Source organism: Rhodamnia argentea, chromosome 4 (assembly GCF_020921035.1).
Source record: "Rhodamnia argentea isolate NSW1041297 chromosome 4, ASM2092103v1, whole genome shotgun sequence".
Classification (NCBI taxonomy): Eukaryota; Viridiplantae; Streptophyta; class Magnoliopsida; order Myrtales; family Myrtaceae; genus Rhodamnia; species Rhodamnia argentea.
The window spans coordinates 27,456,438-27,527,325 of NC_063153.1; the positions used below are offsets into that span (position 1 = coordinate 27,456,438).

General features: G+C 39.0%; 5 protein-coding genes across 8 annotated transcripts; 2 read left to right on the forward strand and 3 right to left on the reverse strand.

Moving 5' to 3' along the window:
• Nucleotides 1–669: 669 nt before the first annotated feature.
• On the forward strand, nucleotides 670–4,456 carry LOC115728653 (ACT domain-containing protein ACR2). 2 transcript variants are annotated; one of them, XM_030658989.2, is made up of 9 exons: nucleotides 670–859; nucleotides 1,342–1,413; nucleotides 1,524–1,575; nucleotides 1,695–1,809; nucleotides 2,204–2,271; nucleotides 2,340–2,754; nucleotides 2,923–3,221; nucleotides 3,406–3,510; nucleotides 3,754–4,456. In XM_030658989.2, exons 2-9 carry the CDS (start codon nucleotides 1,343–1,345, stop codon nucleotides 4,093–4,095), a joined length of 1,467 nt encoding a protein of 488 aa, XP_030514849.2. In that variant the 5' UTR covers nucleotides 670–859; nucleotide 1,342; the 3' UTR covers nucleotides 4,096–4,456. The 2 variants fall into 2 exon arrangements, with proteins under 2 accessions (XP_030514849.2, XP_048134106.1); XM_048278149.1 differs by having other exon boundaries at nucleotides 671–877.
• A 143-nt stretch (nucleotides 4,457–4,599) lies between these two features.
• On the reverse strand, nucleotides 4,600–9,907 carry LOC115728650 (probable glycosyltransferase At5g25310). Its single transcript, XM_030658986.2, has 4 exons — nucleotides 9,482–9,907; nucleotides 8,908–9,068; nucleotides 6,471–6,825; nucleotides 4,600–5,338 (listed from the first exon to the last, which is right to left on the reverse strand). The coding sequence occupies exons 1-4, from the start codon at nucleotides 9,758–9,760 to the stop codon at nucleotides 4,670–4,672; spliced, it is 1,464 nt and encodes a 487-aa protein (XP_030514846.2). The 5' UTR covers nucleotides 9,761–9,907; the 3' UTR covers nucleotides 4,600–4,669.
• Nucleotides 9,908–18,193: 8,286 nt separating this feature from the next.
• On the reverse strand, nucleotides 18,194–21,676 carry LOC115728682 (probable glycosyltransferase At5g11130). The gene is given in 5 exon segments (XM_030658988.2): nucleotides 18,194–18,464; nucleotides 18,466–18,939; nucleotides 19,380–19,734; nucleotides 20,924–21,102; nucleotides 21,443–21,676. Coding segments are annotated over 4 exon segments (1,110 nt in total). The 5' UTR covers nucleotides 21,016–21,102; nucleotides 21,443–21,676; the 3' UTR covers nucleotides 18,194–18,275.
• Nucleotides 21,677–23,339: 1,663 nt separating this feature from the next.
• On the reverse strand, nucleotides 23,340–29,604 carry LOC115728649 (probable sucrose-phosphate synthase 1). Of its 2 annotated transcripts, XM_030658984.2 has the most exons (13): nucleotides 29,208–29,604; nucleotides 28,993–29,082; nucleotides 28,034–28,269; nucleotides 27,806–27,869; nucleotides 27,024–27,719; nucleotides 26,808–26,924; nucleotides 26,574–26,705; nucleotides 26,287–26,463; nucleotides 25,992–26,045; nucleotides 25,826–25,888; nucleotides 24,802–25,728; nucleotides 24,476–24,603; nucleotides 23,340–23,775 (listed from the first exon to the last, which is right to left on the reverse strand). In XM_030658984.2, exons 1-13 carry the CDS (start codon nucleotides 29,391–29,393, stop codon nucleotides 23,502–23,504), a joined length of 3,144 nt encoding a protein of 1,047 aa, XP_030514844.2. In that variant the 5' UTR covers nucleotides 29,394–29,604; the 3' UTR covers nucleotides 23,340–23,501. The 2 variants fall into 2 exon arrangements, with proteins under 2 accessions (XP_030514844.2, XP_048133526.1); XM_048277569.1 differs by lacking the exons at nucleotides 28,993–29,082; nucleotides 29,208–29,604 and having other exon boundaries at nucleotides 27,814–27,869; nucleotides 28,034–28,175.
• A 5,373-nt stretch (nucleotides 29,605–34,977) lies between these two features.
• LOC115743538 (hydroxyproline O-galactosyltransferase HPGT3) lies at nucleotides 34,978–51,224 on the forward strand. 2 transcript variants are annotated; one of them, XM_048277865.1, is made up of 13 exons: nucleotides 34,978–35,021; nucleotides 35,098–35,261; nucleotides 36,566–36,629; nucleotides 36,864–36,913; nucleotides 37,029–37,219; nucleotides 38,487–38,547; nucleotides 38,639–38,711; nucleotides 39,043–39,166; nucleotides 39,278–39,365; nucleotides 39,660–39,710; nucleotides 39,994–40,065; nucleotides 40,581–40,693; nucleotides 41,005–41,309. In XM_048277865.1, the coding sequence occupies exons 2-13, from the start codon at nucleotides 35,137–35,139 to the stop codon at nucleotides 41,025–41,027; spliced, it is 1,035 nt and encodes a 344-aa protein (XP_048133822.1). In that variant the 5' UTR covers nucleotides 34,978–35,021; nucleotides 35,098–35,136; the 3' UTR covers nucleotides 41,028–41,309. The 2 variants fall into 2 exon arrangements, with proteins under 2 accessions (XP_048133822.1, XP_048133823.1); XM_048277866.1 differs by lacking the exons at nucleotides 40,581–40,693; nucleotides 41,005–41,309 and adding an exon at nucleotides 51,155–51,224 and having other exon boundaries at nucleotides 34,978–35,261.
• The last annotated feature ends 19,664 nt before the right edge of the window (nucleotides 51,225–70,888 follow it).

The window sequence follows — 70,888 nt, forward strand, 5'->3', positions numbered from 1 at the left end:
TTGAAATTTGATTACTTTTTTTAAAAATATTAAAATTTAATTATATTTTCGTAATAGATTTTAAGACTTTCAATCCACTTGTATAGAATGGGTACGACCACGAGCCGACAACAACGTGGTTGAATAGCGTGTCATGTCATCCCCACGTGAGAAAAAACTGGGCAATCCCCAGGGACTTGGGAGAGGATCACGGAAGCACAGGTGCCCACACAATTTCCACGGCAACGTGTCCATGTTTGATTTCCCCAGAAGCTGCACCAGCCGAGAAACTTCACTCCATTGCACCGGAAAACGGACGGGGTTTCCAATCCTTCCCCCAGCGATGGAGGGAGGGGGGAGGAAGAACAAAGGGAGAGGGAGAGAGATACGTGGTCCCCACGCGTGACGTCGACGGGACCTGATTATGACGTAATCAGTGGTGTTTGACACGAGAAGAATAGTAGTATCCTCTGTTATCATCCTCATCCTTATCATCATCAGAAGAAGACGTCTGAGATTATATATTTGAAGAACGTGGCGATATGTATGGTTTGACTTGTGGGCGGAGGATGCATGTGAATGTAAATGTAATGGATACGTGCCTTGTCTCCCGCTCTTCTCTGAATCTTCTCCAATCCACACCTCTCGTCCTTTCTCCTTGCCTATTTAACCTCTCATCTCTCTCTCTCTCTCCCCTTCCAAGACCTCAACTCTCTCTCTCTCTCTCTCTCTCTTCTGTGAAAGAAAGAAGGAGATAACAAAAGGGCAAAAGGGTTAGTGGGTGTTGTTCCCATTTCGAAGGAGGAAGTAAAACGCATCTCTATCTTCTTCAGCATATTCTTTCCCACCTTTGTTTTCTCCTGTTCTGAAGGCTGCTCAGGTTGGTGGTGGTAGCTGAGTAAGCCCTCCCTCCCTCCCTCTCCTCTCTCTCTCTCTCTCTCTCTCTCTCTCTCTCTCTCTCTCTCAGCTTGTCCAAGAACAGTTTATATACCCTCGAAATGTTCATGCATTATCCTATGGAACATCCCATCTTTCTCACACTTGTGCAGTTTGGATTTTCTTCCCAGCTTCATGCGCAGAAGTTATCTTGAATATGGAAACTTCCATCCTTACGGTGACAACAAAACCCTAAGAAGCTGTGCGGGTCAATATGTGCATATGCTTTTCTGTTTCTGTTTCAAACTCCAATGTGTGATAATCATCACAAGAAAGAAAGAAAACAAATCTCCAATGTGAATATTATTGCCGCACAGGAACTGCGTTTTTGATTACATTAGCGGCAAAGTCTCATTTCCTTCATGATCAAGAGCTTTGTCTTAAAATTTTGACTAATTTGTTCATTTGTCTGTTTGTTCCTTGCAGGATGCAGAAAGTTTGTTGGCCTTACTTCGATCCCGACTTCGAGAACCTCCGCGAGAGGATATACGGCCCCACGTAAGCATTCTCCCGCTGCTGACCGATCCGATACGCTTTCGCAATTGTTTGAACCTATTAGTCATATGCTAAAGACCTATCCATGTCTCAATCAATTTTATCGGTTGCAGCTGCAGAGTTAGCATTGACAACGAAAGCATGGAAGATTGCACAGTGATCAAGGTATTATCGGGTTAAAAATTATCGAGTTCTTACATTGAGCACCCTCGTGATTTCGTCTATTTGCTTAATCCCTCGAAATTTTCCCTGATGATGACTGAGTTACGTTGTTTTTCCGACAGGTCGACAGCGTAAACAAGCAAGGGCTGCTCCTGGAAATGGTCCAGGTGTTGACCGACATGAACCTGTCCATCTCCAAGAGCTACATTTCTTCTGATGGGGGATGGAACATGGATGGTACTAATGCTTCTTTCCTCTAGCCCCAAAATGCTACAGATACTAATAGATTTGGTACAATTTCGCTGACCGATTTATATGCAAGAAAGCAGTCATCGAGTGTCTCGATAAGTAAAATTACTTCATTCGCATATTCCATAAGTTAGGAACACTAAACTTCAGATCGGACAATGTGATGGAGGGAACAAACTATTTGCAAAGATCAGTATCCGTTCGATTGCAGTTATTCTCATTTTCTTACCACTCTCTAGAAATTTGATTAATGCACCATATATATTATATGCAAGACTGATTTTTGGATGGTAAATTGAAACAATAACAGCATGAAGTTATTGTGAATTTTAGCTACTTATACTGTACGTCGGTGACCGCCGATTTTTCTTCACTAGTGCAGTTTTTCACGTCAAAGATGAGCATGGAAACAAAATCAGAGACCAGAGAGTCATCGACTATATTCAGCAGGTATTGCTTAATTTCTCTCTTTGCCATCTGATGAAGCACCATATGCTAATGTAAGAAAGCATATGCAGGCCATTGACACAACAAGGGAAACTCTAAGCTCATCGTCACTGTCGTCACCGAAAGCCAAGGCCAAAGTATATACCAACAGCACTCTTCTGTCGTCCGACCATTACAACGAGCACACGGCCATCGAGATGACGGGGACGGATAGGCCCGGACTCTTCTCGGAGATCTCGGCTGCCCTAGCTGACCTCCACTGCAACATCATCAAAGTTCATGCGTGGAGCCACAACACCCGACTCGCCTGCGTTGCCTACGTTTCGGATCAGCGCACTGACACCCCAATCGAAGACCGGAGTCGGCTCGCCACCATCGAAGACCACCTCACCATGGTGCTCCGAGCACAACCAACGACCGGCTCTCAGAGGGCTACTCCACCAAACCAACAAGAAGTGAAGGCTTCTGATCTTCAAGGCGGGGAAGGTACATTTTATTAAACATCCCACATTGCTTACAGAGGTTTTTGATTCCGTTTCGAAAAGATTAAAAAAGCGACTCATTTTCCAAGAAAGTCCTCTAAAATCATTTCTCTCAACGATATATCAAGCTCTCATTTGCATATATGACGGGTATTCCATATCCTCTAATTAGGTACGATGACGAACGTCGAGCGGCGGTTGCATCAGCTTATGCTCTCCGTGAGGGACTTCGACGAGCCAGCTTCCGAGTCTTCGAGCTCGCCGATGATGCCGATGGGGTTGGGACCGGATCGAAATGGGCAAAATCCAAGGATTTCCATTGAAGAATGGAATGAAAAAGGATATTCGGCAGTGAACATCAAGTGCAAGGATCGGCGTAGGCTCATGTTCGACACCGTATGCACTCTTACGGACATGCAGTATGTTATATTCCATGCATCAGCATGTGCTCGGGCAGGTTATGCATATCAGGTATGTTTCTTTAATAGAATGCTTGATCAGTATGACGATTAAAGGAAAATAGATAGTCTAATAGCTGACTTTTTTTATTTAATTTATCTATTATTCAATGAGAGAACTAATTGAACTGTTTAAAAATGAAGTTTCTAAGTCAGTTATCTCTTGATTATAACATTCTTTTTCGTGTCATCTGCAGGAGTATTTTATCCGGCATATAGACGGCAGTGCATTGAGCACAGAGGGCGAGAAAGAGCGCGTCATGAAGTGCTTGGAGGCTGCTATCGAGCGGCGAGTTTGTGAGGTAACACCACCAAATCTTCAAATGTAATTTTATCATAATATAAAGTTCGAGCACAAAGTGGTAGCTCCAAATCGAAGTAGGCAGTATGGCGTACCCCTTAATGTAAAGAAGCTTTTAGAGAAATTTCGCGAAACTTGAAGGATTATTCATCCCGTTGTCGTCACGCCCATGTTTCTCTTATAATCATCACAATGCCACTCGATGTAACCTTGTGTTTTTTTTTTTTGGCCGATTGGCATACAGGGGTTCAGGCTAGAATTATGTGCGAACAACAGAATCGGGTTGCTCTCCGACATAACAAGGGTTCTCCGCGAGAACGGACTAGCTGTGGTCCGAGCGGACGTGGAAACACAGGGAGAGAAGGCGGTGAATGCGTTCTATCTGAAGGACATCTCGGGGAATGAAGTCGACATGGAGTTTGTGGAACGCATAAAGAGAGAGATGGGCCCCATAATGCTTGCCGTGAAGGACGAGACCAGGAGACAGAGCTCGTCCGAAAAGCCGACCATGCCTTTCCCATCCCTCGGAGGATTTTTGAAATCTCGGATCGAACGACTGTCCCACAACTTTGTCACCATCAAGTGATACCAGAAATTCGGAACGTAACTAGTTATAATTCTTTTCTCTAGGGTGTTCCACAATCTAATAGTCCTAGGAAGCTGTAAGTGAGGGGTATACAAGAGTGCAAAACAGAAGATTGCACAATGTGTAAGAGGGCAAAGGTGCAGCTCCACCGGTGGAAACGGAAGAGATGCTACAAGATGACTCCGTTTCCGGCTTGTAAATAAAGGAGAAACTGACATGGTAGAACTGTAGGACCAGTTGCCAGAGAAGGCCTTTCTTTTGTGGAACAGATTGTACATGAATAACCAGTGTTTTTGTTTACCTTGGATTGTGAATAATCGAAGTCTTGATCGGACATTTAGGCAGTAATTCTCGTCGGCTATTCGTGGATTCACCATCCAAATCCGCGAGCACTTTACTTTTTCACCGTTTTGAACGTCCCACGTTGTTCAGTGGAATATACTTAGAAGACGGAGTATGATCAAGTCAACTATTCCATAGTTTGGTTTGAGTTGTTAGGTCTATATTCAAGCGTGGATCTCTATTTACTCTATGTAAGATGCTACGTTCTAAGGCAGATAGCGATCGGAAATGTTTACCCTAGATTAACATTCAGCCTCCTAAGCCATATAGAATGCAACACCATATGGAACGCATCAAACCTTTTGGCCGGCTGGTTCAGCACGAAGTGTCTCCTCACAGCCTTCAAACCCTGCCTCAACCTCCTATACTTATCCTCTGGAACCGCCTTCAGTATCTCCTTCAGCCTCGGAATACCCGACACCTCGACCTTGATTGAAAACTCATCCCAGTTTAGCACGTCGCTGAACGGCAAGACGTAGTGCTCCGAGATGATCACCGGCACGCATTCGGCGTAAATGGCCTCGACGATCCTAGGGCTTGCCACTTCGTGCCCGCTAGGGCACAGGCAGAACTTGGATTTGAGCATGAGGGTGTAGTAGTCCAAATGCTTGGGGAGGTACTCGTAGACGCGAAGATCAGGGTCGCCTCTGTCTTTCCAATAGCCAAGGAGGAGAGGCCTGATCGGGCCATGGAGGCCGCCCGCGAAGAATGCAAGGATAGGGCGAGGGACGTGTGGCGGGTGTGGGGAGAGGAGTTTAGGGGAGATGTTGCCGTCCAAGAGGTGGATTTCTGGCAAGCTCACGTCCTTTTGAGGGTTGAAGCCTTCGGAGGCGTTGGCATTGCACAAGGCCCGGATTGAGTTGTTGTAAAGATGAGGATCGCCAAGGGATGCATGAGGGCCCTGCAATTGGAACGGTGTCATCGTATTGAGAATCCAAATATCAATCTAGGTCTTATCCAAGATGATTTGCCAATCTTGTTTGTAGGTCATAAGATTTTTCTTTTAACTAAGCAATTTATAGATTTTAGGAGCCCCAAGTGCAAAAAACATGGTCCAAATGAAGATTGGTATGAGCAATTTATAATATGTTCATCACTTCCATGTGATTCTTGTGGTGTAAAAGACTTCGATTCTCCAAAAGCAGCATGCTCTGTTGGTATCTTGTCATGAATTCCTAGACCTCAAAGGTAGTAATCAAAGAATCTCATTTTTGTGATTATCTTGCAAAATCTTAAGACCCAAAATCTGCAGAGTGAAATGTCTAAGTTATAAACTTGATGCTTCTACAGTATTGACTGCACATAACTCTTGAAGGAAGCCCATCCGAAATGGGAGCATAATCCTATTTTATGTAGAAACTTTGTTACATGTTCTATGAATCACGTGGAACAAGTCTATATGAATTGTCAATTATATGGATTCCGCCGTGAGCTTCACAAGATCAATGATTCAAATGAATTTGATCGACATTGTAGTATCTATTCCATTTTATGAGCATTATGCATTTTTTTTTCGTGCTTGATATTTATTTCATAACAAAGAGACCAAAAACTAGACATGCAGTCAAGAAGCAGAATGACTTTTGGTTTTGTAACGTTATTAAATCTTGGCCTCAAAAAGATAATACCTGAAGTATTTCTTTATGGAATTTTTATGTAAGCCCCACTTGGAAAGTACAAGCCTAGCCTGTTGTCAGCTATTCCTTTAATCATATCAGACTGAGATTGTATGCTGCCATAACCAAAAAGGGTAAACTTTTAAAATTTCTGGACATTAAAAGGCTTCAGACGTATATATGCTATTGTTACATTAGTTTATCCACCTTTGAAGCCTAGGCTAAAAGCTAGCTAGTACCAAAACACATATGCATTAGTTACTTAATGCCGAAACTCGTGATGTGACGTAGAAGCAAAGAAGCATGATTTTCCATTGAAGGCAAAGCCCTAAAAATGCCAACTAAAAATAAGCCATAAAATTTTCACGAGACAATACGAGGTAGGAGCACTGTAGAGAGCGGCGACGGCAGACTCACCCAATCATGACAAGCCACCATGAAGTGATCAGCCCCACGGGTCCGGTTCCAAAACGGGTACTTCGCCGAGACCGCCCTCACGTAGTCGGCGACGAACTGCTGGAGAGGGGTCACGTCGTACGTGAGAGGTTGGTACAGGTACTGGACCATCCGGGTCACGCTGAACGGCAAGAAGTAGGCGTGGGCACGCGTCGCGTCCCTCGTCCTGAACCTGGCCGATGGCCCGTGTTCCATCTCGTGTATGAACCGGCCTTCCATGGTGTAGATGTCCTTGCACGGCCCGTCGTGGACGATGGGCAGCTCCCCTTCCGAGTACACGTAGACCTTGAACCGTTTTTCCATCTCCATGTAACTCCTGCATATGTATACGAAATTAGCTTTATTAAGGGGCTACTTAAATGGTCAAGTCATCATTATGGTTTTTATTGGGCCAAGCAGTATTAATTAGTGGCCTATTCGTGGGTACTACATATGGACGTCCCTCTCATGCTTTCGAGTGGAGGAACTGGGCAAATCATGATGGATCCTCCATTTCGTCGGGATTAAGATACAGACTTTGCAATGGTACAAGTTAGCACGCAATTGATTAGCATGATCAGTACCAGATCATAATACCATAATAAAGAATCGATGCAGACTTGGAGTATAAGTCAAACATGTCAAAAAACTTGAATCAAAATAATAAGTTACATGGTGTGCAGATACGGGTTCTTCGTTTAGCTTATTTGGTTTTTGGCGTCGTGCAACTACAATTTTAGATATGCGACACACATATTTTCAACGGCATGTATAATCAATCCGTGATTTTATAAGTATTATCAACTACATAATTAAATTTTCTACTATACGGTAAATTAACTGTTTTTGTAATTTATTTATTTCAAATTAGAGCAGTCAAAAAAGTAAATAAAAGAAAAGTTGGACAAAGACAAACTTCATGAAAGTGTCCTAATTTGACTTTCTTCGACTTTTTCATCTTCTTCTACGTTTAGGCACTCTATTCTATAACTTAATGAAACCGTAAGCAGTGATTCCTACATATCTTTAGAGATTAGTTGAACTGAACGTTTGAACACATCATCTAGTCAAAAAGCAAAGAAAAGAAAACAACCCAAGCAGCAACTTCACAAAAAACTGTTTGATGAATCTTCTTAGTATCTCTTTCATAATTGTTCAGCCTCTGCCGTAAGTAATATTCAGAGTGATGCTGCCTGGCCTTATATGCACAAGGTCTCTTAAGCTAACGAGAGAGGGCAGAGGGTGTCATGACTGGAAAAGGCAATGTGGTCCACAAGTCTACAGTGAGAATTTCTAGTAGCCCAATTGAACAGGCTGCCGAACATAAGTGCTTCTTCACCATCTTGAAGATTAATGGGTGGGGAAGTGGACGAGGGACCATTCACTATCAGAGTTTGAGTTCTTAGAAGTTGCTCCACCCACTGAATTTCAGGGTCAAGTGCCACTTCCCCAGCCAAATGACTTATTACCAATGAGCACATTGCTTTTTTCTTTTCCACAGCTTTTTGAGTGCAGGAAGGCGACTCGTGCGTGTCATGAAGAAGTGAGCGCATGCGCGGCTTGAGCAACAAGGTTTCTTTGTTAAATGACCAGGGGACATGATAGGTGAAGCCAGGGACCCTTAAGTCCAGTCCTGGTTAAGTCTGAATGTATCAATTCACAAGGATGAAATTGAAAATTTTGCTTTCGGGAAAAAAAAATTAAAAATCACTTGGATGGGTATGCCAATGCCATCGAGGATCGGAATTAGCACACCTCACGTAACAATACAAAAATCAATTTACAAGTAATTTACCGAATGATGTGACAGACAGTGGATTTCCGATTAACAAGCGGACTATCTTCAACCACCTCACATTATAGTATGTGCGTAAATCAGTTTCCTAGGATGCGGTCGTTTCACAGAAAATGAATAATTTGAAAAATATTTCCCTAAAAATAATTGTCCATCTCATTTACAAAAATGAATGGACGAAAGTAATATTTAGGCATAAATGGCCGTTGATAACGAAAACATTTTCTATTGGTTAGCTATTTAACGTATCATAAGTGATTATTTTTTTCAAAAAAACAATTTCAGGAAAATAGTTTTAATTTTTTTTTTTCGTGAAACAAACGGGGCCTTAATCTTGTTTTGATATCTCTAGGCTCCAGCTTTAGTTTTGAGTGCTATAAAAGGTGTGTTTCCATTAGTGGTTAGTAAGTAACGAATTGACATGTTGTGTTTGCTTTAGACTAAGCTAACTTTAATCATCCCCGTGATGAATACCGAATCACCAATAGAGTAAGGTGAAAGCGGAGAGACCACTACTATATTGTGTTCGTGGAATCATCAAGTCAATTGCAGAATCAAAGCTGAACTCGGGCGATGCTTGAACCAATTCAGAGAGAGAAAACAACACGAATTCGAGCAACTTACTGGAGAAACACGCGACGATTGCGGTACGCGGCCTCTGAAGTGCCATGGCCGGTGCGGTTGGAAGGACGATCGCCGAGCTTTGCGGCTCTCCGAATCGCCGCCCGTGCTTTCGCTAATCCTAGCTCCAGCTTTCGTTCTTCCCTCGCTTTCTTGGTCTTTCTCTAAGGATTGGATCAACGGATTGACGTCAAAATTGAGAAGAGAGCTTGAATTAAATCTGGATACATAGCATCGATTGAACTAAACTTTTGTACTCCCATCAAGATTTAGGTTCGACGATCACACAGGCCAGAACAGAGAAACAACATAAACGAAGGAGCGAGAAGGGAAAACGAGCGATCGAACCGCAAAGTACGCAATCAACACTCAAAACGGAGATACAGAGATAATCACTCCTACTAAGATTTCTGGTTCGACGATCAAACTGGTCAGAACAGAGAATCATACATTTAAGGAGCGAGAAAGAGAGAAAACTAGTAATCTTACGGCAGAATACTGCCATCGCTGCACCAAAAAAGAGAGAAAAAAAACCAGAGATCGTGTGCGTTTGCTACACTCAGCCACTGAAACTTACGATCGTCGTCGTGTTTCTACGTGTACTCGACTGAACTCCAAGGGAGGACTCAGCGGACGCGAAGCTCGCAGCTCGAACCAGATCGCTCGAGCTCGTCGCCTTCTCCCGCATCACCAACTGACGAGCCATCGGCGAGCTAGACTTCAACGCAGAAGGATCGGGAGCGAACCACGCCATGTCGCCGAAATCGAACGAGGACAGCAGAACCAGAGCGGCGGACACCAAACACACAGAGCAGAGAACCACCTTGGCAACTGCGATTCCATGACGAGTCTCCATTTCAAGCTTCGTCTCCGATCCCACGTCGTTTCCAGGGCGGGAGGGGGCGATGGAGCTTTTTCTCTCTCGTGGGGAGCTAGGAGGCTCTGGGGTTTTTTCTCGGGAAAGCGAGGGAAAGAGGTTACAGAGGGAGGATTTGAGAGCGAAACGGAGATTTTACGAAAATGTCACGCGCGAGGGACGACTCGTGGTCTCGTGTGAGAAGATATTGTAACTGACATCGCGGAGGGCGTGAAATGTGACGTGGACCCTTTTACATGTAACGTTTCCAAAACCAGAATTGCCGCTCATTATGCTAATAATAAAAAGAAATTAAATTAGATTAAAACATTTTTCCAGTGATTTTTCTTTTTTTTTTTTTAGAAAAATATTTTTCCGACAGTCTAACAATCTTGTAAGTTGTTTCTTACCATAGACCCACATACCATCATCCCGAATTTTGTATAAATCACTCATTAATTGAAATATCGTGGGGTCAGAAGTAATGATAGTACTATCAAACTTGTCAACCTCAAGTTTTTTTGTTTTTAAAAATTGTCTATATTATATTCACTTACTGGCCCTAATCGCGAGGAATGTTGGGAATAAAATCGGAATTTCGGATTTAAAAACGCCCAAATTCCTGTTCACCCAAAAATAACGTTGGTGTCCTAACAAATTTAAATACCTCTTCGCCTGTTTTTATTTTTTTACTAAAATAATTTCTCAAATCTCTTTCTTTATCAGTTAATGAATCTAGTAAAGTAGTTTTGTCTCATATGGTTGTTGCCATGACTTTTTGTAATGAAATTTTTTCATTTCATTTTTTTTTTCATTTTTTCATCTTATTGTTGTATGGGGGTATTCATAGGGATTGTGAAAATTTACTTTTCTTCCCGTAAAAAAATACTCTTAATTTTTTTATTGTTGGCATCATGTAATTTTAGACGATTGATTTCACAGCGCGAAACGTAAACAAGAATTAGAGAGCAGCTCTGTTAAAATGGGGTTAATGACGAGATTAACTGCTTTATCGAAACATCCATCCTTCTAAGCTAAAGCTACGACTTCCAATCCACGGCGCATCGAGGGCGTATTGTTTCCTTCCATGATTTATCTTTTAAAAAAAAAATCTGCCTTTTCATCCCCGCAAATTAGACCTATCAAAATTGGTCTTAAATTCATTTATTAGCTCAACATTATGTGAATAGGCCATAAATGAGTCGCGTTAAACTTAATAAATGAGTTTAAACGGGGGTTCTAAAATGAAAAGCCTAAAATAAATGGGCAGCAAATAGATTCTTTAAATGAATTCATTTCCAACCCATTTATAATAGGACTCAAGACGACCCTTCTCTCTCCCTCTTCGTTCTCTTCTCTCTTCACTACGCTTGTCTCTTCCTCTAACTTAGTTTAGAAACCCAGCGACACTGGTGAAACCACGACAACCGTTGTGAACAATCCAGACTCCGGTTGACCGCGTCACGATCCGTCTAAGTCTTCCGGTCGTGCCCCCTGCACCGAGCCAAACCCATTTATGACCCGCCCAAACCCAAACCCGAACCGAACCAAACCAACCCCACCCCGTATGCCAACTCTGCCACAAATATAACAAGATAACGCAATCGAAATCCCAGATTTTCTGTCTGGTTGCTCTAGATTTTTGGAAAAACTCGGAAAGAGAATCACGATCCTCATGGAAAAGGCGATCGAGAATCAAGAAAGGAATCGGCGCTCGATTTTGGATTGGTGAAGTCAATGTCGAGAAATCGCGGCAAACCAAACTGATTGGAATGAAAGTTGCAAATATGTTTTATACGCACTTGTTCATGGATATAAATTGGAAATACAGACGTTGGTGACTCGATACCTAGAAGTTTATAGAACACTTCTCATGAATCCGTTTAATCAATACATTTGGCTTGTAGGGCGGTCTTGACTAGAGAAGGTAGCACACAGTTAGTGAGATTCGAATAGATGATCTTTAAGTTCGAGACGAGAATCCCGATACACCGACTAGGTTTGCTGTCCGTGCGCTTTCTTGCTTGGTCTTCTACTATATTACTTAAAGGTAGATAACTTCATGATTGCTCAAACACAAAATACACTTTAAATTTGATAGAAGGACATCATAAGTGTCAAAATTTGTGTATGGCACTCATTTTAATTCCAAAGCTTTTCACCGGCTCATTTAAGTGTCAAATTGGAGGAAAAATGATCACTTTAGTTCGAACAATGAGAGATTTCAGCCAACTAATTTGCATCTCACTTATTTTAATTTTTTAACATTACGCAGAAATTTAAATAAAAAAAAAATCCATGTGGACAATTAAACTTAAAAATAAGCTAAAAAAAAGTTAAGGTTGTTTGCCGCGGCAAAGGCTTTCAAAGCCCTCATCACCACCGCTCCACCCTTGCCAGACCGGGCCGGCGAGGGTGGGGGATGGCCAAGAGGCGCCGTCGAGCCTCGGTGAGCTGCCATTGCTTCTATTTTCTTTTTTATTTTGATTTTGTGATTTTTTTTTTACTTTTTAGCTTTTCTTTTTGTTTTTTTAGCTTATTTTTAAATTTTTTAATATTACATGAATTTTTTTATTAATTTTTAGCATTTTTTATTGTTGACTAGGATCCTCCGGCGAGCCACGTAAATGCCATGTAAGATTTTCGGCAAAGTTTACTGGAGTTGGCATTCAAATAAAAATTTTTCAACAAAATTGTTTAATAAAAAAATGATACCAAAGTGAGTATTGTACACAAATTTTGGTACTTGAGATGTCCTTACGCCTTTTAAATTTCAGTATAACAACAATAGGATAATTATCTAGAAAGTCCCAAGACTATTATATGACGGCCAATTCAGTTTTAACCTTTTTACCCTTTTAATTGTATTGATTTAGCGCTAAATAATTTGACGACTTGCCAATTTACTCTTGAACTTTTTGATTATGTTACTTTAATCATAAACCTTTTGAAGTTTTGCCAATTTTGTCCTTTCAACGAATTATTCAAATAGTAGATTTAGGATTAAAATGACACAAATCATCGGAAGATTTATGATTGAAATGGTACAAATCGTTAAAAAGGTTTAAGACTAAATTGGTGTAATTGAAAAGTTTATGACTGAATTAGCCGTCGTGCAATAATTATAGCATTTTTTGAATAATTTTCAAAAAGCTAGTACTCCCGCCCGAGAACTGTTGACATCTAAATTTTGATTTTTTTTAGTAAATCATTTATTTAAGCACAAAATGAGAATTAACATTAGTTCTCACCAAAAATTAATTTTTCATGTATCGTATTTTTATTTTTATTTTTTATTTTTTGTCAGTCATACTTGCATATAGACCATAGGTGAGTCAATTGAGCTTAATTTGACTAGTGATTGGACCAGACTTAATATGAGAATTTCGACTAAGATAGGTAGGGGGTGCCGATATTAATGAGGTTATATTGGACCTATTTTGAGCTAAAATCAGTTCATTTAAAAATTAAGGCTTTTAACTAAATGTCTATTATTTTGAGAAAGCATTAATTCAATCCCGGAAATTCGCGAGTGAGCCCACGAGAACACAAATTCGGCCAAGGCCATTGCACATATTAAATAGCCGAAAATTGCAATAAATAAATGCCAAATTGGAAAATGTTAGATAATTGAGCAATCTTGATTTGAATATATCTTTTAGGCTCTAGATTAGGGAAATAACAGATTTTGCTCTTAAAGAAAATCATAAATCTAAGCCTATATAAGCATAACTTTGCTCACAATTTTGGGGGGAGGCCACACAATTGTCATACACGGCTAGAGAGAATTCTGACGGCCAGTTCACGGCCATAGAAAAAGACAGGAGGTGGAGAAGACCGAGGCTTTCTTTTTGACCACGGCTTCACCAATAGGGTCAAGAACTTTGAACAAACCATCCACGAAGATCCAGGCGTCTAGGTAATTTCCAATGAAGGTTTCTTGGCAAGTCCCTGCAAAAAGTCTAGCAATCTCAATGAAAGTACTTACATGGTGCTCCCGAAGACACCGTAATTAGTGGACAAATTCCAGACAAGATCCTCGCCTTTGGATATTCACCATCGTTATCTTATGAAACACTACTGATTCATGCCTCTACTTCGAATTCTTTGTTGTTTTCTCATGTTTACCCACTAATCATGAAGTAAACCTGTAGGGAAGAAAGGAGCGCACGTAGGAATACATGACAGAAAATTCACATTAAAAAAAAAAAAGAGAGAGCTTACAAAAGAGAAGAGAAAAGTTTCTTTCTTTTCTTTGCAGGTAAAACCAAGATCCTAAGCGGCGGTCGAGATAGCTTCTGATGGAAGTTTGATCTGAATTGAGAAATGCTCAACGAAGACTTGGAGAAGATTCCACCTTGGGGATCACTTACATAAGTTGAGGTTCTCATTCGGTCTCACTCAGTTGTGGACGTGCCCATCAGAGACGTTCAAGTCCTTGTTGCATCGACACTTTATTTTCGTGTAGGTTTACTTTCGTTCATTGGGAGCGAAGATGACATCTTCATCTTGCCCAGGCGTTTGTCATCTACTTGATTGTTTATTTAATTCTCGGTGGAGTCCTCTTGACTTGCGACCACATTCAAGGAGTCCACTAACTCGATTATTGGCTTTGGCTTAAGTTTGGTTTAAGCTATTAAATCTGTAGGCATTGTTGTACTTGCCAAAGTGTCCCATCGAAAGTCGTTCCGCCATGATCATCCGTGTGCATGTGAGCTCCGTCGGTCCAATCCATAAGCGATCTCATGCAATTTGATCTAATTCGAATTAGGAAGGATATCCGCAAGATAGGTAAAATTATGATTTTAAATATTTTTATTGCCTATCTTGAATATATTTGCATATATTACGTTTGCATATTTGAGCATATCTTGCATAGCATTAAAGTTGATATCTTTTGAAAATACAGGTTGATTAGGAAAATTGTCTTTCCTAATCCGCAACTTGTCACACAATCGAGAACGTCATTGATGGAATACTCGATTAGACAAGGATTTTGGTTCAATAGTTAATCGTATGATTACGAATTAAAGGTTGACTCAAATATTCGCGAAATATTTCAAAATTTGATTGATATATCCACTTTCTTGATTGACATTGATTGGCATATTCACTTTCCTAATTTGATTTGAATTGTTTGATTTTTTTTAGAATATATATCCGCCGTATGATGTAATCTTGAAAATTCTAAAAAATTGCATTCATTCGCTTTGCATATCTGAAAATTGCATCTTTTAAAAAATAACATCATGTAGATATTGCATATCTAATTTTTTTTTATTTAGGTCGGATTGCATACTAGAGTAGAAATTGCATGTTTAAATAGAATCTTATGTTTAAAATAATATATCTTCAATATATTAGGGTTTAGGTCAATGTAAACTCTAAAATATGCGGGTTTTTTTCCAATTTAATTTTTTAAAAATAATATTTACAAAAATATTTTTTAAAAATAAATATTAACGGATTTGGGCCTCGCTCGGCGGTTGGGCTGCCGAGCGAGGCTTGCTCGGCAGCTGGGCTGCCGAGCGGCTGGCCTGGTGGGCCAGCTTGGCTGCTCGGCAGCCCAACGCCGAGCAGCCCACTTGCTCGGCAGTTGGGCTGCCGAGCAAGCCCATTACCTTTTTTTTTTATAAATTTCGTTTTTTTAAGTGTTTTAATTATTTATATTTATAATATTTTCATATTTTTTAACATGTTTATATTTATTTTATTTATATTTTTTTTTGCGAAGCTTATCTTTATAACATAATTAGTATTAATTAATACAAAAATTTATTAAGATTTATAATTCATAAATAATGTTGTAATTATGTAATTAATTGAAAATATTCGCATAAGGAAAATCCTCAATACCAAACGAAAAGAAACCCTAGCCGCGATATAAAAAATAAAGCCCAAAAAAAAAAAAAATTTTTGGGCGTTGCCCCGAACCCCACGCCGATTTGTTCGCACCGCAAAGGAGATTTGTTCGCTTGCTCCAAGTTGGGCCTATCGGCCCAACTCTCCGCGTCACGAACCAAATCTCAATTTTTCCTCCATTTTTTGGGCCGCAACAAAATATATCGGGTTGGGTCATAAACCGGACCGGGTACATAAAATTCAAGACATATATTAACAATATATGAAATTAATTGAAAATATTCATAATATAAAATTGGTAAAATATTCATATAAATAATGTTGTAATTATGCAATTCGGTCGGCTAAAAAGATTGAAAGAGGAGGAAAGAAGGAAAGGAAGGTTCATTTAATATCGAGAAGTAACATCGAAAGGAAAAAAAATGCAAAATTGACCGCGCGCACGTGGCCTCGTCAACCGCATTGATAGTAAAGAGTCCCGTGAATCCTTCCCGCAAAAATTAATTCACTGGTCAACGGTGTTTCGGCTGCAAGGATTGTATCGACTTGATAAAATTTAGGACTTGATTGCACTTCTTGAAATATTTTGAGACTCAACTGTAAATTTTTCGATAAGTTTTAAAATTCGATTGCACTTTCGTAATAAGTTTTAAGGTTTCGTTACGGGTACTTATTTTTTCAATTAACGAGCTATGAATGGTAGGACACGAAGGAAAGGTGAGAGGGTCCTTTGCCGATGCTAGGCTGTAAAGAAAGTGTTGAAAATGGACCGGTTTTGCAAAATTTCCTCCATTTTTCCTTGTCAATTTTGCATTTTTTTTCCCTTCGATGTTACTTCTCGATATTAAATGAACCTTCCTTTCCTTCTTTCCTCCTCTTTCAATCTTTTTAGCCGACCGAATTGCATAATTACAACATTATTTATATGAATATTTTACCAATTTTATATTATGAATATTTTCAATTAATTTCATATATTGTTAATATATGTCTTGAATTTTATGTACCCGGTCCGGTTTATGACCCGACCCGATATATTTTGTTGCGGCCCAAAAAATGGAGGAAAAATTGAGATTTGGTTCGTGACGTGGAGAGTTGGGCCGATAGGCCCAACTTGGAGCAAGCGAACAAATCTCCTTTGCGGTGCGAACAAATCGGCGTGGGGGTTCGGGGGCAACGCCCCCGAAAATTTTTTTTTTTGGGCTTTATTTTTTATCTTGCGGCTAGGGTTTCTTTTCGTTTGGTATTGAGGATTTTCCTTATGCGAATATTTTCAATTAATTACATAATTACAACATTATTTATGAATTATAAATCTTAATAAATTTTTGTATTAATTAATACTAATTATGTTATAAAGATAAGCTTCGCAAAAAAAAAATATAAATAAAATAAATATAAACATGTTAAAAAATATGAAAATATTATAAATATAAATAATTAAAACACTTAAAAAACGAAATTTATAAAAAAAAAAAAAAGGCAATGGGCTTGCTCGGCACCTAACCGCCGAGCAGGCAAGTGGGCGCTCGGCAAGCTGCTTAGAGCAAGTGGTAGATATTGGCCCATATCTAATTTTTTTATTTAGCAAGCCTTGCTCGGATTGCATACTAGAGTAGAAATTGCATGTTTAAATAGAAGCGAGGCCCAAATCGTTAATATTTATTTTTAAAAAATATTTTTGTAAATATTATTTTTAAAAAATTAAATTGGAAAAAAACCCAAAATATGCAAGATAAAAATTATTTTAACATAGTTCTATTTTGGTGAATAAATTCATCCGAAAGTAAAAAAATTCATCTTTGCCACGTCATCTTGCCATGTCATAGCATCCTAGAATAATTTCATGCATTGCATGTAGTATAGTTTTTTCATGCATCCATATAAAAAAAATCAAAAAGTGAAAACAATAATTTTGTGGCGATGCTCATTATATTGACTTCTGGATGTTCATTAATTGATTGTGCACCCACATGATAACCTTTGTTAGCGACTTAGGTTAAAATCAATTAATGTTGCCTTCTCAAATGATTTTTCATGAAATAAAATGGTACCGAAAGAGTGTTAGAGTAATTTGGCGTAATCAAGTCTCCAAACTCTTAATCTCTAGTTCGTAGGAATAAAATAGTCCTGCTGCTATTTTATTTATGTTTCTAATCGACCTACCATAAATGATTAGTGGCGGCTCCAAAATTAAAATACATTGCATGTTAATCAATTGAATCTTAAGTTGCGATTTGGTATGAACTTGGGAGAGTCCGAGTTAGATTAGTTAAATAATTAACCCAATAATCCATTAGTTTGGAAATTTTTTTGAATTTTTAGGTTGCGACAAGAACCAATCTTCACATTCCACTTTGACGTTGCTGAACTTATGACCATGAGGACTTACGCAAAGACTATCAAAAAACATTTACTATAAAATTTGTGATTCGCAACATACAATTAAATTTTAATAAAATATTCGACTAATGTAAAATCGGCCAAAATTTTAATTAATTTGTATTTTCTATGTGCGGACACCTTCAGGGTCTAGTTGCTGCGTGTTGCCATCTTTCTCTCCACCCCCAAACTATTTCAATTTGTACATTCAGTACTATATAGTTTATACAGTTCAAACCACCAGTCCAGACTATGCCTTGTCCGAAAGAATTCACAGCGGCAGCTTCAAATTCAACCTCCTGAGCCACACGGAGTGCATCACCATGTGCATCATGTCATACGGCTCGGCCGGCCGGTTCACCACGAAGTGCCGCTGCACCTCCACGACCCGCCTTTGCTTCTCCCGGTACTCCTCCCCGGGGATGCTCTTGAGGATCCTCTTGATGTCGGGGATCCTCCCGAACCGGGACGTGAACCGAGAACTTGCTCCAGTCGAGGACGTCGCTGAACGGGAGCACGTAGCCGTCGGAGATGATCACAGGGACGCACCCGGCGTAGATTGACTCCACCACTCTGGGGCTCGCGACCTCGTACCCGCTGGGGCAGAGGCAGAACTTGCTCTGGCCCATGAGCTCGGTGTAGTTGAGCGACTTGGGGAGGTACCCGTGCACTCGGACCTCGTCGTCCTTGTCCTTCCAATGACGGAGCAGCTCCTTTCTCACGTGGCCGTGGACGCCGCCGGCGAAGAAGGCGAGGACCGAGCGGTTGTCCGGGGGCGGAGTGGGCCGGGGCGACAGCAGCTTTCCGCGCGGAAGGTAGATTTCGGGCAACGAGACGTCTCTAGATGGCTGGAAACCTTCACTGCTGTTGGCATTGCATAGGACTCTGATGAAGTGCTTGAAGAGCTGGGGATGGCCATTGGATACTTCCGGGGCCTAAAGTTAGAAAGAGCAATCGACGAATTTTATTTTATTAACGCTCGAAAAATCAACTTAGGACCTAACCATCGTTTAAACTTGAGAAAATTTCAAATAAGGACCCAAAGTGAATTTTATTTCAAATAAGGATCTGAAATGTTTTTATTTTCTCAAATAAGCGTCTAAAGCGAATTTTGTTTCAAATAAAAGCCTAAAGTGGCCATGTAATCTAAAAAAATGGCATTTTTTCATATATATTTTTAAAAAAAAAAAAAAAAAAAAAATCAAAATAGTAAATGACGAAAATGCTCTTGAGATCAGTTCATTTTTTGAGATTACATGATCACTTCGGCGCCGTTATTTGAAACTACTATGCCACTTTATGTCCTTATTTGGAGTTTTCCTTCAAATTTGATGATTTAGTACAACAATTAGGAAAGAGATATCTCGCTTTTTACCCAATCATGGCAAGAGATCATGAAATGGTCCGCCCGCCCGGTTCGGTTCCAATGGGGGTGCCTCCGGGAGACGAGGCCGATGTAGTCCTCCACCACATTCCGGAGGCGGTCCCGGGCGTACGTGGTGTACGGGCGGTAGACAAACTGGATGATGTTGACGACGCTGACCGGGATGAAGAAGGCCAGGGCCTCGTCGGGGCGATGGGCCGAGAACGGGCTCCGACCGCCCTCGAGCTCGTCGATGAAATGGCCCTCGATCGAGTAGATGTCGTTCATCGGGCCCTTGTGGAACAAGGGCTGGTCTCCTTCCTTGTAGGCCCACACCTTGAATCGCTTCTCCATCTCCACGTGGCTCCTGCGTGGATGATGCGGACAAGGTGAGAGTGAGACAATAACTTGATAATCTTATAAATTTTCAAAAACTTAACTGATTAAGGATATTATAGTTAGATAATAAGTTAGGTTATATTATCTGCAATCTACTAAACAAATCAAATATAGTCCTGAATCCTATTTGATTTCGCAATCGTCGAATACCCGATTAATCATATCCACAAACAATTCCTGTAATTCTCGGAAATAGATTTGACCAAAAATTAAACATTAAATATTTAAAAGGCTACGATATTCAACAAAATGTTTCCATTTCAAATATGGAAAACAATGAGTTTCTACAAATTTCAAAAGAAAATCCCCTATTTAATGTGCGAAGAATATCCCAAAACCCTAGTACAAAAGAGATAGATACATACTAGTGCATAAAAATATTCGAAAATATAAAGTGCGAAAATTTTGATTTTGGTTAATTTAGTGAATTTTCCATTGAAAAGCTTTCAACAATATGCGAAGTATTAGTAAAGAAATAGAACATATACGAGATTTACGAATAATGAGATATTTAGCTTGAGAATTTCAGATTATTGGTTCATCTTACAACATCGATAATTTAATTGGCGCTTACACGATGAAAGTTTGAAGTTAAAATACTTCCAAGTTTTAATTTGTGCTGAAAAGATGATTCAAGATCTTTCCGTGACATATAGATCGGTTAACAATGTCGTTTTTTCCCCATCTTTGGTGTATAAATCCAAATCTACATTATTATCGACCGTTTCCGAATTGTACGGTAAAAAGTTTAGGGCTAAAGATTGATTAAATTATTGTGGCCATACAATGAGGTATCACAAACATTTTCAACCTCGATCGTGACTCTACCAATCACACTAAACCAAGATCTTATTTATCGGTATAGAAAGCAGGTGTAGGTTATTGAACCCTAGTTTGGATGAGCGAGAAAGAGAAGACCCACTAGACATTTGTAACCCTAGCTTAGTTTTATTTGACTGGGAACACTCGGAACCTTTCGAAATACCCAAATAAATATCATCGTAATTGGTCGTTTCGAACGATTTTTTCGCTTATTTTCAAGCTTTGAAAGGAAAACGATGAGTAGAAATCAGGAAATAGCTACAGTAACAAGCATCCATTTGACCAATATCCATGAAGAAGTCAACAAGAGAGAGAGAGAGTGGAGAAATCTTAACTGATGGAAGGCGCGAGGATTTCTGTAAACGGGTCCGCTCGGAACAAATCTGTCCTCCTGATAACGCGAAGTGCTGTTGTTGACGACGGTCATCTTCCCGCTGCTCGCTCTCTTTATCGCTGCCCTCGCTCTTGCTAAGCTCTCCTCCTTCCTATCAACAACGACGTGAGCTCTCTTTTGCTGCACCATAACATAACCCACAAAAAAACGAAAAAGAAGGAGGAAAAAAAAAATGAGATTTTTCTGGCAATCAGTTGGTGAAATTTTAACTATTTTCATGGCGATATGTCAGCCGATTTCGCAAAGTGACGGAGATGATCGCCGTTGCGAAGAATTACCACCCACGGACAAAGTCCTTGGATGGAACAGTAGAGATTCCTCGCAAACTTTTCGTAAGGAATTCGATCCGAGCACATCGAAATAATCATCTGTATCTTAAAAAGGAACCTCTTTTTTTTTTCCCTTTCTTTTCTCTTTCTGGTGCTGAATCGTTAGAGAAAGTGGACAGAACAGAACTCACTCTGGTTCGAGCAGCAGCAGTGCTGCTACCGGTGACGAAGTTTCTTCTGCTCGCGCTTAAGGAGAGGAGGAGAGCCTGTTCTTTCTCTTGCTGGGCAACATTAGCTCCGTGGTTGGAAGAAGAAGAAGAAGAAGATGGAGGGGAAGGGAAGATGTCGAAATGGTGATTCACGGAGGAGAACAAGATGATGAGGAGGAGCGAAGGGTAGAGTATGAGTGCGCCGTTGTGAGCGAAACCCCCCATTCTCTCGCAAGCGGAAATCGATGGGCGAAAGCGCAACTCGGAAGAGCTCAAGATTACGTCGTTGCCATGCATCTCTCTCTCTCTCTCTCTCCTCTAGTTTTTTTTCTATCTGTTCAAATGGGGTTGTGGATAGGTTTGGTATCTCAAACTCTGCAATTCGAATGTTTCGGATGATCGAGTCGAGATTGTGATCGACATTGAAAGTGGAGAGTTATCTATCGTTCGAACTAGAACGGAAGTGAATCGAAGATAGCGGCGCGAGGACGAAAGGATCTGGGAATAATGTGACTCCAAACTCTTAAGTTTCTACCAAACATCTATATTTCCTCTCTTTAAATCAAAACACACCCCTTTATCGGGGAAACATACGCAAGAAAACCCATAAATTTATTGCATTAGGTGTTAATCTAGTTTTAAACCTTTCAATGGATCAATTTAGTCTTAAATATTTTCACATTGGTACCAATGCGGTCCATCCAACCAATTGAGATCAGAAATCGCTAGCGTGGATGCCAACAATCTTATGTGCGTGGATGCCAATAATCTTATGTGGCACAACCGACACTAACGTGGATATTTTTACAATTTTTTGGTTTTTTTTTGAATTTTTTTTAGCTTTCTTTCCCATCTCGTTCTGCCTGTGCCGACCACAGGCCATGGATGACAAGGCCGCCCTAGCCTGGGCAAGCGTCGGCGAGGCATATTCTCACCTGTGGCGGGCTAGGACGACCCTCACTTAGGCCATGGCCTATGGTCGGCAAGTGGCAAAAAGAAAAAGGAAAGAAAAATAGGCGCCGGCCATGGCCTATGATCGGCCGGATCAGCCACCCACATATGTTGACATATGATTTGAATTGGCGTTTGTTTTCAGTTACAGGAAAAATAGCAAAATTTCCATTTGATGTTTTCTTTCTAGAAAGAATTTGCATGTTGGTAAGAAAGTCAAATAATCTCAAGTTTTTTATTTTTCCCGGTGCAGTTAAAGTTCTGAATTTTATTAGTATACAATGTTACACATTGGAACCAAACTTACTCGCGTACCGACCTAAAATGCGCATGAATTTGAATGATTCTTGCCTTTGAAAAAGTTTCTTGATGAGATAAATAAATTGAAGTGGAGAAATAAAATGAGATTTTGAAAATACAAGGGTAAAATTGGAAAGCTAATAATGAGACAAACCTCACTTTCGAGGACAATATCAGCAAAATACAAAAAATAAAAGGGAAAAAAGAAGAGATAGCAACACTAGCAAATAGGTTCCCATTTACGTGAAAAATGCATAGAGATGCCGCGAAAAGAAAATATACTTATTGAAAAGACAAAAAACCATGAACATGTTGTTCCGCGACCAATTCAGTTATAAACGTCTCGATTGTGCCAGTTCAATCCCGAACCTTTTGATGATTCATCAATTTAGTCCTAAATACTTTAATTGAATCAACTTAATCCTAAATTTTTTGAAATTTTACCAATTTACTTCTAAACTTTTTGACGATTTTTTAATAAAGTCTATTCGGCCAATTACCTAAACAATAAGTTTAAGAATAATTGATAAAATTTCAAAAAACTTAAGACTAAATTAATAAGTCATCAAAAGATTTATGACTAAATTGACATAATTAAAAGGTGGAGGATTGAATTAACTACCACATTTCGCATATCCCTTTCTCAAAAGGCTACTTGAATACTTCCAAGGGCCACGGTGTTAAAAGAGTTCGAATAGCTGAGAATACATGTTCCTGCTCAAACCTGGCTGCTTTGTATTGCGCAAACCAATTGCTTACAGATACGAGGAATGCACAAAGCTGAAAGAAACTACGACCTCACCACTCCTAGTTTTGCCAGTGTTTCCTTGATGCTGCCGACATCGGATCCTTCGGCTTGAACGACATTGGGACTGTCGAACGGAACGACGTGCTCGAGAGGGTAACTCCTGCTAGCATGCAGCTTACGGGACTCGCCGTCCAACCCTTTTAGTATCACGGTTTTATGGGCTCCGCCGATCAGCCCCTCATAGTCCGTGTCGCCACATTCTCCAACGAACACGACAAACTTCGACAAGTCCACGCCCCACCGGACAAACAGATACCTGCAAAAGACTCGCCAGTACTTCACAAGATCCATGTATTTTGATTTAGGTGCAGATTGGACGTTCTCGGGCATTATAAGAACTGAACTTCGTGCTAATCAAGAGGGCCGCTTAAACTTGCGGATCAAATGTTGTAATAAGCAGACTCATTTACAGAAAACTTCTCTATAGTTCTCCATAAGGGCTTCGTGTTAAATTGCTTCGTTGCAGATCGAACAGAAGGTAAACTTAAGTACACCGAAAATCTGATGACTACGGTACAGCCAATTACCGGGCAATTTCCAGTTGATTTTCCTACAAGCCGTTCAACCATGGTAGTGTTCAAACTCCAGCATATTCTTGAATCATGCAATGCTATTTCCTGGATTAACAACTTCTATCCCTTGACCTATATATATGTTCCTCTAAAGGTTTAATTGGCAGAAAGAGAGCGAAAACATCTGCAATTTTTTGCCAGGATTTGGTTGAAATTACATAAGATTTTCACAAAACTGATAAGGGTTAAGCCTGAAGTGTCTGATTACTGGTAAGTATTGCAGGTCAAAACATCAGAAGTAATACAAGGAGTAAAAGTTTAGCACAAGGAAGACAGAAAAAAAACCAGAGTCATATGCAAATCTAGATACAAGGAAGTTGCATCAAAGGGATGGATTTTAGCATCAAACAATCATTACTAACTGTAGAACTTCTGCATAAGTACCTTAGAGCTTGAACTCGAGATGCCAAAACAGGGATCACGTTGATTTTCCTGCCATTCTGAGAACACACGACATGGCAACGAAGAGCCTGAATTCTCATCAGTTTTCTGAGTTCCTTAACTGGGGGAATCTGTAGCAAGAGAAAGAAAAGGTGTCAAAATGCTTCCGGATAGGTTCCTATTTGCCTTGGTACTATTCTGAAGGGAACTGGTATTGAAGCTATGAAAGACAACATGGTGCCATCCAAAGAGTTTCGGTGGCTAGGATGTATGTTCTGTTTGGAAGCATGTACTTAGAAGGAAGAGGAGGAGAAGAGTAGGGGATTTACCAGATCAAAATCTTCCACTTTAAATGAAAAGCAATACGAACTTGATCCTGAATCATCTTCTGCAACAATGCTTTCTCCATCCCTTTTGTCATTAATGGAGGCAGCCCAGCGAACCAACGTCTTCCTCAGACCTTCCCCACCCCAACGATATTCGATATGTGAACGATAATCGAGGTCAACGGCAAAGGGAAGCCCCGAAGGGCCATCGTCAGAGTTTGATGATGGATAGAACAACTCACTACCACTACTGCAAACAAACGCATCAAAATCTGTCAAGTTCAAGCCTTCTGATGTTAATAGTGAGTGCACCTCTAATATGGTCAAGGCCGTTGATAGTATAAAACCAGCCGCTTTTTCCTTCCTTGTTGCCTCCATAATCTTCTTGATGATGTCAATATAAGTTGCAGTGGCATTACAATCCACTGCAATGACAAATATCCATTTTCTCTTCCTAAATCTTGAAAAATCACAGCTGCCAATATCCTCGTTAGCTTTCTCAGTCGACATGCCCTTTCCAGTTCCTCTCCGTACACCCCTTGCTAATGTCAAAACAGTGTTCTCCATGTTACTCTTTGCATCATCGGAATTTTCCTCAAGGATGGTGGCATTCCCTTCGCTTTTCTCTCCATCCAATGAAAACTTCAAATTCAGAGATATGTCCTGTATATCCCTCAAGGAATCTCCTGGGGAATCCGATTCTGAATCTGAGTTGTTGTCATGCTTCTGCCACTTTGGGCCCCTCGGTTTGCAACTAATTACTCGAGACAAGTATGTCTTACAATGCTCAGGCCACGAGAAAAGATAAATGTTCTTAAGTCCGTTCTCCCTACATCTCGACCACTGCTGCTGATCTGAAACTAGTTTAAGAAGAGCATTGGCTATGGCATGCTGATCATGAGGATCAACAAGTGTTCCGTTGTCCAGAACCTGTAACAATGTCATAGTAAGCTACTTCATAGCTGAACTACACAAAACCCCAGTTAACATACGAGAATGTCTATAGAAGGCTCCAGCTTGAACACACCCGAAGAATATCAACAGGACCACCATTTTTTGTGGCAACAACAGGTAAACCATGAGCAGCTGCCTGGGTAGGAATAGATGACACAAGGATATCATTAGTGAACCACAAGTAGTATTGGAATTGCTAGAAATCACGAAGATTGTGTATGGTAGGCTGACAGAAGAACCTCAATCAAAGTGAGGCCAAATGGCTCGATGAAAGCCGGGTTGATGAACACCCCCTACAAGGAAGATTGGCAGTGTAAGTTTGTCCAGTTAAAAATGGAACTTCTCACCAAAGGACTGCAAAGTTGATTTTAGCAACTGCATTATTGTGAAGCAGGGAGAGTACAAGCGGCTATGGTAGAGAAGGAAAACAAAACCGATGACTCTGACATTGGAAAATCATCCCATTTCAAGCTCATGTTCTGATGTTCAGCATCATTCCCACAGCCTCTGAAGGAATAGAATTACATAAAATACCTTTGTTTTTGCAGCTAATCGGTAAATGTCAGGAACATCAGATTGCTTATGGTGCTTTGGATACGCTACTTGGCCATATAGATTATATTTGTCGATTAGCTTGAGAATGGAGAGAACAACAGCTGCATTTGTGGTAGACATTGCATCAAGGTCATCACGATTCCCCATAATTAGTGTCTGCAACGCAGAAAAAGCAGAGGACATCAAAATTGGAAAAAGGTTAATGAAGAAACGCAAAAAATTACGGTAGGGAACGCATATATGATACACAAAAGAAAGGAGGATACAAGATTAGCGAGCTCTCTTAGTTGGTGACATTCTCCATATGCTTTGACTAAAGTGGTGATGTTCTTTTTGGGGTCTGGCCTGGCAAGAGCAAGAATCATGGGTTTGCGAGGATTTGAAAAGAATCTCATTATCTGCATGTAACAACCAAGGAGCACAGTGTAATTGATATATCGGAAAAATGACACAATAATATGCTTGTTCAAGCTATAGCACTTATCAGGAAGAACTATAACCTCAGACCAAATTGGCGGGTCGGTCGAAGAATGTTTCCCTTCATTCCTTTCCACTTCCCCATTCACATCACCATCATGGTGAACAATATTGCAAAATTCCATTCCAGGAGGAATTACCTGCTCAGAGATAACAAAGGCATGAAACTATCCTAAATGTACTAGCAAACAAATGAATCTTTGAATACACCTTGAATTAGGAACTATCAACTCACTCACCATGAAGCGTGGCATGTATCTTCCATGACAGCTGACACCCCTCTTAATCCTTGCTCTCAGTTTTCGCTCTAATACTCGATCAAAGCCATCATACAAGCGCCATTGCTCTTCTATCTCCTGCCTCGTGCTAGTAACGATGATTTCTGAAGTGTCAAGACAAAGCTCCTCCGCTTCAATCCGGCGCATTATTTTGTATGCCGCATTTATTTCCTCCCACAGTCTTCCTTGCTTCAAAAGTTGTTCAAGCTTGTCTCGACCAAGCGAGTGACCGGTAAAAAGCATGGGTACATTTAGAGCTCCAGAAAGAAGAGCAGCAGCATCCCCTGCATCTGCATAATGCCCGTGAATAGCTGCAGGCCAAACTGGTCGGCCACCACCAATTTGTTCACCTAGAACTTTGGACATCTGTGTAATATGACTTAGTGCACCATCAACAAATTCAGGAATGTATGGCCAGAGCAGTTCTTTTGGTACATATTTGTCTCTAGGGCCAAAAGGTATTCGGATGATATATGCACCACTGCTTTCACCAGTTTCCTGGGGTGAAAATTCAGAGTTTCTTGGACTCAGCATCTCCGTCGGTTCTCCATAACTCCAGTGGACATCTGGAGCTGATATTTGTCTTGTCAGCAGATCGACCCGATAAACTCCTGGCATTGAGCCCAGTGCCCTCGCAAGCTCCACCACATATTTAACCTGATCCAGACAATACAATCAGAATCAAACCAGATAACTGATTGGAAATGGGTGTGTCACATCAGAACATGATTGTAAAGGCTCACTTGCCCACCGGTATCAGAATCACGGCCAAGCTCCAGGTTTTCTCCACGTACCAAGCCATGAAGGCTGCATCAAAGTTGCAGTCAAAAGCACTCAATACCGCAAGTAAGATATGCATCGGATCATAAATGTATCTTGTGCAGCATGGAACTAAAACAAAAGAACTTGTGTTTCAAAAAAATTTCGAAAATATAGTCGAAAATAAGGTGAAGATGGGAGTTGACCAATACCTTATTAGGGTGAGGTAAAGCTTGTAGTCCTTCTGTCTACTAGCCCATTTGTCCATGATATCAATAGAGCCGATTCTAGCCATCCTCTCTCCACCATGAGACGAGATCTCATTGGTCGAATCCCCCTTTTCTCCTTCTGATGATAAATCTTCAGACATGTCAGCAGTTGCCTCTCTACGACCTCTTTCATGTTCAAGACGTCGTTTAGCGATGCGATGAGCTTCCTCACCCTCAAGCTACATTCGAAGAGGATGACAGACAGAAGGGGAAATGATCAACGGAAACGAATACGAAATTCGCGAGAAAAATCCACATAATTATGAAGGAAAAGTAGGGTCTTAGGCAAAAATCAATCAAATTATGCACAAAAGTAGGTCTAAAGACGCCACCAAATACGAAATGATCAACAAGGAGAAGGCCACAAATCTCGAACCCTATCTGATGGAAAGAGGACTCAATGACCATACAAATCCTCGATGGCTTCATGAAAATATTGGCAAACAAAGATTTTAGGATAGGTTTAGTCCAAATCACAAGCTCGACTGCATCCAAACAAACGATAATGCAATTTCACTACTGGTCTCTTTTCATTTGGGAAGGCTACCACACCAGTTTTTTTTTACCTTTAATCAACTCAATTCGCAACCTTGAATTGATCGATATAAGCTAATCGCCACAGTGAACCCTGAACGAAAAAATTTGATCTCCATGGGGCGTACTTTAACCCCTCATTTCCAAGTAAAAGACTAAAGAGCAAACTAATAACTGATTTTCCAAATGATAACCTCCGTCATCGGTCACAAATAGCCAATACAGTGTAACAAACGCACCAGATTAACCAGAAACAGGGCATTTCCCATTCCGACCGAATAAACGAAAGACGCATTCTCATCGATGCTGACACGGGACGATTGTTCGAGAAAACAAACGAGGACGAGGAACGTAAAAGAAGGAAACACCTGCTTTTTCTTGCGAGCGAGATTCCAGATCCTCCAGCACATGTTCTCCAATCTCGTGTTCCTCTCCTGCGGGCTCCGAGTCGCCGCGGCCTACGGAGCAGAAGAAGAAGCCGAATGGTAGTAAGCCAAGTGAAGCCACAGCCAGCCAAAACAAATAAACCCATCAACATCAGAAATTTTTACAGAGGGGGGAGAGGGAACAGGGAGATACTGACTCGGAGCCAAGAGCGGTGGAGATCGGTCTCGTCGAAGCCAGTGATGACCTGCTCCACGAAGTAGCGAGTGGGGCTGAAGCGCCCCTTCTCTCTCAGCAGCAGGGACGACGACTTGGGGTCGTCCGGCCCCGGCCTGACGTCGAGGATCGCCTCCAGGTAGCTGTTGACCCACTCGTTTCCCGCCATTCTCAACCACCCAGAGAGAGAGAGAGAGAGAGAGAGAGAGAGAGAGAGAAGGGTCTCTCAGCCGATCTTGTGCTCGTGCATGGGTAAGCAACACTCGTGTTTGTAGAAGATGACAGGGTGACGGAAGAAGAGTCGAGTTAAGATGCTGCCGGCAAATGGCGGCTTCAACTGTACGTAGAGAGAGAGAGAGAGAGAGAGAGAGAGAGTGAGATTCGTGGTCGGTTCAGCGCACAGTCAGCAATTCTCCCGAATGTCCGAGTTCTCTGGAAGGAGGTGGCCTATTGTTCTCTCATCTTTCCCGTCTCTTGCTCGAGAAGCTGTCGTGTTATAAAGGTGGTGTAGCAAATTATAAAGTTATTCCCCACCATAAAGTGATTCCCAAACTTAAGCCCCATCCCAAGACATTACTCATTAATTGATTGATCACGTTAAGTTAGTCGCGAGATTAATTTATAAGATAAGTTTCCTTGAGCTGAAAGAGTTTGAAAAAATTCTTGAGACTAATCCGTTCTTCAAATAATCGAATTGTTCGTCCTTTTCGTTTGATGCTTATAAATGAATCCTTATGCATATTTATGCATTCTTGCGTGCTCATATAATATCCCATACCTCTGATAAAAAGAATCCATGAGTTCAACTAGTCGAAACGGTCTAGATTAAGAATCAACCATTTAGCACGCAATCAATGGCACTACCTGTTTATTACTCATTTCTTTGCATTATTTCCTTTATTTAAGCAGTAACTCTTTTACGTTCAAGAAGAATCTCTTTAGGATATTTACTTTAAAACATCTATACACTATATAAATTATGGATAACACCATCATTTTCGTTAATTTATTTATTTATATATCTAAGTTTTATTATTATCTTTTATCATCATTAAATTTCTCAAACAAAGGTCTAAGGGTGATTGATTTTAGGGTGAGTCGATTCCCACCCCGAAACCAACAACCATAATGAATAGGGTCGGTCCCAGTTTGTAGAATCGAGAAACCATGCTCGCCCTGAAACAGTCAATGTTATTTTATTATGTTTTATCGGTTTCTGCTACAAATACTTTGCCTTTGAATTTTTTTATGGTTTATGTTATAAAAAAAAACATGATATAGACATACACACACTCTGAGCCGGTTCTGCCGGTTAGTCCGATCGATACGGTGCCTCCTTAAGATCCGCGAATCAAACCGATAATTCTCACGTGAGTCACTCAAAATTGCCGAATGGGTTCTCGAATTGAATCGGGACCGATACATACCTCTACTAGAGTTTTAGTATGACAACATAAAGATGGAAGATAGGAACACACATGGAAGCAGTGTACCAAAACATCTTCGTTATCAAAGAATATAATTAAGAATAATTCACCAAATAAGAATGTCCAAACAGCACCTAACTTACTTTTTTCTTTCAAGAACATGATCTCCACCGTTCTTGAAGCGCCCTCTGCCACCTCTCGGGCAACTTTTTGACTAATGCAAAGATGCGAAAGCTAAGGAGATTAGGACCAGAAGACATCGAGATTGAGCATATATTCTGTCGAGGACAATTCATTGGAGATGAACACAATGTCAAGAAGGTCCATCTCAGCTTTTAGACCACTCCCCCAAAGCATCAAATCTTCCATGAAGGAATCGATGAATCCCAAGAATAAGTGAGAAGGATTTGATTTAACACGGCCATTACACAATAAATTTCTGTTGTATGCAAATAAAGGTTCCGTCTTTTTTGCGGAAATGAGTGATTTGAATTTTTTTTCTTCTTCCGAAAAGTGGTTGTTTAAATCGCTTATAAAAATGAATGAACAAAAAAAAATTTCATTCTTTCACGTATTTATTTAGACATAAATTATTGCCGACAGTGAAAACATCGTTCCACCGACTAATTATTTCAAGCATTCAAAAAGATTAATTTTAAGAAAATATTTTTCAAAATCATTCATTTTTTCGTTGAACAAATGTTTGTTCTAATCCTTGTCGGTTGTACCACAATTTGTTCTAATCTCACTAATTGTCGGAACTTTATGGTCGGTTAGATATCTCCCCTGAGAAAAGAAAAATACTACAATCCGTGCTCACCTAGAATACATGTATTTACATATATAAAGTTATTAAAAGGATATCCGATACATGTGTCTTAATGTTTTAAAAAAGAGATAGTACTAGAACAAGAATTGTATGGATATCATAGTGAACGGACGATCTTGATTTTACAATTCCTAGAATTTTAGGGCTTGATTGCTCAATGAAAACACGGCAGGGTGTCTTTGTGAGCCTTATCCAATAGACAAGACAAGTATAGCGATTGCCCTTTTTCAAGGATGTGCAACTTTACCTTGGGTAAATAAATAATACTTGTGAGATTCTCACCTTAAAGCCGAGTGAAGTCCATATGGATGGACCAAACATGACATGATTTATACTAGTGGTAGGATGGATTGAGCATCTAACGAATATAACCTCTATCATGTGCTTAGTATTTTTCCTTTTTAGGCTCTGTTTATTTCGTGAAAAATATAACATTTTTTGAAAGTGGCCAATATTTTTTGATTTTTGGCTAAAATATGAAAATGAACTAGAAAAGATTTTTTGCCATTTGGTATCGAAAATTCAATTTGATTTTCCTCTTTGCAATCATTTTAATAATTTTTTATTTTTGTTTTATCCACTTTTGCCTTTTTTCTAAAAATTTGAATTTTTAATTATTTTTAATTTTATTCATTTTATTTAACTATTTTTTTTTTTTTTTTTTTTTTTTTTTGTTTTTTGTTTTCCTTCTTCTTTGACTGGTTGCTAGCGACTTGCCCCAAGCAAGGTGGAGCCTCGGGTGTCCCTCTTCTCTGGTTGGCTTTAGCCTCACTCGAGGTCGGCATGGTCGAGCTCACCCGAGCCTTTGCCCATAATGAGGTCAAGCTTGCTCAACTCTTGCCCTCGACAAGGTCGGGCTCGTTGTGCCTTGGGCAAGCTCGACCTCGTCGAATCTAGCTCATCCTAGCCTATGGTTGGTCACTAACCATCATCGTGGCCGATAGAAGAAAAAAGAAATTAAAAAAGGAAAATTAAAGAAACAAATTTTAAATTTAAATTTTTTTTTCTAAAATAATTAAAAAGAAAATCAAAGAGAAAGAGTGAAGGGAGATAGATGAGGGAAAATATTTCCTCTTCTCAAACAGAGAAATATATTTTCCTCACTTTTGAATGTACTTTTTTCATGGGTGGAAAATATTTCCCTTAACTTGTTTATTTTTTCCCAAACCAAATGCAGGAAAATCTGAAAAATATTGTCCTAGAAGTTATTTTTCGTGAAACAAATAAAGCCTTAGGGTAAGTTTGTTTAGGGAAAAACTGCATAAAAAAGAAACATGATTTTCGGGACATCATTTTTCAGGAAGACGGTTTGTTTTCCTTTGTTTGGTGATATGTGACCAAAAATATTTCAAGTGTTTGGATTTGGAAAATGATTTTAATCTCATTATATTGTTTTAGGTTAAAAAAAACATTCGAATTTTTAGATAATTTATCATTTTTATAATATCTCATATTTTTTTTTTTTTAATCTTTTCTCTTTCTTTTTCTTTTTCTTCTTCCTTCACTAGTCACTAGCTAGTTGCACGAGGTTGAGCCTTGTTGCTTCGGACAAGCTTGAGCTTGCTGCATATGAAAAGGCTCAACCTCATGTGGCTTGTTGCTGGCCATCGCCAAGGCCTAGCAGCAGACAGAGGAAGAAGAAAAGGACAAGGAAAAAAAAAAATTCAAAAATCAAATACCAAATATTAAAAAATTCAAGATAAGCAATTTTGAAAAGTGTTTCACCTCTTTAAATTTAAGAATTTACTTCCCTAATTTTATACATGAACTTTTCATTGATCGAAAAGTATTTTCCATTAACTAAGTCATTTTCGGCAAATCAAACAAATGAAAATTCGAAAAATTAATTTTCGAAAAACATTTTCACTCAAACAAATACATCGATAGTTCATATTCAAAAGCTTAAGTTCATGCGTACATAACTGAGGTTTCAGAACAAATAAGAGTTTGGGCCTTGATGACTCAATCAGCCACTTTGTTAGCATCAAGGTTGCGGTGGGCGAAAAGCCTTACTAGCATGGTATCTTCCCAAACAAATTGAAAATTTTGCGAATCCAATCAATTGTTGCGTCGTTTGAGAGTGGAAGTAGAATGATTTGAATTTTTTTAGTTAAAAATGATTACTTATATCACTAACAACAATCAATGGACAAAAACTATTTTTATATTTTCAAAAAAAAAAATACATATAAATTGCTATTGGTCATGAAGTCATTTATTTCCATTGCCAAGGACTCAATTGAGCCACGGTTCCCTTACAGCCACCCTCTAAGCCTAAGTATTCCTCAATGACCGATAGCGTACAAGTACCGTGAGGAAAATGTGAAAAAAAAAAAGCCCTATTTAAGGAGTGCAATAGAGTACTTGAGATCTAGTGCGAACAATTAGTTGAAGGAGTGGAGTATAGAGCCTTTACTATTCGATTAGTAAAGAGCACTCACTCTAACAAGATGCCTTTTGCATGATGGGTTAGCAAGGAGATGGGAAAAATGGCTTAATCCATTAGGTGTAGGTGTTTTCTAACATTGGAATCTTCTAGTTCTTCCTATTTGATCAGAAACTAGTCGATTTAGCTATGGGCAGGTTGAAGAGAGCTCTAACATACCTTGGAGGATCAAACCCATGTGACAAATCATAGGGATGACTTGTCGTTAGGAGTGAAAGGCCAACCAAGATTAGACATAGTTGGTTTTCAGGCAAATGTATTTCAAGAGTGTATGATGATGGCAATGGTCCGAGGTAGAGGACACAATGGACTAGGGAAGTCCAGTTTAGCCTCAATGGGAAAATAAAATGGAGCAGCCTAGCTCTTCGGAAGCAAGTTGGAAAGGCCTAAATTTTGGAGTTTCTATGCTCAATCCGGTTCCTTTTAGCTTGTTATCTAACTTGGTAATGTTGATGTGATGCCTAATTAGTTTCAGAAGGATCCACAACAAAAAGGTTCTTAGAGCCACTTATCTGGTTGTCTTCACATTATTGGGTCTCTAATTTGGGTCAAATGGGTCTTTCTTTCTCTCTCTCTCTCTCAATTTGATTTGAATTCGAAACCCTTGATTTCCGATTTGGACGACGTTGTTTTGATTAGGAGAGGCATCAGTTGCTGCATTATCAAGTGATGATGCATAATATAATTATGTGGAGATTTTGGTTGATCATCTTGGTTGACGTAGCAAATGTAGTTGGTCATGCCATCCTTTGTTCAATTCAATTGATCGGACATCCCACGTGGGCAATTATCTAAGGTCATAGACTGATGTGGCGCTGACATGGATGTCACGTTAATTCCTCCGTCATCGATAATAGATTTTACTTCTGTCGCACAAAATCGAAAAACTCAAGGATCAAATTGCATACCGACAAAAAAAAAAAAGGACCTAATTGCATAAAAAAATAACTCGAACGTCTTATTACACAAAATCGAACGAGTTTGAACGGCTTCCTTTGCCATTGTCGATCTGCACCCCCGAAGAAACAGAGTCTCGCCAAGTCCAAAAGAAAACTTCCATTCTTCAATTCGCACTCGTCTCCTTCTTCGATCTCTCCCACGAAATCATTTCCTCCCTCCTCAAATTGCCATACACAGGCACGTACTGACACATATATACACAACTGAAACCCTCTCTCTCTCTCTCTGGTGGGGTGGATTTCGGTTCCATATGGACGGCTTGCCAACAACCATGAAATCGGAGAGGAGGTGGAGATCCAAGCCTCTTCAGGCCTCGCGCCCTTCCATCTTCATGGCCTTCTTCTCTTGCGTCGCCTGGCTCTATGTCGCCGGCAGGTTCGTTTCCTCCCAACTCTCTCCCAAGAAAACAAACGCCTTGCTTGCTTATCCGCATTTTGGCTGGGTGGTTTTGGCTGCCCATAAATTGTTTATAGTTTGATCGCGATTATGCGTAGTTGGGTTGTGCGGATCGCTGCTTGAGCTGTCGCTGGAGTGGGAATTTCCCCCTACCCGGCTTCACAACGCGAATTTCCCGGTTGTTGGATCCGGAAAGGGAATGGCTGTGCTGTGATTTGGGGTTTTGACTAATCTAGGTTGAAGGAATTGAGCTGTGCGATTTGGTTGGTCGATCAGGCATTTTAAATTTTGAAGTGCCAATGGTTTTTTTTTTTTAATAGAGTCGCATGTTTGAATTTAGCTGTTCTAGGATGTGTGCACTATTCGTTGAAGCAAATCTGACTTTTTTGTTCACTTTCGTCTCTGTGGTTATGGTTACTTAAGAGACGTAATACTGGACAGTCGAGAAAAATGTAATTTCCTTAAAGGCCCTTTGAAGCTTTGGGCTGTTTTGCATCTAAAAAAAATGGTTTTGTTGGTTAGAACGGAGTAACACAGGCTTGGAGTCTCTGTACTACCTGAACCTCGTTTCTAAAAGAATTCCCTGAATACCCTGAAGTGATACGCCTCCACATATGCTTCACGAAGTGAATATCAAGACCCAAGAATTGGGACTAAGTATTGCCATCGTCTTTTATAAGAAAATAAAAGAGACAAACAGTCTTTGTCCCTTCAAAATATTAAGCCTGGATTATGCGACCATTACATCAGGTTTAGTAGATAAATCCTATTTGAGTTTATTTAGCCCCAGTCAAGTTTGATGGGCAATTGGATTATTGGATCAATTCCCATCACATCCTAATAAACTATAAAGTCCCTTTTTAACTTACTGAACTCATGATAAGTTGATTAGGTTAGACCCTGATCTTTGAAGTAGGACTTGTTTAGAAATTACACTAAATGGTGAGTCACGAGTCATGACTGGGAACCAGGTGGGGTTTGAATGGAAATGAGCCATATCACACAACTCTTGTAAATGTCTTGTTCACACATTTGAGACGAATGGTTTAAAAATAAATTGATTTTGAATCGTGTGATTGGGTTGGGATTAGGAAAAAGGAGGACATAGAGAAACCAGTCAAGATCGTACTTTGATGGATATTGTTTCCATATATTTCATAATGTTCTCAAAGATGTAGGTTAGATAGCTGTGGATGGAAATGTAAAATCAAGCTTTTATTTGAATGCAAACATATGGCTGTGAATCATGTTCATGAAGGTTAATATTCTATTTGGATGCTTAGGTTGTGGCAAGACGCTGAGAACAGGACACTGTTGACTAATCTTCTCAATAAGAACTTGGACAAGGTGTTTCTAGTGCTTCTCTTTTGCTTCTCTCTACTCCTCGATTCTGCATCTTGCCTCTTCACTTGAAATTTTACTATAGTTGTCTCCTCTTTCAAATGTTTACACCCTTCACATGTGGACAAAACAAAAAATTAATTTTTTTTATTGTTGTCATGCTTATCAAGCTGCGATTAGAAGTTGAGATTTGTCTCCTTGATATCTGTTCTAAGGTGCTTTGTGTGTTTTCCTTTGCAGAGGCCAAAAGTACTGTCACTTGAAGACAAATTGACAGTCCTGGGATGCAAGTATGCCCCTTATCGTGCTTTCATTAGATTCACTATATTAATTCCGTCAACAGGTATAATTGAAACATTGCCTATGCACATTTGTTTGTTTTTATTTTCTTATTTTGGATGTTAGAGATTTGGAGAGAAGAATCGTTGAAGCTGAGATGGAATTAACATTAGCCAAGAGTCAGGGGTACCTCAAAAACCAGATTCAGAAAAGTGGCGCTTCTTCTGGTCAAAAGCTTCTTGCTGTAATTGGAGTTTATACTGGATTTGGCAGTCGTTTAAAGAGAAATGTGTTTAGAGGCTCATGGATGCCTAAAGGTATTCTGAGTTATGATTAATGATGCCCCATAGCTGCTTGAATATATAATTGGGTACCTATAGCGTTTCTAATGGTGGCATGGTTTTCTTATTGTTCATGCATGGAGTCCATGAATCTTTTGGTCCTTTTTCCTGACCATTGGCAAAAAGGGAGAAGGCCTGTGTATTTAAGGGTCACAAATGCAGTGTGTTAGGTTGTTTATTTCCATGCCAGTCATTCATGGGTTCCAGGAATCTTTTGGTGCCTTTTTCCTGGCCACTGGTATAAAGGGAGAAAGCCTGCTTATTTAAGGGTCACATTGCAGCTTGTCAGTTGTTTATTGCCATGCCACATATCATTATGCCAAGTAATGGGACCAGGTATCTGCAAATAGCAGCAGCATAAGCCATAAAGCTAAAAAGTGGGTTGGCTAAATAACTTATGCTGATGTATTAGAGTTATCTTCTTGTGAGGTGAGGTCTAAAGTGAGTGCATGCTTTTGCAGAGATCTATTTGATGATTTTAAAACCATTTATCGATATTGGAAGTGGTGGCATTCAAGTCATGTGAGATATGGTTGAATGTGCTGAGGTCAGGCTCTGTGTCCTGCATTACTTATTAAAAGCACCAAAGTATTGAAAGAAAATAATTGTCTTGAAGGATCTCCTCTGAAGCTTCTTGCAGGACATTTACCTTTTCCTGACTATATGACAGCTCATACGATAATTTCTGTTCAAACTTCTGTAAAAAGCTTCTCGGGGGATACGTTCCTCTTGGTTTCTAATCGACATGAATTTAAAGTGGGATAACTATATTAAACATGAGAATTAACCCATAAATAGAGCTCCTTTAGGGAATCACAACTATTGCGCTGCATCTGATGGATCTTTTCTAAACTTTCATTAATTGAATTACCGACCTCTACAGTGCTTCGCAATATTATGTAAGGGGTGTTCTTGTTTGTAGCCATACTTTCATGGACAAGGTGAAATTAAACTGTGGTGTACTTTTATATGGTTGCCAGTAATTTAGGGTGATGGTAATGACTTATCTCGACCAACTGGATCCTTTAACTCTAGATGATCTTGTCTGAAGATGCTTAGATTGTACTCTTGCATAAAGCTTCATCTCTCCTCGATTTATTATTGTGACTTTTGACAAGGGCATCAATGTCTTGTGTGAATAGTTGTCCTCTGTGACCTCGTCCATCACCATTTATACATGATTGATCATAACGTCCCTCAACTTTTAGACAATTTATTTTATTGTTATTGTCATATTTTTCAGGTGATGCTTTGAGAAAGCTTGAGGAAAGAGGAATTGTTATACGTTTTGTAATTGGTCGGAGGTTTTCCCATGCTCTTAATCCCTACTTTTCCTTTTCTCTAACTGCTTTTACGCACTATTTGTTTGTTCATAAATTGTCTGGAATCTGGCAGTGCTAATCGAGGTGATAGCCTAGATCGCAACATTGACGAGGAAAATCGCTCGACAAAAGATTTCTTAATCCTTGTAAGCACGAAGAATTTACTGGCTGCTCGATTTAAGTTGTTCAACTTTTTACCTTGGATTAAATGAAGAGACGTGATGTTTTTATAGTTTTCTTTGGTTATCAGATTGCTGTATGAAGTTGTAAGTTATTTGTGACTTTTCTTTAATGATGAATCGGTCATTGTTAAAACTCTTAGATGCAATAGGTTATCAATGTGTGACTAAAAGTTTAGCTTTTACTAAATTCTTCTGAATCGTTCATTTAATAAGTGGCAGACTCTAATCTTGAATTTATTGGCCAGACAAGCAAATTGTGGATTCTGATTGTGTGTCTTTCTTTGCTGCTTCATAGGAAGGACATGAGGAAGCTCAAGAAGAGTTGCCCAAGAAAGCTAAGTTCTTCTTCAGTGCTGCAGTTCAAATGTGGGATGCAGAGTACTATGTGAAAGTTGATGACAATATTAACCTTGATTTGGGTAAAGTTCTAGTGCTTGGATGATTTTTCTAGCCATCATTCATCTGGAAGTACTGTTTGCTAAACCCGCAGAGTGTGCAAGACTAATGATACTTATTTTTGCGTCTGCCAGAGGGGTTAATCGAAATGCTGGATCGCCGCCGTGGTCAGGATGGTGCTTACATTGGGTGCATGAAATCAGGAGACGTAATTACAGAAGAGTATACATTTCATTACATCTTAGCATAGTCCCATTCTTATGCTTAATATTTTGCTTCTAGTCTATTGTTCTATTTCCTTGGGTTGATAATTTTATAGCTGAGGCTTACATGATAGCACTTAGGCATGCAAAATTACCAATTTCTTGTATTCTTACCACTTCAACAATTCTATCATATATTTCCTTTGCATGCCAGTGGATGGTGTACTGGATGTGGATCCTGGGTGCACTCTGTAATATTCTGCCATACCTATTGAGGCCTGAGTAACTTAGCTTTTGTTTTTCGTAATCTCAGGGGAAAGCCTTGGTATGAACCTGATTGGTGGAAGTTTGGAGATGAAAAGTCGTAAGCATCCAAAACTTCGCCCAAGAGAACACTGCAATGATATGGAGCAAAAATCTTCGCTTTTATGAAAATGAAAACCTCTACTGAGTCATGTCTCTTCCTCTGATTATTATTATTTTTCTTTTTGCATAGATTGTCATCCCAAACATAGCTCTCTCAATTGTTATGTTGTCATTCCAAACATTAATTTTGTTTTCTCTGGTGGAGGATGAACGTCAATGTTGCATGATCTATTGATTGCTTTGGCTGATCTGACGTTGACTGATCAAACTTCCCTGTGCAGGTACTTCCGGCATGCATGGGGTTCACTGCTTGTACTCTCAAAAAATCTCGCACAGTATATCAATGTAAACAGGTTAGCTATCAATAATTAGCAGGAAAAGCTGGAGGGAGGATTAACTTGGATGTGAATCATTCATAAAGTGTGGCTTAGGTTATCTCAGTAGTATGATTTGTTAGATTGTCAGTAAATAGACTGATCGAGAGCTTCCTTCAAATAACTTGAAGGTATTCGCTAGAGGAACCATGTATTGGTTTACTTTAATACTTCAAATATTCTCACCATGTATTGGTTGACGTCCAAGATAGCATTAAACGAATGTCATGTTGCCTTATATGCTCAATTTGAGTAGGTTACTTCTATATCTTTATGTTATATTGAAAATGGCATCTACTTGCCCATAAAAGAGAGCAGTACATATTGTGCTGAAATTTACTAGCAAAAGAGATCTAGGATTATGGGGAGTAGTCTAAGTTTCAAGTTGAGTGCTGCACCATTCTTTGCTCAGCTGAACTAATGCTAGTCAGGATTTTTCAGTTTTGTATTCTTTCTGTCCTGCTATATCTAAGCCACTACTTTGTTGAAAGCAGTGCATCCCTGAAGACTTATGCTCATGATGATGTATCAGTTGGATCTTGGATGATGGGTCTGCAAGCAACATATATAGATGACAATCGTCTTTGTTGCAGTAGCATTAGACAAGGTGATCACTAGTTTCCATGTTCAGATTCCTATGCTCATTTGACGAACTGTTTTTCTGAAGCTATTTATCCGGACGTGCTCTCTCTCTCTCTCTCTCTCCTATTATCTTTTCTTCGATTTCATTGAAAGTGAATTGGGACCATATGAGGAAAATGCTACAATAGAGTGGTTTTTCATATTCAAACGTCTTAAAGCATGTCTTTTGAACCCTGATTTAATGGTTGTCTCCTAAATTTGTCTCTATCATAGCAAGGCATTGTAGTTTCACCTTGGAACTGGTTCATAATATTTCATTCTTCATTCTACTTGCAGACAAGGTATGCTCTGTGGCTTGAAGATAGGATGAGCTCCCTTGGACGGTGTTCTGTTCATGGCCAACTTGCTCCCGGCTTTGTTCGTTTTGGGATTTGGTGATCCAAGCACAAACACTGACATTGATGTCTCCATGTCACATTGAGGACTAGTGAGCTGAATAGATCATTTTTTAGTGTAGATATAACTCATACAAGCGTTTTCTGGAGAGAGGAGAATTTAGATGTCGATGAGAGCGCTCATATTGAATATGAACATGAAATATAAACTTTTGCAGGTAATACATCTTCATTCCTCACTTTGGAGTTAATGCTTGTTTCTCCCTGCGTTAGACATTCTCTAATCCTTCTCAGATTTAGATTCTATTTAATTTGTATGTACAACTGGTAGAAACTAGAAAGCCGCTTAATTATGTCCTTGTCAGCCTTGACGGTGGACATACTGGCATGACATGACTGCAAAGTAGAAGGAACCTACAAAGTAGATGGAACCCGAGGAGTTACAATTTTAGATTGTAACATAATTTGCCAGAGCAGAAACTTCTTTCTTGCGAGAGAAGTACATCGTGAATGCCATAACTTATATCCGGCGTTTACTTGAGTGTCATAATTTTCAAAACGTTCACTTAACTGTCATAACTTTAAAAAATCGTTTATTTGAGTGTCATATCGGAACAAAATTGTTCACTTGAGTGCTACATCAATTTTTCCGGTGAGTCACGCCAGTTTTTCGACATGTCACGTCAGATTTTCAGCTGTCACGCTAATATGGCATTCAAGTGAATGATTTTTGAAAGTTATGACACTTAAGTGAATGTTTTGAAAGTTATGGCACTCAAGTGAATGTCGAACAAAAGTTATGACACTTATAGTGTACTTTTTCCTCTTTCTTGCAATTTGACGAGTTCTGTTGGATTTAGGTATGGAGTTATCATGAATATCCTCGAGCTTGACCTGATACCTCTTCATCTTCAAAATGTGCAACAACCTTCAAGATTCTGTACCCTTTGGTAGTTCAGGTCTCCAACCCCACCGGCAAACAATCCTTATTTAGGGGCCATCTTAGGTTAAGATTTGGTTAAGCTGTCGTCATATCATATTATCAATCCCAAGCCCCTGATAAGAAACTGAGGACAGCCAATTGGAGTGGCAATAGAGTTGAATAGCTGTACATTTGATTTTAAAGTACAAAGAATACTTTGAGAAAATCAATAGTGTAGTACGATAGAAGAATACTTATAGAAATTATATTAAAAAATCTTCCTAACAGTGTGTTTACAGGCGATTTTCGGATGCTCAAAGGCTACGAAATACTTGAATTTCATGGACAGATAGCGGACACCCTCTACTTGAATTTCATTATATGGACAGGCAATAGTATCTCATAAAAAAAGAGGAGAGGGAGAATTTAACTTCCCTCAATACATGTGCGAATCCCAAAATCAGATAGGAAGATGAGCTCTTCAAGCAGACTTCATTCAGGACCTTCCGCAATCTCAACAGCTAGAAACCTTTGAGTGGATATGATAATGTGGTGACTTGCGTTAGCTTGATGAGAAAAGAGCGATGTCACAAACGAAAACATTAGTTGGAAGTGGTAAATGAAGGGATAATGACACAAATGGTCATGGAAGTTTAGCCCAATATGCAATGGGGTCCTCAAACTTTTAATTTGATCAATGTATTCTTTGAACTTTTTTGGTATATATTCAATTTAGTCCATGAATTATTCGAATATGTTCAACTTCATATTTTTATTAATTTAAGTTCATATAGTTCGAAGACTAAACTGAACTTATACCAAAAGTTTAGGAAATACATTGAACAAATTAAAATTTCGAGGATCATATTGAATATTAGACGATAGTTTATGCTTCACATTGAATAAATTAAAAGTTCAATGGCCATATTGTACATTGAAAAAAAGTTTATGAGCTATTTGTGTCATTTTTCCTAAAATTAATGTTACGAACATGCAAAACGCATCTCCGTGTACAAATTTGGAAATTGCGGCATTATATCATCTTTCGCCAAAGCGGCCGTTTCGTTCAATGACTTGGCGGCCATGGAATTCTCGAACGCCTTCACGATCAGCATGGCGAGACGTATGAACTTCACTATACGGCCTAGTATCCTGAAGAAGTTCCGGTCATGGGCAATGAAGTTTTTGGCGGCAATGAATCACCATGGGAACCTCAAACCTTATGGCTTAAATGAACTCGATAAGCAAAGATCGGGAACTACCCGTACCCGACCAAACTAGCTAGTTTGCTCCTATTCTCGGGTGCGCTAGTCTAGTTCCCGGTTCCATAAAATTAAAATCGGTGATTTTTAGTTTAGTTTTCGGTTTCGAGGGACCGGAAACTGGATCGCTCGAACTCGACTAATTATTTTTACTTATTTTTTTAAAATTTCTCAAATATAAACGTAATTTTGATAGCTATATTAAAATTAAATTATGTGTTGCTCAATCCTACTAATAATCAAGCGGTTCCACTATCCGAGAATCTCATTGGACCGGTCGATCTTGTTCTTGTCTCAGGAACCGGGAATCAATCCTTCCAATCCGATTCCCAATTTCTAGATGGGACTAAATAGGACCGGTCGGTCCGGTTCCCGGTCTCAAAAACTGGGATCGATCCTTCCGGTCCGGTTCCCCATTTTTAGTGGGACCGGATTGGACTAGGAACCGATCTAACTCTATTTTATACCATTAATGTGGGAAACAACAAAAAGTTGAAATACAACATACATCTGTATGATGTTTTGTGTTGATATTTTCCACTCTATCTTCTATATTTCCTGTATAACATATGTTTGACACGCTTTATCATGAAATCGAGCATCATCTAATACTCATCATAAAATAGTACATAAACTTTAACATAGACTATTGTAAAGTCATAAATTATCATAAATCTCTGCTGGAGAATATGAGTCGTTAGATATGATGCGGACATGTTTAATTATGTGAAATCAATGAAGCTAATAAATCTTAAATTGAATTATCAAAATTCAACCAAAAATTGATTATCGATTGAAGGTGCCAGCAATTGTAGGTCCCACTTAAATATTCAATTTATTTTCTTTATCTCCTTTTCATTGATTGAGTGAGAATTTGAATTTGAAGTTTTTTTAGGTACCAAATAAGTTCTAAACGGATTATCCAAATTTAGTCGTAACCCATTTAATTTGACCATTTTAGTTCTAAACTTTTTGGCAATCTGTTAATTTAGTCTTAAATCTTTCAATTGTGCAATTACATAATAAACTTTTTCATGATTTGTCAATATCATCCTAAAGTTTTTGATGATTTGGCAAAAGATTTGAGACTAAATTGACACAATTAAAAGGTTTAGAATTGACTTAGCAATTTGAAAAAGGTTTGAGGCGAAATTGGTCAAATTGAAATGTTTATGATTGAATTGGTACAAGTGCAATAGGTTTAGGACTTATTTGATAATTTCCTTGAGTTTTGGTGACCTCAATTTTACTGATTCAATTGTTTGTTAGTTTGGTCAGTTTATTGAACTCATGGATCCGATTACCTTAATAAATATTGGACTCTGCATATAAGTAATTATGTTTTCAGTGGTCCCATTCAAAATTGAAAGATTCGGTTTAGGATTCTAACTTTTTACTCAATGTTTCATAAGATTTGAGTTTTAATATCAATTGATGGTCATAATCTATTCATATACTTCACGATCGATCGACCAATTTGTTTCATTATTTTATTAGTCTCGAAATAATGCTTTGGGTTTGAGAGAATTTCAAATGATTCCAAAATTTCGGAAACTAGAAGGCCCCTACCAACGAAGTTAGGATTGGGTTGCACATATTTGAAAAATTTTAGAAAATAATTGCACTTGTTTTAACCTATCACATTTCATACAGAATGTTAAAAAGACTGTTTGGAGTGATTTTTCCTTCTTCTTTAATACAGGAGATATACAACAAAGAGGAGCCTCATAGCCCCAAAAGATTTGTAGACATCAAATTCTTTAAGTTTATTTTATGGTAAGAAGGAATAGATTCTAATTGAAAATCAGAAACTTGAAATAATAATTCAAATTTAAACTGAATCTCTAAAATTCCTAATTCCATAAAATTATAGCACTTTCCAAACTTACTCGAGTATTTTTTCTTTCTTTCTTTGTAAGTTAAATAATTTGTTATTTCACGAGAATTACAATTCAATTTTTTGAATAGCTCGAATCTCTTAAAACCTTATCTCTAAATGCTTGAAATTTATATTGAAGAAAAGTTTTTCATTACATGTTGTCAGCCAACCGGCTGCCCCAAGAAGTTCCTTTTGGACCCATCCCGACCTTGTGTCATATATAGCTTTTCTCTACTTACTTCTTTCAACTTCAGTTTCTGTCTTTTTTTTTTTTTTTTTTAAATTTCGTATGCAATTTTAATTTGTTCCATTTATTGCATGACACTTTCGTCTTGGACAATAGACAGGCCTCAAAACTGGTTATGCATGTGGTGATCGTGGAAGGAGTTTGCAAACAAATGGTTAGTATGTACTCTTTTTAAAATGACAACCACGCATTATTTTACGGAAAAGTTTTAATATCCCAACGCTGTAGTTTTCAGTACTACATCAATTGCCTCTCTCTTTAATGAATATATTTGCCGGTTCGTAATTTATTTAAATATTCGCCCCTTGAGAAAAAATGTAGTTGTGGAAGACATGACCATGAAAGAATTAGACAAGTGGCGAACATGGACTTTTTTAGGATAGTGGCAAGCATGCATTATTGTAATACAATTATTTTTCTGTCTCTCAAATCTTTTGCCATGTTTGGAGTGAAAACATTTGTTTTTTACATGTTACAAATGTAATTTTCTTCAACAAAGGCAATGCATGTGCCCATTTGCTAATACACAGTAAAACAAACTCAAATAAGTTGGATCAAAAGTTTATGGTGACATTATAATGGCATAACATTAACAGAAAGATAAAATCATAATCCAAACGAAAACTAAATCTCTAACTTTTATGATTCCTTAAGTGCCTTTATCTTCCAGTTTGCCAAGCAAGTTTCTTCGGCACTTTCCAAACTTTAATATTGTTATTTTTCTCTTTAAGTTAATTAATTTGTTATTTCAAAGGAATTACAATTTACTTTTTCAAATAGACCAAATCTTTAAAAACCTTTTCTCTGAATAGTTGAAATTCGTAATCATTTAGATTAAAGAAAAAAATTTCATTATATTTTGCTGGCCAATTCAGGCGCCCCAAGAAGTTTCTTTTGGTTCTATACCTACTTGGATGTGCCTTGTGTCATATGTAATTGTTCTCTACTTTCTTCTTTCAATTTCAGTTTCTCTTTTTTTCTCCTTTCAATTTCATTTGCATTTTGAATTTGTACACTTTAGTCTCAAACAATAGATTGGCTTCAAAAGTAGTTGTGCATGTGGTGAACGTGGAAGGAGTTTGCAAACCAATGGCTAGTATGTACTCTTTTTAAAATGGCAAGCATGCATTGTTTTACGGAAAAACTTTAGCATCTTGATGCTCTAATTTGAAGTCATATCTGAATTGCCTTTCTCTGTAAGGACAAAATTTGTCCTTTTGAAGTGTATATGTACAGAATAAGTTGGTTATGGGAAGAATTATGCATGATATGACCATGAAAAAATGAGACAAGTGGCGGGCATGCATTTTTTCAGGATAGTGGCAGGCATGCATTATTCAAACACAATTTTCAGATAAAACAGATATCTTTTTAGTAGAATATGAAGGTTTTTACCAGAGGTTTATATCATATCAACCTACCCTTGCGTGACCACGACTGATCCTGAAAGGAATTACGGGAAAAAGCAGCATATAGGTGTCAAGTGAAAGTGCAGTAATATATGCAGCTCCCCTACATTCATTTTTTTACCATGTTTGGAATCGAAATAAACTATGTTGTACCATCTTTCAATCTAATTGTATTGCTGAAAATACAATCTTGTAGTAAAATTACAACCTCCTTACCTATAATATCAACAAAAAGGGTGAAATTTTTGCAATATATAAGCAAGCGTAGCTACCGCTAGAGGGCCTCACCTTACGCTTCTTTTTGTCACCATGAAACTCAATGTGGAACTTGTGCCATTGCTGCTCCTTATTTTCAGTCTTTCTCTGTGTGAGATGGCATATATTTTCGAAGAGGGTGATCTAGTTTTGGAAAGACAGGTCAGAACTATGAACAAGCCATCCATCAATACCTTTTTGATAATTTTCTTTTAAACCCTTTTTTGCAACCATCCCATTGAAATTCCATGGAGACATTGCAATTTATCTGGTTAATCTTTGAAACATGATTGTTGCTCAACGAACGACTAACTGTGTTCGATTTTGACAAGACTAAAGAAGGAGACAAAATTGATTGTGTTGATATAAACAAACAAGCGGCACTCAATCATCCTTTACTGAAGAATCATAAGGTTCAGGTAAACATTTATCATTTTCTCCTAAATCAACTAGTAAATATGTGGACTAATATTGCACCATTTAGGGGAAATGATCTATTTAATACTTCTACAATCACTTTTTTCTTCTTGTAGACACAGCCGAATCTACATTTCACTAGCTTGCGTTGTACTTCTCCGGATGCAAAATCGGTAAGATATGGGCTGAGAGAACCTTGCCCCAGTGGAACAGTACCCATTCGTCAAGTAACAAAAGAAGATTGGTGAGGGCAAGATCCTTGCCCAACATACCGTCCGTCGCGGCTATGAGACAAAGTATTGTTTCTTCAAATCAACATGTACTACCCCTCTCTCCCGTGCTCACATGCTTATTTACACACAGACCATATCTGTCAGTGATTTATTTTTCAAAACTATTAATGAGATTATGAGCATATGAATTTCATCAGACCACGTTTCACATGTCCACTTGACTCTCAAGGTCTGTTCTTTCCATCTTTTATGTACAAAAAAGAAAATCAATGCATCTTTAAAAGCAGGACCGCTGGGCAGAGGTGAATGAGAGATTATTTAATTTTATTTCACTTTCTAGTAGTGTAAGTTACAGATTATCATTTACAGGTGGTTTCTCGAACAGACAACATGGTAGAAAATATTAAATATGGAGGAGGTGGAAGTTTGACGTTCTTCAATCTTACTGCTGCTCATGACCAACTCAGTGCACATAATTTGTGGATTGAAACCGGTCCCCCAGAGCATATTAGAATGATTGTAGCCGGTTGGATGGTAAGTGATCTTTTTTAAGTAAGTCAATGTCATAGTTCATTTTTTTTTTTTTAAACTTTTACACAAGAGGTTCAAAATGTGGTAAAATGATCTAAAAGAAAAATATCTTATTTTCCTAGGTTTCTCCACAGTTATTTCGTGATAATCATCCTAGGCTGTTCACATATTGGACAGGTGAGCTGCGAAGATAATTGTTAATTCTTAATTAAATCATTGTTCATCGATTTTCGAGAATCCAAACTAGAAGTTGGAGATAATTTGAATCTTATTGACCAAAGCATTGTCCTCATAAGGTGAGGATATCGCAATGGATGCTACAATGTACTATGTCCGGGTTTTGTCCAGGTGGATAAGGAAGTAACTCCTGGTCATACCCTAGAACCTGCTTCTACTTATGGTGGACCTCTATTTGAGCTTAATTTTCATATTGAACAGATATCTTCTCAAGGTTCTTAAGATATAGCTTTTTGTTAACATATATTAGAGGCTAATATTTTTATTCTTAAAAAGTTAGCAACTTTCGCTATGGTTCTACCCTGTTAGAGTTATCAACATAATTAAGCCTATGATCAATCATTGCATCCATGTTGTATAATTCTCATTGTCCCTAATACCAAGCATTGTACGTGTTGACACCTAAAAAATCTAAGAAGGCTCGTGACAAGCACGTGAGGGGCAATGATCAAGCTGCGGGGAAGAACACCGAGGCAAGATACGTACCGATCAAAAAGGTGCCACGTGTCGGGGTAAATTCTGGCGCCATTTCCTTCCGGAACAAGAAAAGAGCAAGAAGGAGAGCCACGATCAAAGAGGTTACTAAAAGATTGGCGATAATCCCCACGATGTAAAAAGAAAAGGCGTGAAGACTGGAAAACCGTCATCCACGTTATGACGGCTACCAAAGAATCTACCTATAAATACCCCGTAGTAACAAGACACACACACACAACAACAAACACAAAACACTTGCCTTTTCAACTAGCTCTTAGCCTTTAGCCTAGCCTAGCTGTAATTTTTCAGATTCCCGTCGTCGATTCAATTCCGGCGAGTTTCATATTTAGAGTTAGGTGTCGTCGATTAGATTCCGGCGGCTGTTTACTAGGTTTAGTACCGTTGATTCAATTCGGGTGTTGTACCCTACATCCATCTTGTCTAGTACCGTCGATTCAATTTCGGTATTGTGTCCTACAATCCCCCGTCCAGTCTTGTCGATTCAATTCCGGTATTGTGTCCTACAATTTCCCGTCCAATGCTGTCGATTGAATTCCAGCATTGTGTCCTACATTTTTGTCTGACCCTGTCAATTTAGTTCTAGAGGTGTGTAGAGGCTTGCTACACACCTCGACCATTGCACGTGTTGGGCTGTCGAGGTTATTGAGAGTCCGTAACACTCTTTTTGTGTTAATAAAGATATCTATTGCATTTGACACTCTCTGTCCAAAACCGACCCAAAACTCTTTTTCAGAAAAAGAAAGGATTAAGTTCGATAAAAGCATTTTGGGTACAGCTTATTTTGGGCCAAGAGCCCATAGCCAAGAAAGCCATGTCGAAGGACTTCGACGCGCAACAGTACGATATCACAACGTTTATTGAAATGAACTAGAGTTAATAATTTCTGCATTGTTTACATAATCAGCACTTATTATAAAAATTCATTTCTAATCCGGATAGAACTACTGGGAATTGGTGGTTGATTGTGACCAATCGAGCGATTAAAGTAGGCTACTGGCCGAAGGAGCTATTCTTGCATTTGCGCAATGGCTCACTACATACAGCTTGGGGAGGAATTGGCATAGCTGGAAGGAATGGATTTTGTCCACCGATGGGAATTGATCAGAGGCCAGATGGTATTCTCAGCCATGCCGTCGTCTTTCGAAGACTCCATTGGATTCGATCGGATGGAAGATTCCTGCCTCCTTCAGATAAGACGACAAAGTGGGTGGATAGATCCAATGTTTATGGTTTGATGAACTTTCATTGTGTTAGAAAATGTCGAATGGGATACATCATTTGCTTTGTAGGTCCAGGAGGTTGTTGCAGGGTATAGAAAATTTACATGAAGAAGCTATTTTGAGCAATTCAAATAACAAAGCGATCGATATTCTATTTCACACCCTTTTGTTTGTAATTAGGAATATTGATTTTCGTTTCTTTTCTCTCGTGGTTGAGGTGGCAATCTCATGTGATGCGACCTCAATGGCACTTTCGACGACTTCTTCGGTATTTCCGAATAAGGTAAATCCCTACCAGCTCTTTCCACCAAAAACGGTCCAGCGGATGGATAAATCTAGCATTTATGCTTGGTAGATGACTTGCTGAACTTCGACCCAGAAAAAAAAAGGATGACTTGCTAAACAATGACGAATGAGCTGCATAAATTCATTGTGGTTATCTGGTAAGATGTTGCAGGGGATGAACTTCATAGATAAACAATGCTTACCTTGAATAATTTGACAAGCAAAATTATCAATTTTTTATTTTTATGGACTCCCTTTTACAATTAGTTTTTCATATTTTCTTTTCTTTCCATGAGATTGAGACCGTGATTGCTAGCGGTTAGGATTAGTAAGTATAAAAAATTTATAAAGAAACTATATATGTCATTATTGTGTATATAATCATTATCACCGACTTGCTAAAACAAACAATTTCTAGCAGTTATTATTTGAGATGTTACTGCTAATGGTCTTATTGGCAAATCTGAGTCGTTGCTATCCACAAATAATAATGTAATCGTGTATACCATACTTTATTTTTCTACCCAAAACTGAATACGACCCAAGTCACTCAATGGCTTGGAAATAACTTTGAACATTATACTGGGCAAGCATTTATTAAGTTGAGTGCCGCAGCATTCTTTGTTCGGCTGAACTGATCCTAGTCAGGATTTTTCGTGTCCTGCTATATCTAAGGCGCTACTTTGCTAAAACCAGTGCATCACTGAAGACGGACTTATGCTCATGACGACGCATCAGTCGGATCTTGGATGATGGGTCTTCAAGCAACATTGAATATGAGCATGAAATATAAGCTTTTGCCGGTAAATGCATCTTCATTCTTCACTTTGGAGTTAATGCTTGATGATGCTTGCTGTTTTACCTTACTTTCTGGATTCCTTGTCAGCCTCGACAGTGGACATAGTAGCACGACATGACTACAAAGTAGGCGGAACCCGCCGAGTTCCAATTTAGATCGTAACCTAATTTGCCGGAACCGGAAGCTCGTTCTTGCGGTTTGATGGGTTCTGTTCGATTTACATTGCGAGCTACCGTGAATATCCTCGACCTTGACATGATACCTCTTCATCTTCAAAATGTGCAACAGCCTTCAAGCTTGTGTACCCTTTGGTAGTTCAGGTCTCCAACCCCACTGGCAAACAATCCTTATTTAGGGGCCATCTTAGGCCAGGATTTGGTTAAGCTGTCGTCATATCATATCATCAATCCTATGACCCTGATCAGAAACTAAGTACAGCCAATTGGAGTTGCAATAGAGTTCAATAGCTGCACATGCGATTTTAAAGTGCAAAGAATACATGATTTGAGAATCAAAAGATCCAACTTTTGATTTCTATAGTAGAGTATAATGGAGGAAAATATGATCCTTGTGTAAATTATATGAAATAAAATCCGCAATGGTGTGCACATTTAGACGACTTTTCGCGAGATTTTCGGATGCTCAAAAGCTAGGATAGACTTGAATTTCATGGATGGATCGCGGACGTGCTCTACTTGAATTTCATTACGTAGATAGGCAATAATAGTATCAAAGGAGAGAGAAAATTGAATTGAACTTCCCTCATTACATGAGCGAATCACAAAATCAGATAGGAAAATGAGCTCTTCAAGCGGGAAGGGCAAAAAAAAAAAAAGCGACAATAGTATTTGGAAGTAGTTAAAGATAACATTACGTACGCACGAGAAGCGATCATTTCGTGCAACGACTTGGCATCGATTGAATTCTCTAATGCCTTCGCTATCAGTGTTTTTGAACTCCTTTACGGTGAGAATGGCGAGACGTATGAACTTCCCCAGACGACTTATGGGGAAAATTACCAAAAATGTCCTGCACCTATGCTCTTGCGCCTCGGCTAATCTCAAAATTGATATATAAAAAGAAAGGAAAGAAGATAAAAAGAAAAGAATAATATAAAAAATGATATATAAAATATGAAAGAATTACCCATATCAGCTTTGGTTGTGCCATGTTGGATGGCTAGCTAATTAGACAGTCCCGTTAGTGATTTTCAACCAAAATAGATCGGAATGATTGAATTTATAAGTTGTCAAAATATTCAGGATTAATTAATAAATCGTAAGGAATTTTAGGATTAAATTAGCACAATTAAAAGGTTTATGACTAACTTGGTAAATATATTCATTCTTTATTCTTATTCATCTTAGGGAAATCTGGTGGGTTGAATAGCTGGCTTAATGTGGTGCAATGGTAAGATAACTGGCCCTCATTAAAAAACTCTCTCCCATGATTAGTACTGATGATGCATGAGCTTATTTATAGGCTATTTTAGACAACTGCCTAAAGCAATAAAACATTACCATATCAAATACGATCAATTAGAATCTATCAAATATCTCTAACACTCCTCACTGTTCTCACCTAAGCCTGCCCAAGACAAAAGAAAAAAGCACTTAATGCAAAACATTCAAATAATTCAATACATTACTAACACCACGGTGGCTACTGTCGCCAAGAGCACAAGAACATGAGAAAACTCTTGTAGGATTTGGGTAAGTGTTTAAACTAAACAAGCAGGGAAGCCATTTTGGATTGATTAAACAGAACATGAGCAAGTGCATAGTTCTGGCTTCTTAAATAGTGTCCAAGAAAACAATTACGGAGACGGATGAAATCTATTGTACGGACGTGAGTTTTCTCGGTCAATTCAGATCCCAGCTCTTTTGTCTAAATTTCAGGGTTGATGTTGCAAGAAAACGAAGGTGTGTAGTTTTATCACTCTCTATGACCTTTTCATAGATAAGCACATCCAATGTGTTTGTTGAGAGAAAGGGAAGTTGAACCAGAGATATAGAAAGAAAAAGAAGAGAGTCATATTGGGATTTATTAAAGATGGATAGATAAAATAGTGACGAATTTTCAGGGTACAACTTGTCTAAAGGAGCGACTTTGATGACGGTGCTCGTGCTCGTCTTTTGAAACAAGCAATGAAATTATCTAAATTATCTGAACATCAAGTAGGCATGCAGAGATAAATTGCATTACAAACCCGAAGCCCTACAAGCTTAGAGAATAATCTGATTTGATTTTTATTCCAAAATCTTCGGATTTTCCTTTTTTAGGAAAAATCTGCAAAAACTAGGAAATCTAAGTCTAAATCTATCAAATGAGGTTAAACTAGGCAAATCTAATCCTTTCCTTTTTTTTAGAAATTTTTATGATTTTTTCTATTTTTTCAATCATTATTTTTCTATTTTCTTTTTACTTTCTTAAATTCTGGAAAAATGCTGCTGACCAACTCAGTAGACCCGGCCCACCCGATTAGGGCCCAACCCGGATCTTAAAGGCCCAAGTTGGTCTAACAAGCTAATATAATATTTTTTGGATTTTTACCAATTTTCTTATTTCTTTTTCCATTTTTCTATTTCCCTTTATTCAGGGACAGTCAACGCACGACCCTCCCGAGTCAAATTCATTATAATATTTTATTCTGCTTTTCTCTTTTCTCTTTTTATTTTTTTATTTATTTTTCTGTTATGCATTATAATCTTTTATTTATTTGTTATAAACGAACCGAGATTAACCTAACCCTAATAACCAATTAACCTCACCCTCACTGGAGAAGGTAACCGGTGGTTCGCCGGCCGGCTAACAAGCACCGGCGAGCTCGCCGGGAATCCTCTAGCAAGCCTAAACATGCCCTTTTTTCACCTAAATTAACCTAGACTAACCAAACTAACACCCTACCTGAATATTACCAAGATACCCCTCACCAGCCCCCCTAACCAAACTAACACTCTGCCTAAACTAGTCTAGGGGTGTGCATCATCCGGTCCTGGAATGGAACCAGGGACCGGACCGATAGTCTTGGTCCCCAAATTTTCGGGACCAAGGACCAAATCGGACCGGGACCGACGGTCCGGTTCGATCCCGGTCCTAGTCCATTTGGACTTCTAAAATCTAACCTTTTAAATACAATATGCTTCGATTGTATGTTAATTTATCATCTATGTCTCCAATTGAAAAAAAAAACATGTTGGTCCAATTTGCTCACCTTCATAATGAAGGCGTATCTTCACATAATGGTAGATTTAATAATGATATTGGTCTAATCGTTGACACAATAGAGATATATAAAGTACAGAATCGAAAAAACTTAGCTAGCGAAGACATACTAATAGTGATGTTGTTCACTAAATGGATTCCACATTTAAACAGTGTATAGAAACAAAATACATGATTACTCATTGAAATGAACAACCGAAAGGTATGAACAGTAAGAAATTACTACTACTATATTAAATGAACCGATTGAATCATTTCTTTTTGGAAAGAACATGCTGGCGTACAATCCCCACACAATGCACTGGAAAAGACCATAATAAATGGGATATACAGCATTCATAACATTGAGGGGTTGTCCAAGTTTCAAGAATGTACAACCTAACAATGGAAATGGCTCAAGAAATGAAGATTGAAAATAAATGAAAGTTTCATTTTTTAATTGTATATATCTATATATAAATAATTATAAATATTATGGGTGGTTCGGTATAGGCTGTCCGGGCCGGTCCCATTCACTTGGAATTGAGGACCGGATTGCCCGGTTACCGGTCCCATTTATTGGGGCCGGGGACCGGACTACCCCCTCAAGGACCGGGACAAACCCGCCTAGTTCGGTCCGGTCCGGTTTGCTCACCCCTAAACTAACCTAGACTAACCAACAAGTTTTTCTCATCTTTTTTTGTTTTCTAGATCTGAGCCCGCAAAGAGCATCAATCAAGATTAAGCAACTCACGAGGGTGACCTCTAACCTAGGGCTATTGCCGGTTTGCGGCCGTTCGGCCAAAGTCAGATCCGAGTCCCGCAAGTCTTGGGAAAGCTCGTGCCGCAACATTTTTCGGCCAATATGCACAAAATAGCGAGGTCAAGCATTAATACATGTTCTTAAGGCACCAAAGCACCTACAAACAGCATACGCACAGACCCGGAGACCCAAGTTTTGCAATTGGATCTCATTCGGGCATTTTCTCAAACAACGAATAGACATGCGACGAACATCATCAAAAGCGAAATTATTGTAGGTCCACGGACCGAATTGAATGAAATGAAGGCTTAATCTCCGGTATCCTATCCTCAATCGACGTCACCTACTCCCTAGACTCGATCGCTTTGATCGAGATCAGATCGATTTGGCACCGAGTTTGTTACGCCGGTTGGCCCACGCGATTTGGGTCCAGCTGGCCCCGCCGAAAGTTTCTTGGAGAGTTCCTTTGGATGACCAACTTGACTGGAATTGGAAGGATTCCAATTAAGCCGAGCTTCGTTTTGGGGTTCATATACGCACTAGAAACCGCTTCTGTGAATTCATTGGATCGGCCCGATCCGGTCAGATTGGACCCGGTTGATTTGATTCGAATTCGATGAAAACTCGACCAATTTTTATGAAATTGAAGCTAAAATTGGATTCGAGGGCACGTTTGGGACTTAGTTATGAAGAACTCTCGACCAATCGGTTCAATTAAGTGTGAAAACCCAAAATTTGTGACAATTTTATGCTCAAATTGGTAAATTCGATCCGTAATGACTATTTCTCATGAATCTAACCTCACCAATGTGTTCATCACGGTCAATTATGGTTGGGTAGTTTTAATCGAAATTTGGTCAATTTCAGATAAGATTCCCAAATTAAGTCCAAAATGCCTTGAAAATTAGATCAAATTTCAATTATGCACAAACCGTGAAATTGGTTTGAACAAAATGCAATTGAAGGACATTCAATCAAATGTCGTAACTAACTCAAGGTGAGAAAATGATTAGAAGGGGTTCAATTTGTATTTTTGGCTTAATTAAGTATGGATTCCTTAAATTGGGGAAAACTAAGATCCTAACTGAATTTTGCAGAACTAAAGTGGTCAAAATGAAATTGGATTTAAAAGAAGGTAAAGGACTATTTTTTTCAGATTTTTTTGACCTCATTTGGTCTTTTTATCAATTTTCGGCTATTTTTAAATAGAAAAAAATTTCAAAAAAGTACAAAAAATATTTTTTGCTCAAAATTGGATCTCTAGTGGTCGCCGAGGATAACAAATTTGATTTTTGAATTTTATGATTTTTTTTTATTTTTCTAGAGTTCAAATGATAAAAAATTAGGTATCGATGAGACACACCCCAAATGACACGTTGAATGATAGATATAATTCAAGAGATGTCATTACTTCAATTGTGCTTGCAATTGTTTTGTGAAAAGAATCTTTTATTTTCAGTTTCTGCTCCAGCTCATTTAAATTAATTCGGCCATCAACTCTATAACCGTTTTAAAGTGTTAATTCGGCCATTAACTCAAAAAACATTTTAAAGTATTAATCCGGCCATTTACTCTAAAATCGTTTTAAAGCATTAATCCGGCCATTAACTCTAAAACTATTTTAAAGAAAATCTCGTGCACAATTTGTGCAAAACTCGTGCACAACTCATGTTGATCTTTTGTTCAATCTGTAAAGGGGACTTTTCGGCTCCAGCTCCTCCTCCTTGGCCGTCGTCCTCGTTGCAGCCTTTTTGGCATCGAATCCAGCTCAGCCACCTTCTTCCTCAAGCGTTCTCACTGTTGTCGCCGGTTCTCACTGTTGTCGCCAGTTCTTGGAAGTGGAAGGAGACGCGTGGCGAGTAGAAGGTGAAACCGCAGCCCTTGACAGTTTCAGTAGCTTGACCAGAGCCACTAACATGACTATGAGGGCCAGCAATGCCAGGGCTATGATGAGGAGTTTAATAGGAAGCGAGGCCATCTCGAACTGAGCAAGGAGGGACGCCATTTGATATGCTAATCGATCACGGCTCAGAATATTCAAAGTTAGATATGATCTCATCAAAATGGGCAATAAACCAATGTTTCTGAGTCCTGAGCTGTAAAGTCTGCTTCTCGGTTCTTGCTCTGTCCTCCTCCTCGCCCTCCATGATCTCGAGCTTAGTGCCCCTCAAGCTTTTGCAGCTTGTAATACAGTGCTAAAAGAGTAGATCTGAACAATGGATAGATGCCCACTTAGGCAATGTGATTGTCACCTAATTATATTTTATGTTGGTTACATGTCCTTTGGATTTTGCGATCTAGGGCCATGAAACTTTGCATCATGAACTTGATTGGACGGTCTGGACAATTGTTTTCGATCACACCTAATTATATTTTATGTTGGTTACATGTCCTTTGGATTTTGCGATATAGGGCCGTGAAACTTTGCATCATGAACCTGATTGGACGGTTTGGACAATTGTTTTCGGTGGGCCTTTTCCTTCCATGCAAACGAAGGAATCGTTCGCGCGCTTACACATTTTAAGTCATATGTCACGACCCTCGTGAGCACTTTACTCAAGAAGTTTGGTCGGTCTGCAAATCGGGTCTGGCGATCAATTTTTATTCGCCATTGATTCAGGACATCCTTTTCAGAAAATTTTTAGAAAGAATCGTACGTACGTGCAACTTCTAAATAGTCAACACGGTCTAAATTAATTCATCTTATTTCCTTCCGTTCATAACTTTCTTTTTCTACTACTTCCTAAGTTATGCTTATATGCTTTATACTGGACTTCAATGCTTTAGTTTGTGACCGTTTTGACTTAATTAGACATTAGAAAAGAATTTAACGTGCTAATTGCACTACGAGAATTGCTGAATTGCTTTATCCTTCAGTATTTATGCCAAGCTCAGTGTGGAGGCGTATCAATAGCCTCCCTCATAGCTCAGCTCGAGGATTGCTCGCTTGCCGTCAAACTGCTCCTAATTGCCCTGGCGTTGCTGGCCCTTGTGGCCCTCTTCGTGGCGTTGGTAAAGCTGCTGAAACCGATGGGCTGCGGTTTCACATTTTACCTGCCACGTCTCTCCTTCCACTTCAAATAACCACAGACATCGGAGAGGGTGCCTGATGAGGAAGAATGTGGCTGATGAGGACGTCAACGATGGTGAAGAGAGAGGAGGGGAGGGGGTGGTTTACGTAATGTTGGATACTCTAACAATTACGATAAAATTGGCATTGTTTGCAGTTTATAATAGAAGCATTCATACTTAACGACGTGCAAATTATGTGCAAATTATGTGCAAATTACGTGCAAATTACGAGAACGATAATGCAAATCATGGCTAGTCACATTGTATTTTGTCATAAGAATACTTGCCATAATGAATAATATAGTTCCTGCAGTTGTCCAATATTCCCCCAGCCAGGCATATTAGCAGCGTCATTGCCTTGTTCAGCAAAGTCATCGTCACCTCCATTAAAACCCAAATAAAGAAGAAGCACCCCTTTTTCTTCCCATATTTTGTGGATTTTCAAGGAAATTTTACGATTTAGATGGAAAATGCTTCAATCGATGCTCAGATCAGTTTTGGTTTTTTGGGGTTCCGCGTGGTTTTCAATATAGCTGCTTCGGCAGATCATTTTCCACACAGTTCTATTTCTAGCAAGGGTGAAAGATTATTAGTGTATGAAAACCCTTCCCCATTTATATGTAAATGGTAGTCTTTAGGATCCCAAAGAAGTTCCTGGCGGATGGTGAAATTATTACCAATTTTGTACCCTGGCATCCTCATACCTTAAAGCATAACATATTCTGCAGTGTGATTTGCTGAGATAATATTGGCATGGACATAATTATATTAAGATGCACATCCTTATATCAGTAGTCTCATAGCTTTTTAATCCTTTCAACGCTATCATTGAAGGCTTATCAGCGGTCTCAAGGTTTTGATGAAAAGACATAATTAATTCCGAATTGATCTCATCCTTTAATAATTTAAATTTTTCTTTGTTGAGTGATAACTTTATCTATCGATAAAATACTCTTTGTAAAAATATCAATAGATATTTTGACCCATTTTTTTTTATTATGAAAAAAGTTATACATTAGATCATCGATGAGATGAATCCTATGGTGCTTATGCCAAGCTCCGTGTGTAGGCGTATGAATGGCCTCCCTCATAGCTCAGCTAGAGAATTGTTCGCTTCCCATCAAACTGCTCATAATTGCCCTGGGGTTGCTGGCCCCTGTGGCCCTCTTCGTGGTGTTGGTAAAGCTGCTGAAACCGACGGGTTGCGGTTTCACATTTTACTCGCCACGTCTCTCCTTCCACTTCCAACAACTACAGACATCGGAAAGGACGCCTGATGAGGAAGAAGGTGGCTGACGAGGATGTTAGTGATGGTGAAGAGAGAGAGAGGTTTTTTGTAATGTTGGATACTACGATTACAAAAAATTCGGGTTTGTGATGGTGTTGGGTTGAGATATGTTTTTTTTTGTCAATAAGTTGAGATATGTTCAGTCGCCATTGATTGGTATCTTTCCTCTTTACTTTCATCGCATGCATGCATTTGAATATATAGTTGGTTCTACACCCAGACAAAAAAAAAGTAGTGCATTCTATTTTTGTACAAATTTGAATTGCAATTTGGGGTGCCGAAGAAGACAAATTTATCTTCACTTATTTGCAGCCTAATGACATGTTTTCATAATCTAGGTCGCAAATTGCAAAGACCCAACTACGCAGAAGTATATAATATCTCGAGTTTTTCTGATCGACCAGAACTATCAATAAAATCTAACAAAAGTGGTCAATGAACATTGTGCACTATCAGAAGAAGGCATGCTTTCCAGCAATTCATTGGGTTAGGACGAAAATGAGCTTTTCAGTATTGGGTCTGTTTAGGAAAATGAACCTTTGTTTTTTGTGAAAGGCTAGCCAAACACCAAAATATCTGAACGTACATTGAGAAAGTCTTTGAGACTCAAAATATCTGAATGTACATGGTTCAAGAATCAATTTCTGCCCCGATTTATTTCATGTGCGCAGCGGCTCTCACTCGTCGAATTTCGCGCGTCATTTTCTAAAGGTTAGGCTTTTCAACGCCGATCAAATAAGTGAAAATTTCTCCGCATCGCAAAGTTTTCCAAAGTTAAATTAAAATAGAAAAAAGAGTAAAAAATAAAGGAAACCGAGATTCATGGATGTGTTTGAAGGTCTCATTCAGAAAAGAAGAATCCATTGATCCTAAAAAGAAGCCATCTCCCCGGATTGAGACTGGCTCGTGCCCTGAATTATTGGGGGGTTGGATGAATCGACTGAAACCAGACTTGGCAGTCACAATTCGAACTCGGATTTGTGGTCGGATGAGATCCGGACATGCTACGCGGTCATGGACTCAGATCAGGTATCTCTATCTTCTCGAAGAATCGAAGCAATTCACATCGTGTCGGTAAGTGAAGCGAAGTGGGAGCTAGACAGACTCTTTTGCTTGGCAAGGCCGAGGCATCCTTGATCGAACCATTAATTTCAATTTGCTGGATAGAATAGATTCTGTTTGGACGGACTTGGTGGATTCCAGGATGAGGACACCTTATGGATAGGAATCCAACAATTATTTCAAGAAAGCAAATATTGTGAAAAATATTTTCGTGAAAAGGATAATTTGTATTGTTTGAAATAAATAGTCAATAAAAAATATTTTTGTCCATGTACCAATTTCGGTGTAGGAAAATAAACCGGTAAAAAAATGATCTCAATCAAACAGAGCATAGAAATCAAGGAAGTGCTCCAAAAAGGACAATTCATTCTTATCAATGTTGTATTCCTAAAGGTGGAAATCAATTTCCAAGTCATTTTTTAATTTTGGCACTCTTGAAATGTTCTTATGTCGACAAAGTTGCTCTAGTGGAATACCAATCCCAGGGAAACGCCAATTCTTGGTGAAGAGCTACGAAGCGAATAGTTTTCCCTGCAGATACTGTTCTAACATGGAATGCGTTCGTCAAAGCTTTCTTTGGAAAATATTTTTCCGATTGTACACACGACAGGAAGATGAAAGATTTCCTGGAGCTGAAACAGAATGGTCTAACAGTAGATCAATATGAAGCAAAGTCTGCTGAATTATCAAAATTTTCCCCCAAGCTGATTGAGGACCCTATTGATAGGGTGAAAAGGTTGCTTGAAGGGTTAAGGCCTGACATCAGAAGCCAACCGGTGCCGCTAAATCTTAAGGACTATAATGCGGTATATGAATGCGCACAGTGGGTGGAAAGGGATTTTGCAGAAAGATTTTCAACGGTTGTACCCTAGGAAGGATGTACTTCCTACATAAGCTTTCAACATGACAAGAAGAGGAAACAATCTACTGATAAGGACAACAATAATGGAGGACTCAAGCGGCCTACAATAAAAAATGGTACGTGTCGAGTTTGTGGTAAACAACATGGCAATGTGCCATGTAGAGTTCAAACTGGGGCATGCTTCAAATGCGGACAATAGGGTCACATAGTGCGAAATTGCCCACCGTGGGCCCAACGAGGTGCATCGAGGGAGCAACCAGTTCAGGATGGAAATGAACGGCAAAGGAACGACCAACGGCCACTGGACCAACGGGGAGTCTATGCAATTATCTAAGGAGAAGCAAACAATCCCAACCTTGCTAATTCAGATAGCACTTAAAAAGAAGACGGAAATGCCTTGCAGTTACCACTGATGATTTAGCTGGGTAATATGTAGGAATAAAGTGGTCAAAGCTGGCAGTCGCAAAGGTCAACCTCAGAAGTAGCAGTTATCTTATCTTTGTAATGGAGTAATAATAATAATAATATTTTGCTGTGAAACTAGATCCTATGGTATTCTTTGATATGGCTACAAATTACCAAAGATTTGTCGAACACAGCAACTCCTTTAACAAATATGATGGAGAAAGGACAACAAGTTTGAGTAGTATCAGAGTGGGCAGTAGAAGCATGGTGATTAACGAAGTTGGTAGAGCTTGCAGAATTCCAATATGTTAGAATGAAATTGGATAATAATAGGGCCCGAGTTAGCCTGATAGAGAATGACGCTGTAAAAGACTAGTTTAAGACAGCTTGAAGTTGACAAAAAGACTTTATCAACAAATGAAGAAAACCGTTAGAGTTCAACGTAGGCAATTGTGTGCTTCTCAAGATTTCCCCGATACAGGTGTATCGTGCTTTCGCCAAAGAGGTAAGTTAAATATGGGATTTATAGGGTAGAAGATCTAGCATTTCATGTGGTTCTACCACCGAAATTGTTCACAATGTATTTCACGTGTCCATGTTAAAATCTATTTCCCTCGTTAAGGTTTATGGCAAAAGCAGGGCGTGAAAAGACTACTTGAAAGAGTTAAAGAAGTAATGAGGTGCATCTACCCATACCTATTTATGGACCTAGGTATGTTCAAATTTCGGGGACTAAATTTTTAAGGGGGGAAGAGTTGTGACATCCCGAAAATTTCCATATTAAAAAGAAGTAGTAAACAAAAGGATTTCTCGACTTGTTCTTTAAGACATCTAGAAACTTTTCAAAGAAGCTATTACGTGAGTTATTTAAGAAGTTTTCGGGGAAATTTCATGTTAGAAAATATGACACGGTAATATTTCTTGAAGTAATATATAAGTCAATTAAGAATAAATAAGTCAACAGCAAGTCAATTTGCTAACGGATAAGGATAATGTCATTTTCAAAGCTTAGAGAGAAGGTTCATTAATGAGTTGACTTAGAAATTCTTTATAGAAGGTTCCATTGACTTAAAAGTCTTCTTAAATTAAATAAAGGAAAATAATAAAAACAGATGATAGGAAATACAGAATGAGCAAGATGACGGATCAATCAACAAAGGACGGACAATGAATGGTGATGTACCGAAAGCGATGTGCGCCCCACTCGCGACCGACACGGACGACGCTCAGCCAGCCTGCGCTTGGCCATCTCAAGGTCAGACCGAGACGCACTTAATGACCCGTGTGGTGCTGGGTAGCCGCACTCGGACCGCCGCCACCGTCGTCCGGTCCCGCCACTGTGATACTCACGTTCTCTTGCTCCAACACCGGTAAATATAAAAATGTCATTTCTAGTAAGTCAATGCCAAGTCAAGATAGAATAAATGTCATTCTCAATAAGTAAATACGAAGTCAAGAGGTAAATGACAAATAGAAATATTATTTTTAGGCATCAAATGATAGGATAGGATCAATGTCGCTTTCAAGTAATTAATGAAATGATAAGATCAATGTCGCTATCGCGTAATTAATGATAGGATAAGATTGATATCGCTTTTAAGTAATTAATGATAGGATAAGATCGATGTAGCTTTCAAGTAATTAATGATAAGGAATAAGCATCAAGTCATAATCGGATTTAATGCATTAGATAAGAATGCATATCCACCATACAAGTGGACCAATTGAGTGTCGATAAGTAGCTAATCAAGAAACCTAAGAAAGATAGGTTTCAAAGTGGACCAATCATATTAAGTTAAGTGTCCTATGATAATAACTAATGAAAACGACATCTTGACTAATAATAGTAATATGTTGACTAGACCTTGACTTTTATGCCTATAAATAAGATGTGGTCTCTTAATTGGACAACACGAAGGCCAATCCCTTTCCCCCTCTCTTTTTCTTCCCTCATGCCCTTACCGACTTCCCCTACGCCAAAGAGGTAAGTTAAATATGAGATTTATAGGGTAGAAGATCTAGCATTTGATGTGGTTCTACCACCGAAATTGTTCACAACGTATTTCACATGTCCATGTTAAAAACTATTTCCCCAGTTAAGGTTTATGGCAACAACATGGCGTGAAAAGGCTACTTGAAAGAGTGAAAGAAGTAATGAGGTGCATCTACTCATACCTATTTATGAACCCAGGTATGTTCAAATTTCGGGGATGGAATTTTTAAGGGGGGAAAAGTTGTGACATCCCGAAAGTTTCTATATTAAAAAGAAGTAGTAAACAAAAGGATTTCTCTTGACTCGTTCTTTAAGACATCTATAAACTTTTCAAAGAAGCTATTACGTGACTTATTTAAGAAGTTTTTGGGGAAATTTTAGGTTAGAAAACATGACACGGTAATATTTCTTGAAGTAATATATAAGTTGATTAAGAATATATAAGTCAACTGCAAGTCAATTTGCTAACAAATAAGGATAATGTCATTTTCAAAGTTTAGAGAGAAGGTTCATTAATAAGTTGACTTAGAAATTCTTTATAGAAGGTTCCATTGACTTAAAAGTCTTCTTAAATTAAATAAAGGAAAATAATAAAAATAGATGATAGGAAATACAGAATGAGCAAGATGACGGATTAATCGGCAAAGGACGAACAACGAATGGCGATGTACCAAAAGCGGTGTGCGCACGACTCACAACCAGCACGGATGCCGCTCGGCTAGCCTGCGCTTAGCCAGCTCACGGTCGAACCGAGACGCACTTACCGACCCGCGTAGTGCTGGGTAGTCGCGCTCAGACCGCCGCCACCGTTGCCTGGTCTCGCTACTGTGATACTCCCGCTCTCTTGCTCCAAAACCGGTAAATATAAAAATGTCATTTTTAGTAAGTCAATGCCAAGTCAAGATAGAACAAATGTCATTCTCAATAAGTAAATACGAAGTCAAGAGGTAAATGACAAATAGAAATGTTATTTTTAAGCATTAAATGATAGGATAGGATCAATGTCGCTTTCAAGTAATTAATGAAAGGATAAGATCAATGTCGTTATCACATAATTAATGATAGGATAAGATTGATGTCGCTTTCAAGTAATTAATGATAGGATAAGGTTGATGTGGCTTTCAAGTAATCAATGGTAAGGAACAAGCATCAAGTCATAATCAAATTTAATGCATTAGATAAGAATGCATATCCATCATACAAGTGGACTAATAGAGTGTCGATAAGTAGCTAATCAAGAAACCTAAGAAAAATGGGCTTCAAGGTGGACCAATCATATTAAGTTAAGCTTCCTATGATAATAAATAATGAAAACGACATCTTGACTAATAATAGTAATATGTTGACTAGACCTTGACTTTTATGCCTATAAATAGGATGTGGTCTCTTAACTGGACAACACGAAGGCCAATCCCTTTCCCCATCTCTTTCTCTTCCCTCATGCCCCTACTGACTTTCCCTCTCCCCTACGCCGACTTCCACCACCGCCTCGTGTCGCCATCACCGTCATGCCACTTTTCGTCTTGTTTCCTTATTGCTTGACATAGAACAACGTAATTCGGGTACCGGGTAAATGGGATTACTCATTCTAAAGTACCAATGTCTCTTTAATGTTTGATGTAGTGTTGCATTGATTGTGTGCGGATATGTGTGTTGCATCACAAATCACATTCATCAAGCATTGAAAAGGAAACAGACATTTGAACGGGGATCGAACGGGAGTCGCCAAGGCCAACCGCCGCCAATCGTATCATCCCGGGTCCTACCAAGCTGATTCCGTCGGGCCAGAGAAGGCTCAAGCGATCCTTCTTCGTTTGGTTTCTAGACTTGCATTTTTATAACAAAAAAAGATGATAAACAGGCATGTGCATGCGAAAGAATGTATGTGCATATGAAAAGATGAAATCATTGCTCACTCATTGTTACTCAAATAATGACGGAAGCCAGAATTGGCATTTATATAGGAATTATGAGACCATCGGTGGGGGGCCAGAGTTGGCCTTATTATGAGATTACGAGACATCATTTCCCGTGAAGGTGACAATGCGAATGAGACGTCGTCTTTCCCGAGCGACGTTAGGGCTTATGAGAAAGCGTTCTCGGGTAACGATTATGAGATTATGAGATTACGAGAATGAGACAACGAGCTCACAGCCCTTATGAGCAATACGATCCACGAGTAACATGAAGGAATCATTGCATGTGCATACTTGATGTGTGAAATACATGACATTTGCTTTACAGTGGATCATAGAATAGCTTTGTCTAATAGCATTTTACATCATTGCATCGGGTATAGGACGGATATTCCTGTTTTAGACCTAGTAATTTTATTTACCGGGATGTTCACTCATCTCTTATATTTCAAGGAAATTGAGATGGCCTTGGCGCATCCCTGTTGTTTGAATTGTCGACTCACATGAAATATTCCCAACGGAAAGTTATAGAAGTAGAGGCAGATTTGGAGTATGTCAAAATCAAAATTACTAGTTAGAAGAAGAAGAAGTTTTAATGGTCTAGAGAGAGTAAGGAGATGCTAAGTGGCAGTAGTCGAGGTGACCTTACTAAATTTTGATTGTACATTTTTAAGGGAAGGTAAGGAATATTGTGAGATATACCTTATGCCTATATAAAATCTAAGTAGGTTTGTAAATATCTTGGAAGCTTTTATATCTCTTTATATAGGTAGCCTATGTCACATTTCTGTTTTCAAATAATAAAGTATGGTAGAAATAATAAATAAATTAGTCCAGAGGTAGAATAACGGGACATAGCTCCCGGTGGGTCATTACACTTTCCCTTCGAAACAAGGACGGTTGCTCCCTCCTCCACGTCGCCGCTTCCTCTAGTCATACCGAGGTACTTTCTTCCTTATTCACCTATGGAAATTCATAGAGTTGAGATAAAGTGCTTTGCCGGAGACATCGGTCCTAGCATTTTTATCAAGTCGTTTTAGCTTCGTTGGGGATCCCCAATATGGAGCGCAAGAGTCTAGTTGGATTAGCCTGAGCTGGTGAGGTCGTGGCCTCTTGGACCAGAGGTTTAGAAGAAGTAATTCTCTGTAATTGCTCGTGGTCGAGTGAACGATCTTGTAGACTTGCACAGGTACATAGTCTCGATTCGGTGCATTTTTGTGCCAAAAACGTAAAATACAAGCGGGGAATATGGATAAATGGCTTCAAGTTTTGTCGGCGTTGGGAGAGGAAACCCTCGCCGGACGACAACCCCGGTAAGGGTTGCCTAAGGCCGGCTTTGGTCGGGGGAGGGAAGGGGAGGGGAAAGAAAAAAGGGAAAAGTAAAAACAAAGAAAATGTGAGTAGAAAAGAAAAAAATGGAAAACGATGGAGATGTCCTTGAGTCATGCCCTTTTTTGAAACAAAGTCTACTTTATGCCCTTATTTGAGAAAATGAGAGCACTTCGGGCTCTTATGTGGAAATTTTCAGTGTCTTTATTTCACTCACCATATGATGAGTGTGTGATTGGTCCTAAGCAAGACTTTAAAAGGCTTCATCTAAACTTCAGGATGTAAAATTTGAGGGTATTCCCTAGAATGAAGGAAAGAAAAATATATTCTCTCAACTTGGAGGTGACGGTAGCGAAGGTAGACTCTGTGTCAACTTCGGTTGGCTACCACCCGGTAGATAGGTATAATAGCCTCCCATGCCCGGGATGAGTCATCGGAGTTTCGGCTCATGCGTGTGTTTATTGAGTTGTTTGTGGCTTATGTGTTTCTTCCGTACATAAGGCGAAGTAGAAACCAATTTAATAATAGATTCTGGATAAAATTGTGCAAACGAAAAATCAGTTATATCCTTTTCTAGCTCTCTTACAGCCTCTATCGACCTTAGTGTTTCGAAAATGACTTGCTAGACATGCAAGGAGTTGTTTCATCAAGGAAAGAAGGATTCACGTAATCCCGAAGGCAAATGCCAAAAAGGATTCACGTATTCCCTGTCTTGTCATGCCTACGCCATCTACTCATTCTCTTCTTCCAAATTGAAATAGTGCCAAAGCTGCGTTTTCCATCGTGTGCCATGCTCTCCATTGACTCTTGAAGTCGAAGAGCTTGATCTCGAAAGAATCTATATAGCAAAAGCCCAGAAAACAAGAAGAAAAAGGCCATGCTTCTGGAACTTCAAGAATCGATGGGGAGCGGGGCACATGATGAAAAACGCAGCTTTGGCACTATTCACTTTGGAAGAAGAGAATGAGTAGATGGCATGGGCATGACGGGACGAGAATACGTGAATCCTTCAAACATTTTCCTTTGGGACTATGTGCATCCTTTTTCCTCATTTTCTCTCCCAATCATTGAACAATTCATTGATCACGTTAAAATCGGCCTAGTTGCTTTAAAAAGTATCGAATCCGATTCAAAACTTTTATTTTATCTCGTTTAAAAAAATTTCAACTTTAATTCGAGTACCCAACTCTCACACATATTGACTTTCAGTCGGCACCCAAATCTAGCATCCGTCAACTTTTTCGTCCAATGCTGCCGAAAAAGATACGACGTGTCATTTCACATGCACTCACAATTGTGTGTTGACGTGGAAAGCTAGCAAGAGTTTCCCTAGTTTCCTTGACGGCGCCAAACCCGAGTTCAAGAATGCGTTTTTCGCTTTGGTAAAAATGTAAATTTGAATTTGACTTATTTATGGGGCTTGCCAGGTGTTTTATGTAGGGTTGAGCACGGGTCCGGAGTAGACCCCGAAATCGGACCGAACCAACACCGCACTGTTCGGTTTCAAAGGTGCCGAACCGAACCGAGGACCAACCCTGGACCAAACCCATTTTAATTATGTTTGTTGTTTGTTATGTTTTCAGGATGTTAGAATGTGGCGCAATTTTTAATGGATGGATGAGTTAGACACGGCCAAATTGGAACCGGGGCCCGGAACCAACCCGTTGACCGGGCCCACGATTCCATAATTGTGGGAACCGACCTGGAATCGCCGATTCCGGGCTGGTTCCGACCCGTTATATTAAAAAATATACATATGGCCCGGTGGGGCAAAGAGCCTGCCCCCTTGGGCCCACACAAGAGCAATAGCCAATTGGATGTTGGTTTAAAAAAATTGATTTGTTTTTAATTCTTGCCTATAAATACCTATTCTCTCCTTTTCATTTTTCTCATAAATCCTCTCAACAATTCTCTCAAATTCTCTCAATTCTCTCAATCCCGCCTCAATTCTCTCAATCAGATTTCCGATCAATTCTCTAAAAAATGGCAAGTGGAAGCAGAAATGCTGAAAAGGGCAAGATGGCTATGAGAGATTCCGAGTATCCCATTCCCGAATATGATCCTCGTGAGTATGCATGTTGGGAAAACAACGACGATAATATCAACATTGTCCCGATTCGGAATGTCGAGCACATCCCAACACAAGAAAGTCTTCATCCTCCTACCGATATCGAAGAAACGTCAACGGCAAATGAGCCGGAACGGAAGGGTTGGGATAGTACATTCGACTTGTGGCTACACTTCGACAAGGTACGTAATGAAGGTGAATGTAAGTATTATATAAATTGTAAGTATTGTTCGCAAACATATAAATTTACGAAAGGAGACGGCTATGGAACATTTCGTCGGCATTTGACAAAAAAAAAATCCAACGCAAGTGGGGATGGACAATATGTAACAACAAATTTTCGGGTACGCCAATTCTAATCCTCATCCTTTATTCCGTTACACTGATGCACTTTATAAACAAATATTAATTGAATATGTTGCCCTTGATCATGCTCCGTTTACTACTGGTGAAAATTTTAATTTGAAATATTTGATAAATACTGCGTTGGTTCTGCAAGCACCAACTATTCCAAAAAGTAAGGGTTTGCAAATATTTTCTAATTCGAGAATGGAAGTGGTATTTGCGGCGGCATTATCAAAACCAATTGAAAATACTTTATTTATCAAATTATATTGGGTTAATACCATGGAAAACCCCAAACCGATACACTTGTGACAAATTTACCCCAAATTATTTTTTTGACCACAAAAAACCCTAAACCGATACACCCGTGACAAATTTACCCTAAACTGGTACACATATGACAAATTTACCCTCCGTTAATTTTCATTAAATTTAACTATCAAATTGTTGATTTAGTGACATGTGATAGTTGACGGGTATACTAATATGGGGTTTTAACCCTCTATTTGTTACAGGTTTATCAATTTGAGATAGGCGATCTTCAGATCCGATGTGTACGGTCTTGTGGAAGGCAAAAGCATTAGAGATGAGGTCTTCGAGCCATCGCCTTTCTTTGAAAGATCGAAGACTTGCTTTCCGTATCATTTTTACCAGGTTATCCCCATGGTCTCCATGGTCGGGATCTTCGCCGCGGGCTGCCCCTAAGGCTTACCTATTTATGTCAAATCGTGAACCTCCTTCCTTCGGTAGTCTCTTCTTGTACGATGACACCATCCATAGAGCACGGATGGGTGGAGCACCAAGGGTTGTGTCCTCCCATACCGTAGCGGACCAAAAGCCAAAACAAAGTGACGATTTAACGGGGGGTGAATTTGTCACATGTGTACCGATTTAGGGTATTTCGTGGTCAAAATAATTAGTTTAGGGTAAATTTGTCACAAATATACCAGTTTAGGGTTTTTGGTGGTAAAAAAAATAGTTTGGGGTAAATTTGTCACATATGTACCAGTTTGGGGTTTTTCGTGGTCAAAAAAATAGTTTGGGGTAAATTTGTCATAGGTGTACCAATTTAGGGTTTTTCATGGTATTAACCCAATTATATTCTTCTAAAACTTGCCTAATTATTCTATAAATATTATGAACCGAATGTCTTTCATCAAAAACTCGAAATGCAATACGTCTTTTTTGAATAGTCCAATCGTCACTTATCGGTGACACGTGACACCCATATAAAAATAAATTTACCAATGATCACTCCAAATATCGCTACCTATATGCATACGTCCATTGAATTCCGCAAAAAATTTTGCTAAAGATTTTTTTC

Bases quoted from the DNA above. Each gene is read 5' to 3' on its own strand.
- LOC115728649 (XM_030658984.2), bottom strand. From the start codon at position 29,393: ATGGCGGGAAACGAGTGGGTCAACAGCTACCTGGAGGCGATCCTCGAC. The intron at 29,083-29,207 runs GTCAGTATCTCC...TCTGCTCCGTAG, and splicing joins TCCACCGCTCTTGGCTCCGA to GCCGCGGCGACTCGGAGCCC. The intron at 25,889-25,991 runs GTTCTTCTGTCA...ATTCCTACCCAG, and splicing joins TTGGCCTCACTTTGATTGAG to GCAGCTGCTCATGGTTTACC.
- LOC115728653 (XM_030658989.2), top strand. From the start codon at position 1,343: ATGCAGAAAGTTTGTTGGCCTTACTTCGATCCCGACTTCGAGAACCTC. The intron at 1,576-1,694 runs GTATTATCGGGT...TTTTTCCGACAG, and splicing joins AAGATTGCACAGTGATCAAG to GTCGACAGCGTAAACAAGCA. The intron at 3,511-3,753 runs GTAACACCACCA...ATTGGCATACAG, and splicing joins TCGAGCGGCGAGTTTGTGAG to GGGTTCAGGCTAGAATTATG.
- LOC115743538 (XM_048277865.1), top strand. From the start codon at position 35,137: ATGGACGGCTTGCCAACAACCATGAAATCGGAGAGGAGGTGGAGATCC. The intron at 36,630-36,863 runs GTGTTTCTAGTG...TTTCCTTTGCAG, and splicing joins TCAATAAGAACTTGGACAAG to AGGCCAAAAGTACTGTCACT. The intron at 39,366-39,659 runs GTATACATTTCA...TCGTAATCTCAG, and splicing joins GGAGACGTAATTACAGAAGA to GGGAAAGCCTTGGTATGAAC.
- LOC115728650 (XM_030658986.2), bottom strand. From the start codon at position 9,760: ATGGAGACTCGTCATGGAATCGCAGTTGCCAAGGTGGTTCTCTGCTCT. The intron at 6,826-8,907 runs GTAAGTTGCTCG...ATACATATGCAG, and splicing joins AATCGTCGCGTGTTTCTCCA to GAGTTACATGGAGATGGAAA. The intron at 5,339-6,470 runs GTGAGTCTGCCG...TTCCAATTGCAG, and splicing joins TGGTGGCTTGTCATGATTGG to GGCCCTCATGCATCCCTTGG.